General features: G+C 36.7%; 2 protein-coding genes across 4 annotated transcripts; one reads left to right on the forward strand and one right to left on the reverse strand.

Moving 5' to 3' along the window:
• Nucleotides 1-925: 925 nt before the first annotated feature.
• Nucleotides 926-12,752, reverse strand: LOC133537515 (endonuclease 8-like 1). Of its 3 annotated transcripts, XM_061878590.1 has the most exons (8): nt 12,669-12,741; nt 10,487-10,544; nt 5,753-5,861; nt 5,612-5,696; nt 5,401-5,522; nt 5,297-5,324; nt 5,145-5,215; nt 926-5,080 (listed from the first exon to the last, which is right to left on the reverse strand). In XM_061878590.1, exons 2-8 carry the CDS (start codon nt 10,492-10,494, stop codon nt 4,694-4,696), a joined length of 810 nt encoding a protein of 269 aa, XP_061734574.1. In that variant the 5' UTR covers nt 10,495-10,544; nt 12,669-12,741; the 3' UTR covers nt 926-4,693. The 3 variants fall into 3 exon arrangements, 1 of the variants encoding a protein (XP_061734574.1); XR_009802711.1 differs by having other exon boundaries at nt 5,036-5,080; nt 5,297-8,699; nt 12,669-12,752; XR_009802712.1 differs by lacking the exon at nt 926-5,080 and having other exon boundaries at nt 5,160-5,696; nt 5,753-8,699; nt 12,669-12,749.
• Nucleotides 12,753-17,681: 4,929 nt separating this feature from the next.
• Nucleotides 17,682-41,978, forward strand: LOC133537516 (uncharacterized). The gene is made up of 5 exons (XM_061878591.1): nt 17,682-17,746; nt 23,705-23,771; nt 25,358-25,531; nt 40,604-41,013; nt 41,120-41,978. The coding sequence occupies exons 3-5, from the start codon at nt 25,428-25,430 to the stop codon at nt 41,338-41,340; spliced, it is 735 nt and encodes a 244-aa protein (XP_061734575.1). The 5' UTR covers nt 17,682-17,746; nt 23,705-23,771; nt 25,358-25,427; the 3' UTR covers nt 41,341-41,978.
• The last annotated feature ends 30,111 nt before the right edge of the window (nt 41,979-72,089 follow it).

Genomic DNA, 72,089 nt, shown 5'->3' on the forward strand with positions numbered 1-72,089 from the left:
TATTTGGAGAATACTAAGTTGCATCCCAAGAACACCATACCTACTGTGAAGTATGGGGGTGGAAACATCATGCTTTGGGGCTGTTTTTCTGCTAAGGGGACAGGACGATTGATCCGTGTTAAGGAAAGAATGAATGGGGCCATGTATCGTGAGATTTGGAGCCAAAACCTCCTTCCATCAGTGAGAGCTTTGAATGGTTGACCAAATACTTATTTTCTACCGTAATTTACAAATAAATTATTTAAAATTCCTACAATGTGAATTCCTGGATTTTTTTTTCACATTCCGTCTCTCACAGTTGAAGTTACTGTACCTATGATGAAAATGACAGACCTCTGTCATCATTTGAAGTGGGAGAACTTGCTGACTAAATAATTTTTTGCCCCACTGTATGTATACATTTTACAGGACTCTCATCGTCTGCCTCAGAGACCCAAGTAGTTTTTAGTGTATTATGCAAATGAGCCATGTTAGTCATTGTAGGAGCCAGATCATGTGTGTATGTCACGTGGTGTTTGTGGATGTGTACACAAGGAACAGAAGCATGTGTCACGTGACATAGGTGGCCGTCACCATAAAGAAGGCTTTTTTACCTGTACTCAAGAGGGAGAGAGGAAAGAGTAGAGCTCGGTAGCCATCATTTCTGCTCGGTTGGTAGAGTGGCCGTGCCAGCAACCTGAGGGTTCCAGGTTCGATCCCCGCTTCTGCCAACCTAGTCACTGCTGTTGTGTCCTCGGGCAAGACACTTTACCCACCTGCTCCCAGTGCCACCCACACTGGTTTCAAAATGTAACTTAGATATCGGGCTACACAATGTAAAGCGCTTCGAGTCACAAGAGAAAAGCGCTATATAAATATAATTAACTTCACATTAAATCAAATAATTTACTGTATTGTGAATTGTGATTGAAAAGTATGCCAAGAATAAACGTGTGGAATGTTTATTAAAAATATGTATCATGGAATAAAAACAGTATTTTCCAATAGATGTCCTTTACTTGACATTCTGTCTTGTCAGTCTCCCGCTACGTGTCTTGAAGCCTGCAACAAAAAGTAAGTTTACCACACTTACAGTATAATCTACAAAAGGTTTATGTGTATCAAAACACATGCAAACTTGTTAGCACACGCAAAGCTGATCTAAATATTTGTCGATTAATGAGCAAAATAAGGAGTGCAATCCATCCCATCCATCCATTTTCTATCGCTTATTCCCTCCATTTAACATATTTGTCTTAATGATGTATGCAGAATATATGTTGATTATCAGAGTGCCCACAATACTGGGAGGAGAAAATGCAAATACAAATCACTCAACATGAACAGTGAGATTTATCAATGCTGAAAGTGTCCTGCAGGCAGTATCGTGCCTCTTAAAAAGTCTGAAATCTGCGTGCAAACTGGCATAGTTGCACACAGGGCTGTGAGAAAGGAGGCCATCACGCTGCAAAGACAACTGACATAGTTGCACACAGGGCTGTGAGAAAGGAGGCCATCACGCTGCAAAGACAACTGACATAGTTGCACACAGGGCTGTGAGAAAGGAGGCCATCACGCTGCAAAGACAACTGACATAGTTGCACACAGGGCTGTGAGAAAGGAGGCCATCACGCTGCAAAGACAACTGAACAGAGAAGCCTTTGTTCTACGTGTGCATGTCATATTTGGACTGTTAGAAATAAAAAGAAGAAGATATATATTCAGCAATATCATTTTATAGCTGCTGGACAACTTAAAGGGCCGATTAAACCAAAGTCTATTAATTTATGTTGTTTTTTAATGGTATTCCTTTTTTGATTTAGAAAATATGCACCGTATTTTTCGGACTATAAGTAGCAGTTTTTTTTTCATAGTTTGGCCGGGGGTGCGACTTATATTCAGGAGCGACTTATGTGTGAAATTATTAACACATTACCGTAAAATATCAATATTATTTATCTCATTGACGTAAGAGACTAGACGTATAAGATTTCATGGGATTTATGGATTAGGAGTGAGAGATAGTTTGTTAAAGGTATATCATGTTCTATATGTTCTAGTTATTTGAATGACTCTTACCATAATATGTTAGCTTAACATAGCAGTTGCTTATTTATGCCTCATATAACCTACACTTATTCAGCCTGTTCTTCACTATTCTTGATTTATTTTAAATTGCCTTTCAAATGTCTATTCTCGGTGTTGGCTTTTATCAAATAAATTTCCCCCCAATAATGCGACTTATACTCCAGTGCGACTTGTATGTTTTTTTTCCTTCTTTATTATGCATTTTCGGCAGGTGCGACTTATACTCCGAAAAATATGGTATTGAACAAATATATAAACGCAACACTTTTGTTTTTGCTCCCATTTATCATGAATTGAACTTAAAGATCTGAAACTTTTACTATACAGAAAATATATATTCCTCTCAAAAATTACTTACTGGGTGACATGTCCGGTGAGTATGCTGGTCATGCAAGAACTGGGATGTTTTTAGCTTCCAGATCCTTGCAACATGAGTTAGTAAATGTTATTTATAAAGGTGATGGCCTCGGGTGATTAGTACAACAATGGGGCTCAGGGTCTCGTGACGGTATCTCTGCGCATGGAAAATGCCATCAATAAAATGCACGTGGTTTCGCTGTCAATAATAACATACCAAAACCTCTGTATTGTGCCAGACGCCATTGAGTGTGAGCATTTGCCCACTCAAGTTGGTTAAGAAGACAAACTGCAGTTAGGTCGAGACCCCGATGAGGACCACGAGCATGCAGATGAGCTTTCTTGAGACAGATTGATTGATTGATACTTTTATTAGTAGATTGCACAGTTCAGTACATATTCCGTACAATTGACCACTAATTGGTAACACCCCAATATGTTTTTCAACTTGTTTAAGTCGGGGTCCACGTTAATCAATTCATGGTAGTTTCTTACAGTTTGTGCAGAAATGCTATGGTTAAGCAAACCAATTGTTGTAGCAGCTGTCCGGGTGGCAGGTCTCAGCCAATCAATATGGTCTGCGGCTGTGAGGCCAGTTGGATGTATTGCCAAATTCTCTGAAACACCTTTGGAGGCGGCTTATACTAAACGGCCTGGGCTACTGGGTGTGAAGTTGGAGAAGATGCAGGTGGAGGCCCCCTTGGTGTCCTGGGTTGTAGATTACCTGACTGACAGACCACAGTATATGCGACTGCAGGACTGTGTGTCTGACAGGCTGGTCAGCAACACCGGGGCCCCGGAGGCTACAGTACTCTTCCCCCTTCCTCTACACCATTTACACCACCCATTTCCACTATCAGTCAGAGTCCTGCCACCTTCAGAAGTTTTCTGATGACTCTGCGATAGTGGGGTGTATTGAGGAAGGTGATGACGAGGAATACAGGACACTGGTGGAGGACTTTGTCACATGGTGTGGAAAGAACCACCTCCAGCTCAATGTTACGGAGACCAAGGAGCTGGTTGTGGACCTGGGAAGGAGGAAGAGTACTCTGGCGACCCCTCTTTCCATCAAGGGGGTGGATGTGGACATGGTAGAGGATTATAAATACCTCGGAGTACACATGGACAACAAGCTGAATGGGTCAAAACACGCTGAGGCCCTCTACAAGAAGGGACAGAGCCGAATCTATATTTCCTTTGGAGGCTAGGATCCTTCAACGTCTGTACAAAGATGTTGAAGATGTTCTACGAGTCGCTGGTGGCAGGCGCCCTCTTGTACGCCGTGGCCTGCTGGGGCAGTGGGCTGAGAGTGAGGGACACATACAGACTGGACAAGTTGGTAGAGAAGGCCAGTAACAAGATGGGAGTGGAGCTGGACTCTCTGGCGGTGGTGTCAGAGAGAAGTCTAGCAAAACTCCTAGCCATTATGGACAACACCTCCCACCCACTACACTCGGACCTTGCAGAGAGAATGAGCACCTTCAGTGGAAGGCTCAGACTCCCAAAATGCAACACGGAACGACACAGGAGGTCCTTCACACCGACAGGCATCAGACTGTATAATGCATATGTTCCTTGACTGCACTTAAATGTAGAATATATTTATATTATTCATATATATTATATTATTTATTATTATCATTGTTTATTGTGAGCGAACTGTGGTGCTGAATTTCCCCCAGGGATCAATAAAGTACTTTCTATTCTATTCTATTCTTATGGCGGAGAAATAAACATTTAATTGACGGGCAACAGCTCTGGTGGACATTGCTGCAGTCAGCATGCCTACTGCACGCTCCCTCAAAACGTGCGACATCTGAAGCATTGTGTTGTGTGATAAAACTGCACATTTCACAGTGGCCTTTTATTTTGGACAGCTCAAGGCACACCTGTCAGGTGGGATGGATTATCTTGGCAAAGAAAAAATGCTCACTAACAAATGTATACAGATTTGTGAACAATATTTGAGAGGAACAGGTATTTTGTGTTTATAGTCAAAGTTTTCGATCTTTGAGTTCATTTAAATTGGGAACAAGAACAAAAGCGTTTTTTTTTTTTGTATTTAGTATAACTCCTAAAAAAAATGTCTTGCAATATGCAGTTTGATCATTCCTGCTGCAAATAGTATACATACTGTTATTCTATATTGCAGAAAAGGTGTTAGATGATCGATATGTGCTATAATCTAATATAAGCCCCCCTCCAGTGTGGAGAGCATAATAACATGAATGTAGAGGGAAAGAAGTGTTTCCAAGGGCACATAATGCTTCTAGTACACAAAAATAGGGTGATCTGTGCCACTTTTGCTGCTATCAATTGCACAAAGTAGATCACATACAACACGTCCACCAACAGTACATGCAATTTTATAGTTTGCGCACACAGATAAGTGTGTGGGAATTGGATCCTCAAAGATCAGGCTCTTAATATTTTCAGAAAATGGGAGTATTATTAGAATCAGACCTGCAGCTGGCTCTGTATTGTTCTTTTTCCTCCTGCCTGACGTGGATTTCGGTTCTTGCTGAGGTGTGTTTGCTGATCTTCTTCTGGGTGTGGCTTCTTCTTGAGGTCCATTTTCTTCTTCCTTTGCTGCTTTTGTGGGCTTTTTGGCTGCTTTTTTCTTCACTGTGCTGTCAGAGTTGTGTTTCCTGGACACCTGAAGTACAGCCACAATGGGGTTAGATTTCTATGTGCTGGTGGTGATTACCTACTGAATATACCTTTTTCTTGCGGGGGTAATCATGGTCTGCATCTGTATCTTTTCTCTTTTTGGCCTTTGGAGACTTTGATTCTGGTGTGTGAGAAAAGATAAAGACACACTAAGCTTTCTCTTATGTGTAATGGTATCTCAACTATTTTTTCTGGCGTTTACCTTTAGGAGCCATAGGACCTGGATCGCCCTGAAATGACACCATTTTCTATTAGTCAATACATGCTACAAATATAGTTGTTACGTATGAAAATGTGTTTGCATACTTTGAACCACATAGTCCTGCCATTGTGGTCGCGTACAGACTTCATTCCATCCACATAGTAACACTGCAACCAGGCCTCAAAACCTGAGTAGTCTTTCTTCTCTGGATCGTAACCTTTCCCACCTCCATAAACAAAAAGTCTAAATAAGAGGAGCACCTTTGTGTCGTTGTCTTCCCCCCACCCCGATCAACCTTGAAACATGGATTCTTACCTAAGTTCACCACCTCCAGCGGTACTGTGTGGCAAAGTCTGAGCAGGTCTGTATTCTCCTCTTCCATTTTGTCCTTTTTGGCTCCCTTAACATTTTTGGGCAAAATAAACTGTTAATAATCGAGGTAAAATACTATTTGACCTTTTTGCTATGGATCTCCTTTTTTACAGCTTTCTTGTCTTCACACGCATCCTCTGACTCGAGGCCTTCCAGCACAGTCCGGGCAGGCACAAAGGGTGGAATGTTCAACCTGGAAGACACACATGGGCATCTTTTCAAAAACAGAAGGTATTTTGTGTGGAAACAGTGCTACACTTTTATAGTAAACACATTTCCAAGTGAAATTAGGAATTGCTTGTTTATTCATCCAAGATGATTAGAATCTGGGGAATACAAAAACATTCTTCACTCTCCTTTTCAGATCACGGTGACCTGAGTATGTATCTTCATTCAATGGTCATTTCTTTTACAGCAGGCTCTTTGGTGAAGTGTAATATTATTGCTAGGAGTCTTGCAAAAGTACTTCACACAGTGGGGACGGCTGTAACAAAATAACACTGCAATGTACTGTCAACATGTACAAAACCCCAAACCAGTGAAGTAGCACGTTGTGTAAATGGTAAATAAAAACAGAATACAATGATTTGTAAATCCTTTTTAACTTATATTCAATTGAATAGACTGCAAAGACAAGATATTTGATGTTGGATCTGAGAAACTTTTTTTTTTGCAAATATTAGCTCATTTTGGAATTTGATGCCTGCAACATGCTTAAAAAAAGCTGGCACGAGTGTCAAAAAAGACCGAAAAAGTTGAGGAATGCTCATCAAACACTTGTTTCCCATAGCAAAGCAAAATTGAAGATGAGATCTCATGTATGTCTTATATATATCTCCTAGACATAAAAGAGCACTAATGGAGACCAAAGTAGTTTTCTCCTTCTTCTCAAATGTATCTCCTGAGAAATAAGGCTCACAGTGAGCACTATGAGAGATCTCATAGTTGTCTAATAGTTATCTCTTTTCCCCATTTCAACTAAGACCAAAATGAGAGATGAATGAGCTGGTCTCCAATATGTCTCAATTATGACTCAGTGAGAGAAACACCTGGTTTTGTTTCTCACTACTCACTGTTTGAGTTCTCAGATGTCTCTTTTCTATTTCGGCAAAAAGACAATTGATGAGTATTGGTTTCAATATGTCTCAATGATGTCTCAGTGAGAGATATACTTGGTTTTGTCTCTCACTGCTCACTATTTGAGTTGTTAGATATACCCGTTTTCTAAAAAAATGCATTTTAATGGGCTCAATTTAGTTATACCTCAATCATATTCCAGTTGATCTCATGCCAACATTGGGAGAAAATAATGAATTCAGACAATATGGATATATGGTCTGTAATCTAAATGGTTTATTTAAATAAAGTTGGACTTAATTTGTTGATTTCTTATCCACACGTCATGTACAGTAACTCAGTGACTACAATTGTGAGATTTAAAACTGAACCCAAACAATACTGATATGATCACAAGACACTTTGTAAGAGCTTTTAACATTTGTGAACTTTCTAGAGCAGTGGTTCTCAAACTCTTTTAACAAAGTACCACTTCAGAAGATATTTGGCTCTCCAACCACCATCATAAGGACTAATATTAAAATGCAGTAGCATAGTAGGCCTATGTATTCATTAAAAAAGACAGTGGCTTTATTAAACAAGTAAATGTAATATATTTGCCACTGAAATATTACACACAATGCAAAAACATCATCAACAATGATACTCCATATACAGTACATATTTACAGAATCCACGGCAACATCACATCAGTGTGTATTTTCAGAGCATTTATAACAATGATTAAAGATTTGATTTGTGGCTTCTTAGGCCAGTTCAGTTCTTCATTATTTCAAACTTTTCAAGTGTGTTGGGGAAATGAACTGCAATCACTATGCCAGGCATAGATGTGAAGTCAAGGAAAACAACTTTACCCAATATGTCATCCAAGAATACTACTGTACTGCAGAGGTTTCCAATAGGGGAATAACATGACTGCATGTCTCATATGTTACACTATCTTGCAGCAAAGAAAAACCTGCATGTTTATATTCACCAACGAGGGCCCATTTGGCACATGAATGTGCTGTGGTAAACAAGAAATCAATCTGTACATACTTTAAAAAAAGGATTAGAACCTTTCTTCTGACACACTGGTCCCACAAAGCAGGCATTTTATTTGTTTACTTTCTATTGGCCCAAAACAATTCTTGGAGGATTTATGTAATATAGTAGGCGATGATGCAGAGTGGGATAAAAAAAAGTTTTGGAACTTCTGCACACTGTTTAAGCAGTCTGTGTTCAGACTATCGGGATAAAGCAACTTGAACATTTTGAGCATATGGCTTAGGGCCTTACCTGTGACTTTAGGACAGTTTACATAACCCATGCTGATCAGAAGGCACTCTGCCATGGTTTCTGATGCATTGTCATGTATTGGTTTGTCTGTTGTGTCCTTGAAATTGGACTCTTCTGCACACTCCTCACTCAAACCATCTTCAAATCCTTCATTAAACGTATGTCCGTCATTGTACATCCAATCCCCTATATCAGGGAGAGCTTCCTCAAATGATTGAAATGGATCATACTCAGCATCGACATGTCATTCAGTTGTTAGGCCATCAGGAGGATGTATGAGGGCTGATCTGGAAAATGGTTTTCCATTCTCTTCGATGGTCAGAAGTAGAAATATTTTCATGTGCTGAAATTAAAATAGAATACAAATCACTAAAGGTTTTTTGATAACATTTTGTCACAAGGCAAAACGTATAACATCTCAGCATATCGCTCACATTCTTACACTCAAAAGTTTGTCACATTTGAGCAGGATTTGCTTTGTGACAAAATTCACAGCAAAACATTATTCAGCCACAGAAGACGGTGGGTGTACCTGGCAGGTGGGGAGAGGCTTGATGTTCCAGAGTGGTACATCCTGCACGGTCACCTGAAGGTTGGATGTGTTCCATTTGAAGAGCAGTGTTTTGGGCTCCTTCAGGGGGCACCGCCTCATGCAGTGTTACCCTGCTGCTACCCCCTGACACAAAGAAGAGGAACCAAAAAACTCTAAAGATTCAAATCATTGAAAAAAAAAACAGACAAAAACATGCAAAACAAGAAGGAAGTTGACATAAATTGAACACATTATACAAATCCAGCTAATGGAATGCATTTCCTTTTTCCCCACATCTTGAGCGCATTGTAGTTCATGTTTACGTATCTTCTGTGTTTGTGGTAACACATCATCCACAGTGTTAAATGTAACTCATCACAATACAACACACACTATAAAAAGAAAGTTGTGGATGCTAATGCCAATCATTAGTAAATACACAACAGCAAACCAAACCTATGAGAAAGGATCTTGACGAGGGATGCAACATTATTCTAAATATAACCTTATTTTGATTTCAAAATTGTCACAATAATGCCGTGATGTGTGACGCTATCAAACGAGAACACCAGTCGCTGTGTTTTTTTCTGACAATATTAAGTGGGCTCATCTGAGAAGTAAACTGGTTCTCCCATGAAAACCCGCCGTGTGGGAAAACAACGTTCAAACGGGACATTATAGAAGGGCGAAAAAGTGGAAGTGTGCAGGAGTGATGGGAACGTTTGTGCTTCGGTTAGCCGAGGAATTGTTGCTGTGAAATATTTCTGTGCCTAGAACTGTCGTGTTAGTTGAATCTTAAACAAAGTCTGCATACTGCAAGGTAAAGCATGCCACGTTCATCCAGACCATTTCCAAATCGACCCAGAGCCCTTGCAGCTCACCAGAGGAAATGTGGACATGCACAAAATAAGACATTTGCTGACACTACACACCACAATGTCTACAATAAGTTAGGGAATAGGAGTAATATATTAGAATGAGTTATATGTCAGAACCGTTATTTGGAAAATATCGTTCATGTGAAACCAAGATGTCAGCAAGGGAAAATATGCATTTGTGAGGTATTTACATGATTAAAAGTCAAATTATTAGTTAACTCTTAAGAATCAGTATTCTACAAACTAATACAATTTGGACTGCAAAGGGCAGTTTCTTAGGAAGTTCAAAGTTTAAAAACACTCAACTAAACAGCAGTGATGTAACAATATCAAAATGTCATATCACCGTTACTGTGACCAAAATGATCACTGTTTGCATTATAATGGCAGTATTGTTGAATGTGCTAAAAAGGTCATCAAACCCACAATAATACCAAGTTGTATTGAAAAAAAAACATACCGGACACACAGTATAGTTTCTTGGCAAAAGAAACATTATTGTTCTACATTAGTTACACTGGATGTTTACTGTTTATGTCAGTTTAAAGACACTTATTTGAAAATGTTGGTTTTTGTGTGTTACTTGAAATTCTGCACCATTCCTTTGCACCTAAAATACCTGTTTTTAATGATAAATATGATTACAACATATGAAAATGATGTTTGTGTTCAATTACAGTAAGTGTGTTTATCCTAAACATTCCTCCCACGTCATTTAACACACTTTGACATTTTTGTAACAATATCTTACCCTGGCTTTAACACTATGACGATATCATACCGTGAAATGTTGATATTGTTACATCCTTAGTCATGACCTGATGTTACCTACCAGCTTTAACTTGGAGGTGAAAGGTTCCAAAAACATGAATTACACATGCTGAGATAACTCCTATTTGAAGTTTCATTCTTCATATGTGCTAATGTAATCAGGGTCAAAGAAAGCAATATTTTCATGTTTGTTCCTGACAAACTGTGGACAGCTTTTTATCTGTAAATCTCAATCAGAACTAATTGACTTCAAGAAAGAACAGGCATATACATATAACTTACTTGGACATTGCTGGTCATTCTCCACATTCACATAGGTGCATGCTGCAGGACGGGATGACTGCAGGAAGAAAAAGAAAGTATCACATATTATATCTGCTGCCAGTTTAATGCACCACCACTATACCAGTCTACTCAGCAACTTTACAGTCCTTCTTGATCTTTTATTTGATTCCACTTCTTTACCAGTTCTTCTTCATCGTTTTCCAGCTTTTCCTTTTGTCATTTCGACACTCCAATACTATATAAATCAATCAATCAATCAATGTTTATTTATATAGCCCCAAATCACAAATGTCTCAAAGGACTGTACAAATCATTACGACTACAACATCCTCGGAAGAACCCACAAAAGGGCAAGGACAACTCACACCCAGTGGGCAGGGAGAATTCACATCCAGTGGGACGCTAGTGACAATGCTGACTATGAGAAACCTTGGAGAGGACCTCAGATGTGGGCAACCCCCCCCCCTCTAGGGGACCGAAAGCAATGGATGTGGAGCGGGTCTAACATGATACTGTGAAAGTTCAATCCATAGTGGCTCCAACACAGCCGCGAGAGTTCAGTTCAAGCGGATCCAAGACAGCAGCGAGAGTCCCGTCCACAGGAAACCATCTCAAGCGGAGGCGGAAACCATCTCAAGCGGAGGCGGATCAGCAGCGTAGAGATGTCCCCAACCAATACAGGCGAGCGGTCCATCCTGGGTCCCGACGAGCGGTCCATCCTGGGTCTCGACTCTGGACAGCCAGTACTTCATCCATGGTCATCGGACCGGACCCCCTCCACAAGGGAGGGGGGGACATAGGAGAAAGAAAAGAAGCGGCAGATCAACTGGTCTAAAAAGGAGGTCTATTTAAAGGCTAGAGTATACAGATGAGTTTTAAGGTGAGACTTAAATGCTTCTACTGAGGTGGCATCTCCAACTGTTACCGGAAGGGCATTCCAGAGTACTGGAGCCCGAACGGAAAACACTCTATAGCCCGCAGACTTTTTTTGGGCTCTAGGAATCACTAATAAGCCGGAGTCTTTTGAACGCAGATTTCTTGCCGGGACATATGGTACAATACAATCGGCAAGATAGGCTGGAGCTAGACCGTGTAGTATTTTATACGTAAGTAGTAAAACCTTAAAGTCACATCTTAAGTGCACAGGAAGCCAGTGCAGGTGAGCCAGTATAGGTATATATGTATGTATATATGTATATAAAGGTATATACAGTATAGGTATATATGTATGTATATATGTATATAAAGGTATATACAGTATATATGTATGTATATATGTATATAAAGGTATATACAGTATATATGTATGTATATATGTATATAAAGGTATATACAGTATAGGTATATATGTATGTATATATGTATGTATATATGTATATACAGGTATATACAGTATAGGTATATATGTATGTATATATGTATATAAAGGTATATACAGTATATATGTATGTATATACGTATATAAAGGTATATACAGTATATATGTATGTATATATGTATATAAAGGTATATACAGTATATATGTATGTATATATGTATATAAAGGTATATACAGTATATATGTATGTATATATGTATATAAAGGTATATACAGTATAGGCGTAATGTGATCAAACTTTCTTGTTCTTGTCAAAAGTCTAGCAGCCGCATTTTGTACCAACTGTAATCTTTTAATGCTAGACATGGGGAGACCCCAAAATAATACGTTACAGTAATCGAGACGAGACGTAACAAACCCATGGATAATGATCTCGGCGTCTTTAGTGGACAAAATGGAGCGAATTTTAGCGATATTACGGAGATGAAAGAAGGCCGTTTTAGTAACGCTTTTAATGTGTGCCTCAAAGGAGAGAGTTGGGTGGAAGATAAATACAGACAAAGGTTGCTGGAATATAGGTGGAACTTCTTGTAAATGTAAAACTCTATATTATGTGTTCAGTAATGTATATTGTTCCACTTCAAATGTTCTCTGAACATTTATTTCTCTCATTGTTATTTCACTTCTTGTTATTATACTTACCTCGGTGGAGGTAACTATCACAACTTCTAGCAAGGTGCTTGCGGCATTTATAGCTCTATTTCCGTAACTGCGTGACGTTCCAGTAGTTTAAAACAAATAACTGGTGTGTGTTAAAGTCATATAAATACCAAAAGAGAAACAATAAATGGTATTACTTACTTTCAGTTGTTATTCCTTCGATGCTGAATATTATTTCTTCCCATCGAAATCATTACATCCGCCCACTTAATGCGCATGCGTGTTTTTCAGGAAAAGCCAATCTGATTGGACAGATTCATGGAGTGCCGTGCCAAATCTCGCGATCTCAGGATTTACATCAAGTTCATTTTCTCCTTATATGTCCATCTGAAAATAGCCCTTTTTGGCTAGGACATCATTTTCAAATGATTTGAAAATGTATGCTTTCTATCAGACGGCGGCGGACATGACGCGTTATTTGCCATCAGTTAACGTCAGAAGAAGAAGAAGCGGGGAAACAGTAGGTGGCGTAACATTTGAAGGTTGTCAGTGCGCCTACCTTCAACTAAAACAAGGAAGAAGAAGAAAGCCAACACTTAGTTGTTTTTTTTAAAGGTTTATTTATAAATGTCAACAATTACAAACAGTAAGACAAACAACAATATACAACATTATAAAACATTATGAAAACAGTACAAAACAGCGGCAGGGGGTTGTAAGCTCAAAATAATAAAAAAAAAAGAATACAAACATATATATATAAATAATAAACAAAATGCAAAGCCGTAGGCTTATTCAGATTCATCAAACAACTTAAATGTGGAACACAGCATCATCGTTTTCACAGCTTTTTTGTTGTTAGAGGTAGAGAGCGTTTTAATGTAAAGTTCCAGATCTTTTTTAAAGGCACAAAAGATAGGACGGGTATTAAGAAACTTACATTTATGAATATAAAACTTAGCCAATAAAATAATGAGCTTGCAAAGGTAGAATTCCTTTTCAATTTTTTGTTCATACAGTGTAAAACCAAAAATCACATCTTTAAAGTAAAGCACAAATTTGTCATAAATATTGTCCAGGATGAAGCGACAGATGCCTGCCATAGTGATGGAGTGTTTTCACAAGTATAAAACAAGTGGTTAACAGTCTCTGGGTGCATGTTACAAAAGGTGCAGGTGACACCAATGTCCTTTTTGTATCTAACCATCACAGTCTTTACAGGGTAATAGCGATGTAGGATTTTAAATGATATCTCTTTGACTTTGTTGCTAAGTAAATACCTGTTAGGAAGGGACCACGTTTTGGTCCAACAGATGTCATTTACAACATTATTCCATAAGGAAATGACATAGGAGACAGACACACAATCATTTTGGAAAAAGCTGCGGATTTTTCTGTTATTTTTTTGATCAAAGCAAAGTTTCCCCACGGGAGTGTCAAGTGGATCATTCACAATGTTTACAGCAGAAAGAGGAGGTGTGTAAGCCATGTACAACATAATAACACCTGTTGGAATGCACAACATAATAACACCTGTTGGAATGTACAACATAATAACACCTGTTGGAATGTACAACATAATAACACCTGTTGGGATGTACAACATAATAACACCTGTTGGAATGTACAACATAATAACACCTGTTGGGATGTACAACATAATAACACCTGTTGGAATGTACAACATAATAACACCTGTTGGAATGTACAACATAATAACACCTGTTGGAATGTACAACATAATAACACCTGTTGGAATGTACAACATAATAACACCTGTTGGAATGTACAACATAATAATACCTGTTGGAATGTACAACATAATAACACCTGTTGGAATGTACAACATAATAACACCTGTTGGTCAGCTTGGTCAGCTGTGCTGATTGATTTAGTTTCAGTTAAGGTATCCATAAACTTAAGTTGAAAAACTTATTGGGGTGTTACCATTTAGTGGTCAATTGTACAGAATATGTACTGAACTGTGCAATCTACTAATAAAAGTTTCAATCAATCAATCAATAGTGCGTAATCAGAGCGCATGTGTAAAAAAAAAAAAAAATTCCCAGTCCACAACTATCCTCATTCACAACACGTTCTCTTAGATTTCCATGTTATGATACATGTTCACATTATTTATTGACTGTATCTAAAAAGTATTTAAAAAAATATAGTATTATTTAAATGAAGATATGAAATAATCCTAAATGAAATTCAATGACTTGGTTTATATTATTGGATATACTAGGTCATAAAATCAGTGTCAGTTGAGTTGGTCCATAGATTTCCTGTAGGGAATTTTAATGTCCAGCAGATGTCAGTATTTAGTGACACAGGATCAATACAGTCTATAAATGTGTCAAAAGGCTGTGCAACGCCTCATCAACCCATCACTAACAATCACACAGGTCAGGTAATGTCAAGACTTTAATCTACACTGGACATAGGCAGTCTTCTTTACTGTCAAAGACTTTTTGACAAATCAATCAAACAGAACCCCCAGTCAAATGACAAATTCAGTATTACTTTTCAAAAGACATTTATTTAATCTTGTTGTTTGTGGTCTGGACATTTGACACAGGAATTTAACTTTTCCACACACCATCCTGAATCACGGTTTCAATCGTAGTCCATGTTAACTACCAAACCGTAACTTAAAAGGGTTGGTTGAACAAGTATAAGGACTAGCAGGTCATTGCTAATGTTGCTAATAGGCACAGTACCCATGGACTAAGTTTTGGGGAAATTCCTATTGAAATCAATGGGACATCCTTCAAAGTTCCACTGATTCCAACTGTTCCAACTTCAAAATTTTCAGACTCTTCAGGAATCGTGTGCTTGATTTCAACAATGCTAAAATAATTTCTGGATTTCGGTTCATCATCAGCATTGGAGCAATCACACGCAATTCCTTCAGGAATTGCCTCATCTAGTTTTTAATGTTTAATAAAAAATAACAAATAAAATAACGACAAAAAAAGATACAACATTACAACATTTCGAAGTTTTAACCTATTCAAACCATTCCACCTTCGACTCATTGCACCATTCTGGAAATTGAAACTTCCCCTTTTCCTTGTCAAAAAAAGTTGAGGATTTTCCAGAATTCCTGCTTTTCCGAAGCCCTATTTCCACCCTTTTTCTGGCGACTACACCTTCCACATTTTTCAACGCGTTTTAACTGTTCCACCGTCAAAGCTTTCTTCTGCATAGGAAGTTGAAGAATTCTCTGTTTTCCCGAAATTCCGTATTACCATTTGTCATTTCAACATGTTATTACTTCAACAATTCTCCACCGATTGAAAAATTGTCCAAGACATCAATAAATTTAGATTAGATACTACTTTATTTATTCCTTCAGGAGAGTAAATGCCTTGGCAGAAGACACCTCCTGCCAAAGATGCCTATACCGCAGCATTTTTAATTTTTCAAATGATCATCAAATGTTGCCGTTGACATCAGTGATGCTGTTTGGAACAGAAATGATATATTTAGTAAGTAGAAAGAAAACACAAGGAGCCCGGGCGACAGCAGCGAAGGTCTGCCCGGCCGCCGGGCAGCCCATGCATGCTGTGGCCTCCGGGCGACAGCAGCGAAGGTCTGCCCGGCCGCAGACTGGCTGCGTAGTCCTTATAGCTGTTCCACCAACCTTTTTAAGTAACGTTTGGTAAGTTAACATGGGTGCCAATTGCCTCGTACCTTAGTAGCTGTTTAGCCAACCCTTTTAAGTTACGGTTTTAAGAAGTACCAAATGTTGAAACCGTAGGTCAGGATGGTGTGTGTAAAAGCAAAATGCCTGTGTCAGTCCACAGCATTGGAGCCTTTGCACACAACTCCTTCAGGAATTGCCTCATCTACTTTTAAATGTGTTTGATAAAAATGGAAAATAACTACTAAAAAGAAGATACAACAATATAACATTTCCACATTTTTTAAGCTATTACACCATTCTGGAAAATCCAGGATTTTCCAAAATACTTTCTTCTACAAAGCCTTCTTTGCAGCGAATATTCTTTTCACAGTTTTCAACATGTTATAACTTTCAAAGTCCAAGGGGTTTGCTATTAATAGAACATTGACAAACCTCTCCAAGGTTTCTCATAGTCATCATTGTCACTGTCACCGAAGTCCCACTGGGGTGAGTTTTCCTTGCCCTTATGTGGGTCCTACAGAGGATGTCGTTGTGGTTTGTGCAGCCCTTTGAGACACTTTTGATTTAGGGCTATATAAATAAACATTGATTGATTGATTGATTGATAAATGTGGATCTATATGTGTGTGTATATATATATATATATATATATATATATATATATATATGTGTGTGTATATATGTGTATGTGTGTGTGTATATATATATATATACACATATATGTGTATGTGTGTGTGTGTGTATATATATACATACACATATATAAATATGTGTGTATATATATATATATATATACACACACATGTATATATATGTATACACACACACGCACATATATATATATGTGTGTGTATACATCCATCCATCCATTTTCTACTGCTTATTCATATCTGTATGTATATATATATACACATGTGTATATATATATATATATATGTATACACATATATATGTGTGTAAACATACATCCATCCATTTCTATCGCTTATTCATGTGTATGTATATATACACATATATATATATATATATATATATATGTGTGTGTATATATATATATATATATATATATATATGTGTGTGTATATATATATATGTACACACACATATATACGTATGTATATATATATATATATATATATATATATATAAATATGTATATATATATATATGTATACGTATATATATATGTATATACACACACACATATATATAGATATGTATATGTATACACATATATATGTATATATATATATGTATACAGACACATATGTACACACACACATATATATATATATATATATATATATATATATATATATATGTATATATATATATATATATATATATATATATATATATACACACATATATAAAAGCAACCACATATTTATAAAAATATCACTAGTGCAGAAATCTGCCTTTAACGCTGCTATCATGTTTATTTGCGCTGTAAACAAGCCCCGCCCACTCCGCCCCTGTCGGGTCCTTTTCATGCTGGTTTGGTAACACTCGTGTCACGTGATTTCAAAACTGACGTCTCATTGGCTGGTTCCCACGCAGGCGCGATTTATGCAAAAGAAGCCCATTTTTCCACGCTGATTTGCTTTTGTCCAACACATCTGCGGAGGTGAGTAGTAACGTGCGACATTTACTCCGTTACATGCACTTACGTCACTTTGAAAACAAAAATGTACTCGTCAGAGTAGTTTTACTGCAACATACTTTTTGTGCTGATAGTTGTCTTACATAATGGCGCCACTAGATGACGCGCTAGCATAAAGCAGCAGGTGTATGTCATTAGCTGATGGCGTGTTTGGGAATGATCAAATAATTGTCTTGCATTTGTTTTCACTGAAAACAGAAGACTTTTTACTTTGATTTGAGTAGTATTGTGAAGAAGAAACCCTGCTTTATTTCCCTTCCGTGTACTTACATCAGAATTATCAACCATTAGGCCAGGGGAGTCCAAACTTTTTCCACTGAGGGCCGCACAGGGAAAAATAGAAGTATGCGGGGGCCATTTTGATATTTGTCATTTTCAAACCATAACAAAATACCGTATTTCCTGGAATTGCCGCCGGGGCGATAATTCATTTAAAGCCTCTTCTCACTCCTGCGCTTACCAAAGGCATACGGTAAAAGTAAGCATGCGCTAAATATTTTAAAACCTCTTTCACTCCGGCACTTACCAAAGGCATGCGGTAAAAATATGACTGTGATGTAAGCTTGGACCTTAAATCCTACTGAATAGCTGTTCATCTTCTTCCCTTTATGCGATTTCAAATGACCGTTATTGAAATCAGCCTCCTCCATTTTGAAAATGATGACAGGGGAAGTGTCACCAGTTTGACCAGGCGGTAATACTAAGCATGCACTAATTATTTTGCGAAGGCAGTAATTCAAGGCAGGCGCATACTATATGTCCTGCGGCAATTCAAGGAAATACGGTATATAGATTTTTAAAGATTATTTTACCTTTATGGGTCCCGGGCACCATAAAGGGTCTCAGTTAATAACATGTTAAAAATAAGTCAAAGTTTTATATTTTATTTAATGCTTACAGTAAATCTTTATATCAACATTAAAAAAAAAAAAAAGGTTTTATGGCATTTCTGTCAAAAACGTCTTTGTTTTTTTAATAGTAAAACAGAAATATGCAGTATTTAGTAATTAGAGCCCTAAAAGATCAATAATTCAGGACACCATTGATTTGAATTCTTTATTATTTTGGAGTCATCACAGTGAAAAGATAAATAAAATACCAGTAAATATATTTGGGATCAAAAAGGTGCCCCACTCAGAAAGTGATACATTTTTATTAGGTTTTTTTTTTTATAACTTAAGTTACGAGATCAACTTCAGATATATCTGTTGATTTTACATTTGAACTATTATTTTGTTTTTTTTATGCTCTTTTGTCAAAGAAAACTTGGTTTTTATATGGCAACTGCACAATATATGCAATATTTACCACATAAAACATTTTAAAGTGAATATTTTGAACTAATTGTAGCTTTGAAAATAATTAATTATAACATGGCTTTTTTTTTTGTCATTATTTTTTGTTTAGAGCAATGGCAAAAAATACTTTAAATTGTATTTATTTACTAGCAAGCTGGTCTCGCTTTGATCGACATTTTTAATTCTAAGAGAGACAAAACTCAAATAGAATTAAAAAATCCAAGAAAATATTTTAAAGATTTGGTCTTCACTTGTTTATAAATTCATTTATTTTTTTACTTTGCTTTTAAATAAATTCATTTATTTTTTTTACTTTGCTTCTTATAACTTTCTGAAAGACGATTTTAGAGAAAAAATACAACCTTAAAAATGATTTTAGGATTTTTAAACACATATACCTTTTAAATTCTTTCCTGAAAATTGAAATCAATGTTCAAATAAATGTATTATTTTTTATTGTAAATAATAATAAATACATTTTAATTTAATTCTCCATTTTAGCTTCTGTTTTTTACAAGGAAAAATATTTGTGAAATATTTCTTCACACTTATTATGATTGAAATTCCCCAAAAATTATTCTGGCAAATCTAGAAAATCTGTAGAATCCAATTTAAATCTTATTTCAAAGTCTTGAATTTCTTTTTTAAAAATGTTGTTCTGGAAAATCTAGAAGAAATAATGATTTGTCTTTGTTAGAAATATAGCTTGACAGGGAAGGTTTTTTCCCATTTAAATTCATTAAAAGCAGATGTTGTATTCTTACAAGAAACACATCTCTGTAAAGACAACCAACACAAACTTCAAACAAGCTGGATATCTCAGGTTTATCACGCACCCTTTACTTCACAAGCTAGAGGTGGAGCTATTTTATTTCATAAAAATGTGCCTTTCATACTTACATCAAAAATAATTGACCCTAATGGAAGATTTATTTTATTGAATGGTCATATTACATCCTAGCCAGTAACTTTTTGGAATATCTATGGACCAAACACTGATGACTCAAACTTTTATCATGGAGTCTTTGGTCTACTTCCTGATGATAGCTCCTCTCATATCTACATTGGTGGTGATTTTAACTGCCTTTTGGACCCCACTTTAGATAGATTGTCAACTAAATCTCATGTCATTGCTAACTCAACTAAAACTATTAATAATCTTATGAGATCAAGAAATATCATAGACATATGGAGAGTAAAACACCCTAATAAAAGGGAGTATTCATTTTACTCCGCTGTACACAATTCCTACACGAGAATTGATTACTTTTTAGTGGAAGCCTCTGCCCTCTCCAATGTCAGTAATCCTGAGTACCATAGTAGAATCATCTCAGATCACAGTCCTGGGAGTTTGCAGATTCAAATTGATCTCCTTAAAATCAAACAAAAATGGAGATTTAATCCACAACTATTATTATCTGAAGATCTTAAAGAGTATATAAACAAGATTATCCAAGATTTTATTGAGGTGAATGATAACGGAGAGGTCTCAGACTCCACATTGTGGGAAGCTCTTAAAGCTACTGTGAGAGGATATATCATTTCATTTGAAATCTCAAAACAAAGAGAAACAAGAAAAAGGCAGAGAGAATTAGAAAAAGAAATGGAAAAAATTCATATAAATTCTCTTTTGCAGTCTGATTACAATAAGATGCTGGAACTGAAAAATGAATACAACTCTCTTCTTCTTCATGGGGAAGTATCTAAACTCCTGCTGAAAAATAAACAAAAACATTTTGAAATATCCGATAAACCACAAAAACTTCTATCTAGACAGCTCAAAGGAGATCAAGCCAAAGCTGCTATTCACAAAATATGCTCAAAAACAGGTGAAACATGTACAGATCTAAAGGATATCAATAATGTCTTCAAAGACTTTTATTCAGAATTATATCAATCTAATTCAGCTATATCGGTTAATGATTTAAATGATTTTTTTTACCACATTAAACTTACCTCAACTGAGTCCAAATCATCAGAATTCTTTAGACAACACTATTTCAACTGAAGAACTGCAAAAAGCACTGAAATCTTTCTCCTTGAATAAAAGCCCTGGTCCAGATGGATTTGGTGCGGAGTTTTATCAAGCTTTCAGTGAAATACTATCCCCTATAATACTTAGAATGTTAAATGATTCTTTTGTGAACAACAAACTTCCAAGTTCTTTGTATGAAGCCCATATATGTATAATACCAAAAAAGGGAAAAAATCCACTTGATCCAGCCAATTATAGACCTATCTCCCTGCTCAATTTAGACCATAAGATTCTAACTAAGGTACTCGCAACCACATAACAGAAATGATTCATCCAGATCAGGTGGGTTTCATCCCGGACAGACCTTCTTTTGGCAATGTACGGAGATTACTGAACGTATTGTACTCTGACTGCACAGGAAACAAAAAGGCTGCCGTCCTGACTCTGGATGCTCATAAAGCTTTTGATTCAATTGAGTGGGCTTATCTTGTTCATGTTCCCAAATTATTTGGATTGGGAGAACATTTCATAAAATGGGTTCAAATCATTTATTCTGCACCAAAATCATATGTCATAACTAATAATGTAATATCGGATAGTTTTGAATTACACCGCGGAGTGAGACAGGGTGACTGCCTTTCGCCCTTACTCTTCAATTTGGCCCTCGAACCACTGGCTATTGGTTTAAGAATGAAGTCTAATATTAAAGGATTTTCAGTGGGCTCATCAGAGAGTCTCATCTCACTTTATGCAGATGATGTACTTGTTACACTTACTGAGCCAGAAGTTGCACTACCACTTCTTTTAGAATATGTAGACTCTTTTGGTAGAATATCTGGTTATAAAATAAACTGGTCCAAAAGTGAGCTTATGTTCCTAGGAGATCATGTTGAGATCAGTCAAAATCCAGTTAAAGTCGCAGAAAATTACATATCCTATCTTGGCTTAAAAATATCTCAAAATGATGAATCATTACTAAAGTTGAACTTTATTGAAGCCTTTGAGAGACTGAAAGTGTGTATTGAGTATTGGAAGACCCTACCTCTCTCTATGTTAGGCAAGGTGAATGCTATCAAAATGATCACCTTGCCAAAATGTATTTATCTTTTTCAAAATTGACCAATTGTAATTCCTGTAGATTTTTTCCAAAAACTTGAATCTTTAGTTCTAGATTTTGTGTGGGGATGTAAAAAACGCAGAATATCCAAAAAGCACTTATTTAGATCTACAGAGGAAGGGGGACTGGATCTTCCAATGTTCAAAAATTATTATTGGGCATCAAATCTGAAGCATTGACCTATTGGAAGATGGGGTCCCCAAATAATGAATCTCTTAATTCTGCTCCCTTATGGCTGAAATTGGAACTGCAGTCATTAGTGAAACCTTATACATCATTGCTATCGCTACTTTTGACTAAACCAGTCTCTTCAATTAAATCAATACGTCATAGTGTTGTAGTACGAAATTCTATCAAAATTCTTTCTCAAATTAAAAAACAATTGAATATTTCCAATGTAACTATGTATTCACCAATATATCACAATCATGCATTTATTCCATCGATAACAGATACAACATTTTTTGACTGGTACTCAAATGGAATTAAATGCATAAAAGACATTTATGTCGAGGAAAGTCTTGTGTCATTTGAGCAATTGCGAATCAAATTTAATTTGTCCCAATTCAGTTGGTTTTGCTATTTGCAGGTAAAAACATTTATCAAAGAAAACATTTCAAAGTCTCAGCTGGTAAATGAAAAACATCCTCTTTTAGAAGTATTAAATTTACCACCCACAAGTAAAAAGTCTATCGCTAAATTTGTCAGCTGCTTCATTATGTCCATGACATCAGCAGACAGTGTTAAAAGAGCATGGGAACAGGAACTAAGAACAACAATACCCAATCAGCAATGGGAACAGACACTCTCTCAAATTCACAAGTGCTCAATTAACAGCAGACATAGGCTCATACAGTTTAAAGTGATTCATCCTTTTTACTATTCGAAAGTTTTATTACACACATTTTATCCTGATACATCTCCACTTTGTGATAAATGTAAATCTGCTGAAGGATCATTGTCTCACTCCTTTTGGGGATGTCCAATTATTCAATCATTTTGGTCCAGCATTTTCTTTTTTTACTCGGGGGTATATCAGAGAAAAATTGTCCCTGATAGGGATATGATCTTATTTGGGTGGTCTTCAGAAACACAAAAGCTTCCAAAACATATTAGAAGTGTGTTGCTGCTTGGGACGGTTTTGGCCAAAAGACTCATTCTCAGAGACTGGAATAGTCTATCTGCACCCAACTTCAGGAACTGCTTAAATGAACTTGTGAATGTAATGACTCTTGAAAAAATAAGATTTATAAACTCTACAAATATGAACAAATGGGAATTAACCTGGAAACCTTTACTGACATATATTGAAGCATAACTTATAGAGATTTAAAGAAAAACTAAACTGCCATCTTATTGTAGTTGTATTCCTTTTTTATCTTTATTGTTATTATCTTTTGTACTGATTCAACACTACACTTGTTTTTCTTGTGTCACTTCTGATATGGTTTTGTCATGGTTTACTTGCTTTTTTGTTCAGTTTTTTTTGTATTGATCAAGCCCTGTAACTTTTCCTTTTTTTCCCCTCTAAGTGTGTACGGTGGACAGGCCCTCGGGAGGTGATCTTGTGAACACTTGCTGAGGATCCTTGATGCCGAGGTATGTTCATCCATTTTGCTGTGATCTGGATAGCCTGCTGATCGTGAGCCGCAGCAGGATGGATGGATATATGTATATATATATGTATGGATATATATATGTGTGTGTGTATGTGTATATATATATATATATATACAATATTTGGGTATATTTTCTAATAATGTCTGTACTGTAAACCTTGAGTTGTTAAAGTTCATGTGCACCTCTCTCCTCAAGTGTGTATGTGTGTGTGTATGAGTGGATGTGACTGTTTGTCATTTTAACTGTAAAATCAAATCAAATATATTTGCACAAAAAAAAAAGTAAGATGAAATGTTTCAAATAAGGGTGATATTTGCTTCTTTTCTGTCTGATAAGATCATTCTTCTCACTAAGCAGATTTGATGTTAGTGTTTCACTTGTTTTAAGGGTTTTGCTCCTAAATGATCTCAGTAAGATATTACAGCTTGTTGCTGAGATGTTATAGAATAGAATAAAATACAATAGAATGGACTTTATTGTCATTATATTTGCATAGAACGAGATTAAGGACTCCAACTTAAGGTGCGGTAGTGGAAACAAATATGGGCACGAGAGGTAATAACGGAAAAACTATCAATTGAAATAAACAGACTACAATCCAATAAAAATAAGAAGCAATCCTGTACAATATACAAAACACTATAGAAATACAAAATACTGTACAATATACAGAACAAGACAAGAGTACCAAAGTAATAAATAATAATCAGTGTCGGACGTATTGCACTTGAAGGGAATAAGCGGTAGAAAATGGATGGATGGGTAGTATTGCACAGTAGGGTATTAGGGTAGGATATTGTATAGGGGTGAATTATTATTATTATTATTATTTTTATTATTATTATTATTAAGTTAGAGTTCAACATGGTGACAGCTCTGGGAAAGAAGCTGTCTCTGAGTCTGTTTGTTCTGGCTCTGATGCACCTGAAGCGCCTGCCCGATGGTAGCAGGTGGAACAGGTGGAAGCCGGGGTGTGTGCTGTCCTTGGTGATGCTTTTTGCTTTGTTGAGGTACCGGGAGTTATGTCAATCCTTCAAGGAGGGCAGGGGGCAGCCGATGATTTTTTGTGGAGACTTTATGACCCTCTGAATCGCCTGTTTGTCTGCTTCGGTGCAGCTGGCGTACCACACTCTTATGACCTATATTGAGTAAAACATGCTTGAAACTAGAATATCAACTGTTGCAAATCTGTGTCATCAGCACAAGTAGAAAACTGCTTTTTTAAAGTAAAAAAATGTCTTACTTCAAGCATGAAAAAAAAAATCATGATGCCGAACGCATATCGTTACGTCAAGATAATGGCCTTAGCGTTTACTTCATGTAAGAATACTCTTCAACATATTGAGGAAAAAGGTCTCTTTTTTTCTACCAAAAAAAGTGCACTTGTTATTAGTGAGAATATACTTATTTTAAGGTATTTTTTGGTCCATAGAGGTTTGCTAATTTGACCTGTTTTGGAAAGTCTTGACAAGATAAACCTTCTTCTTTTATTGGCAGATAATATTGCTAAATACCCCTAATTTTAATTTGTTTTTTTCTCGTTTTTGAACACTGACTTTTTGCAGTGCAGGATGTTTCCTACCAGTTTGAAGCCATGTCTGAAGGGTTCCGAGGTGGAATGTTTTGCGCTGGCCGATGGCGTCGTCGGGGGGGGGGGGCACTGCACCGCATGCCCATGGTGACGAGGAAACAGCTGACGCAGGCAACAACGGCATAGACCAACATCTGAAGGATGACAGGTGAACATTTATTTTTACCTTGAGATCCTTTAATCAGCTATTCAGTAATTCTATATAACTCACCAAAAGTGGGAGTTGTGCCGTGCGAGCGATCTTTGGAGACGCCATGTTGGCGATGAGGATGCCCAGCGGGTTGGCTGTGGAGGAACAGCGGGCTAAAGATGATCACCTCCATGTCAAGTGTCTCCCATAAAATTGCTCATAGACACCTTGTAACTCACTTGGTCTGCCAGAGCATAAGACCATGTAGCAGGAAGGGATCAGTGTTGCCAACGTAACCACTTTCTAGCTATATTGAGTAATCAGACCTCTTTTTCCAAAAAGTGACTCATCCATTGGAAAGACTTTTGTAGACCATGAATGCATGTGACCAGCGAGTGCATCTGTGGGCCCCTCCCACATCTAAAATCACTCTAGGGATGTAACCATGAATGGTATTAATGATAACCGCGGTAAAACACCCCACAGTTAGTATTACCATTTTAAAGGGCGGTACAGCTTGGTTGGTAGAGCGGCCGTGCCAGCAACTTGAGGGTTCCAGGTTCGATCCCCGCTTGCGCCATCCTGGTCCAGTGGTTCTCGAATAATAGGACCTCTTTAAATACTTGACAGTTTGAAGCAGTTTTCAATAGAAGTAGTGAATTCAATAATTAATTAATGTTTTACAATATATATTTACATATGTAATAATATTGACCAATATTCTTGTAAATTTATAGTGAATTTAAAAGTACATTCGTTAATTGTGGAACTGTGACAACACTCATTCTAAACATGAATGTTTTGCATTTCATGTTTTTTTACAGCCATTTATGCAAAATAGTGGATTATTCCAAGGCAAACCACCGCCGCCAACAAATACACTATATTGCCAAAAGTATCTGGCCACCTGCCTTGACTCACATATGAACTTGAAGGGCCATATCATTCCTAACCCATAGCGTTCAATATGATGTGGGTCCACCTTTTGCAGCTATTACAGCTTCAACTTTTCTGGGAAGGCTGTCCACAAGGTTGCCGAGTGTCTTTATAGGAATTTTCCACCATTCTTCCAAAAGCGCATTGGGGAGGTCACACACTGATGTTGGTGGAGAAGGCCTGGCTCTCAGTCTCCATTCTAATTCATCCCAAAGGTGTTCTATTGGGTTCAGGTCAGGACTCTGTGCAGGCCAGTCAAGTTCAGCTGCATCAGACTCTGTCATCCATGCCTTTATGGCCCTTGCTTTGTGCAGTGGTGCACAATCATGTTAGGAGCGTGGAATTGTCCAAAAGGTTTTGGTATCCTGGAGTATTCAAAGTTCCTTTCACTGGAACTAAGGGGCCAAGCCCAACTCCTGAAAACCAACACCACACCGTCATTTCTCCGCTGACCCCTCTCTGTCAGTTTACATGGTCTACTAATTGGTGGCTGAGTTGATGTTGTTCCCAAACTCTTCCATTTTCTTATAATAAAGCCGGCAGTTGACTTTGGAATATTTAGGAGCGAGGAAATTTCGCCACTGGATTTGTTGCAAAGGTGGCGTCCAATGACAGTTCCACGCTGGAAATCACTGAGAGCGGCCCATTCTTTCACAAATGTTTGTAAAAACAGTCTCCATGCCTAAGTGCTTGATTCTATACACCTGCGGCCATTTCAACATGTTATTACTTCAACAATTCTCCACCGATTGAGAAATTGTCCAAGACATCAATAAATTTAGATTAGATACTACTTTATTTATTCCTTCAGGAGAGTAAATGCCTTGGCAGAAGACACCTCCTGATTAAATGTAAAACTGCAAAGAGCAGACTGCCAAAGATGCCTATACCGCAGGATTTCTTATTTTTCAAATAATCATCAAATGTTGCCGTTGACATCAGTGATGCTATTCGGACCAGAAATTTTATATTTAGTAAGTAAAGCGAATAAAGAAGGAGACCGGGCAACAGCTGCCCTGCCCTGCCCTGCCCTGCCCTGTAGGGAATTTTAATGTCCAGCAGATGTCAGTATTTAGTGACACAGGATCAATACAGTTTATAAATGTGTCAAAAGGCTGTGCAACGCCTCATCAACCCATCACTAACAATCACACAGGTCAGGTAATGTCAAGACTTTAATCTACACTGGACATAGGCAGTCTTCTTTACTGTCAAAGACTTTTTGACAAATCAATCAAACAGAGCCCCCAGTCAAATGACAAATTCAGTATTACTTTTCAACAGACATTTTTTAATTATTGTTGTTTGTTGTCTGGACATTTGACACAGGAATTTAACTTTTCCACACACCATCCTGAATCACGGTTTCAATCGTAGTCCATGTTAACTACCAAACCGTAACTTAAAAGGGTTGGTTGAAAAACTATAAGGACTAGCAGGTCATTGCTAATGTTGCTAATAGGCACAGTACTCATGGAATAGGTTTTGGGGAAATTCCTATTGAAATCAATGGGACATCCTTCAAAGTTCCACTTATTCCATCTGATTCCAACTGTTCCAACTTCAAAATTTTCAGACTCTTCAGGAATTGTGTGCTTGATTTCAACAATGCTAAAATAATTCCGGGATTTCAGTTCATCATCAGCATTGGAGCAATCACACGCAATTCCTTCAGGAATTGCCTCATCTAGTTTTTAATGTTTAATAAAAAATAAAAATAATGATAAAAAAAGATACAATACAACATTTCGAAGTTTTAACCTATTCAAACCATTCCACCTTCGACTCATTGCACCATTCTGGAAATTGAAACTTCCCCTTTTCCTTGTCAAAAAAAGTTGAGGATTTTCCAGAATTCCTGCTTTTCCGAAGCCCTATTTCCACCCTTTTTCTGGCGACTACACCTTCCACATTTTTCAACGTGTTTTAACTGTTCCACCGTCAAAGCTTTCTTCTGCATAAGAAGTGGAAAAATTGTCTGTTTTCATTTAATTACGTATTACCATTTGTCATTTCAACATGTTATTACTTCAACAATTCTCCACCGATTGAGAAATTGTCCAACACATCAATAAATTTAGATTAGATACTACTTTATTTATTCCTTCAGGAGAGTAAATGCCTTGGCAGAAGACACCTCCTGCCAAAGATGCCTATACCGCAGGATTTTTAATTTTTCAAATGATCATCAAATGTTGCCGTTGACATCAGTGATGCTGTTTGGAACAGAAATGATATATTTAGTAAGTAGAAAGAAATCACAAGGAGCCCGGGCAACAGCAGCTAGTAGCTGGTTCCATCCGAAGTGTCCCCCAGGACAGCAGGCTCGAGAATGTTGCAGTTTTATCTGGTAAAGCGAATGATTAGAGGCCGTGGGGCCGAAACGATCTCTTCGTCATCGGCTGCTCCCACCTGAGAGGGCTAGTGGACAAGGATGTCGTCTTACCCAAGGTACCTCTCTCTTTTTATTACTTCAACAGCAAGGGCTGCCCGGCCGCCGAATGATATATTTAGTAAGTAGAAAGAAATCACAAGGAGCCCGGGCAACAGCAGCTAGTAGCTGGTTCCATCCGAAGTGTCCCCCAGGCAGCCCATGCATGCTGTGCCCTCCGGGCAACAGCAGCGAAGGGCTGCCCGGCCGCAGACGGGCTGCGTAGTCCTTATAGCTGTTCTACCAACCTTTTTAAGTAACGGTTGGGTAGTTAACATGGGTGCCAATTGCCTCGTACCTTAGTAGCTGTTTAGCCAACCCTTTTAAGTTACGGTTTTAAGAAGTACCAAGTGTTGAAACCGTGGGTCAGAATGGTGTGTGTAAAAGCAAAATGCCTGTGTCAGTCTCCCAGCATTGGAGCATTCGTATACAATTCCTTCAGGAACGGCCTCATTTAAATGTTTAATAAAAAAGGAAAATAACTATAAATAAAGATACAACAATACAATGGTTCCACATTTTTTTAACCTATTACACCATTTTGGAAAGTCCAGGATTTTCCAAAATTCTTGCTTCTACAAAGTCTTTGCAGCGATTACTCTTTTCACAGTTTTCAACATGTTACAACTTTCAGAGTCCAAGGGTTTTGCTATTCACTGTTTGGGCAGCACATCAAAATCACCAGACGATGGTAAAACCAATGTCGAATGTCACATTTTAATAGAGCTTTCGTCAAAAAGTTTGCTTTCACAATTTTACTATCAGGGAGACTGACAAGGGCATTTAGCTTTTCCACACACCATCCTGACTCACGGTTTCAACGATTGGTACTTGTTAAAACTGTAACTTAAAATGGTTTGCTGAACAGCTATCAAGGTTCGATGCAATAGGCGCCCATGTTAACTACCCAACCGTAACTTAAAAAGGTTGGTTGAGCAGGTATAACGACTATGCGGCCAGATTCCCAGGTGACTGGGCATTTCATTGCTACTGTTGCCCAGAGGGCACAGTATGCATGGGCTGCCTGTGCAATATCTCAATTCCTGGTTATTCTGAATGATAATTAGTGGGAGACCCGACAACACTGATGCATCGACATCTGCGTCGAGCTCAATGAACCAAACACTGTGTCGGTGTGCAGTAACAGCTAATCCTTTCGATAGCTCAGTTGATGAAGTGGAAAGCTGTATTAGCTTATGCTGAGTTCTTTAGGGCACTGGTTCAAATCCAGCTCGATGGATCACTCATTACGTTTTTACCATGAATTGATTAACGTGGAATCCGACCCCGACTTAAGTTGAAAAACTTATTCGGGTGTTACCATTTAGTGGTCAATTGTACAGAATATGTACTGAACTGTGCAATCTACTAATAAAAGTTTCAATCAATCAATCAATAGTGCGTAATCAGAGCGCATGTGTAAAAAAAAAAAAGAATTCCCAGTCCACAACTATCCTCATTCATAACACGTTGTCTTAGATTTCCATGTTATGATACATGTTCACATTATTTATTGACTGTATCTAAAAAGTATTTAAAAAAATATAGTATTATTTAAATGAAGATATGAAATAATCCTAAATGAAATTCAATGACTTGGTTTATATTATTGGATATACTAGGTCATAAAATCAGTGTCAGTTGAGTTGGTCCATAGATTTCCTGTAGGGAATTTTAATGTCCAGCAGATGTCAGTATTTAGTGACACAGGATCAATACAGTTTATAAATGTGTCAAAAGGCTGTGCAACGCCTCATCAACTCATCACTAACAATCACACAGGTCAGGTAATGTCAAGACTTTAATCTACACTGGACATAGGCAGTCCTCTTTACTGTCAAAGACTTTTTGACAAATCAATCAAACAGAACCCCCAGTCAAATGACAAATTCAGTATTACTTTTCAACAGACATTCATTTAATCTTGTTGTTTGTGGTCTGGACATTTGACACAGGAATTTAACTTTTCCACACACCATCCTGAATCACGGTTTCAATCGTAGTCCATGTTAACTACCAAACCGTAACTTAAAAGGGTTGGTTGAACAAGTATAAGGACTAGCAGGTCATTGCTAATGTTGCTAATAGGCACAGTACCCATGGACTAAGTTTTGGGGAAATTCCTATTGAAATCAATGGGACATCCTTCAAAGTTCCACTTATTCCGTCTGATTCCAACTGTTCCAACTTCAGGAGTTGTGTGCTTGATTTCAACAATGCTAAAATAATTCTGAGATTTCAGTTCATCATCAGCATTGGAGCAATCACACGCAATTCCTTCAGGATTTGCCTCATCTAGTTTTTAATGTTTAATAAAAAATAAAATAACGCCAAAAAAAGATACAACATTACAACATTTCGAAGTTTTAACCTATTCAAACCATTCCACCTTCGACTCATTGCACCATTCTGGAAATTCAAACTTCCCCTTTTCCTTGTCAAAAAAAGTTGAGGATTTTCCAGAATTCCTGCTTTTCCGAAGCCCTATTTCCACCCTTTTTCTGGCGACTACACCTTCCACATTTTTCAACGCGTTTTAACTTTTCCACCGTCGAAGCTTTCTTCTGCATAAGAAGTGGAAAAATTCTCTGTTTTCCCGAAATTCCGTATTACCATTTGTCATTTCAACATGTTATTACTTCAACAATTCTCCACCGATTGAAAAATTGTCCAAGACATCAATAAATTTAGATTAGATACTACTTTATTTATTCCTTCAGGAGAGTAAATGCCTTGGCAGAAGACACCTCCTGCCAAAGATGCCTATACCGCAGGATTTTTAATTTTTCAAATGATCATCAAATGTTGCCGTTGACATCATTTTTATGCACTGAAATTTTTTACACTGAATTTTTTTCAAGCTGAATTTTTTTACATTGAATTTTTTTACACAGAATTTTTTTTATGCTGAATTTTTATACCCTAAAACTTTATACACAACACTTTTATACGCCGAAATTGTTTTCACTGAATTTTTATGCACTGAAATTTTTTACACTCAATTTCTACACAGAATTTTTTTTGCACTGAATTTTTTTCACATTCGTTTTTTCACACAGATTTTTTTTTACGCTGAATTTTTATACGCCAAATTTTTATACACAGAATTTTTTACGCTGAAATTTTTCACACCTAATTTTCTTTACGCTGAAATCATACACTAAATTTTTATATACTGATTTTTTTTACATTAAATATTTATACACTGAATTTATTTACAAATACTTTTTTTACACTTAATTTTTATACATTGCATTTTTTTTACACTGAATTTTTACACACTGACTTTTTATTCACTAAAATTTTTTACACTAAATTTTTATCAAGCTGAATTTTTTTACACTGAATTTTTTTTATGCTGAATTTTTACACCCTGAATTTTTATAACACAACACTTTTATACGCTGACATTTTTTTCACTGAATTTTTATGCACTGAAATTATTTACAGTCAATTTTTACACACAGAATTTTTTTTTGCACTGAATTTTTTTCACATTTATTTTTTTACACTGATTTTTTTTACGCTGAATTTTTATACACCAAAATTTTATACGCTGAAATTTTTACTATGAGTATTTATAGACAAAGCATTTTTTACGCTGAAATTTTTCACACCTAATTTTCTTTACGCAGAAATCATACACTAAATTTTTATATACTGATATTTTTTACATCAAATATTTATACACTGAATTTCTTTACAAATACTTTTTTTTTACATTGCATTTTTTTACCCTGATTTTTTACACACTGAATTTTTGTGCACTGAAATTTTTACCACTGAATTGTTTTACGCTGAATTTTTTGCACTGATTTTTTTTATGTTGAATATTTTTACACTGAATTTTTTTGACGCTACATTTTTATACTCTGAATTTTAATACACTGAATTTTTTTACACCAATTTTTTGTACTGAATTTTTTTACACTGAATTTTTATACATTGCATTTTTTTACACTGAATATATAATTCTTTGTTGATTGAGTACAAAAAAATGCAGATGATTGTGTGTGTGTTGATGTCATTACATCATGTGTCCACAGGGGGCAGTGTAGTGTTGGTCACACACGCACAGGTGTGGGGGATTACAGGTATTAGCTGGGAGTTCATGTGTTTGCTTTTGTGTTTGTTGTGTGTGTGTGTGTGTGTGTGTGTGTGTGTGTGTGTGTGTGTGTGTGTGTGTGTGCAGCACAAGTCAATTGGTTGTTGTGGCTGTGAGTTTATTTGTTGCTAATCAGACTAATGATCCCGCGGGTGTCTGCTTAAGTGTAAAACAACATTTAGAGTGCGAGCAGGAAGTGTGCACACATGATGCTACAGTTTGTGTGCAAGGAAGGGAGAAAAGAATGAAATAGATCATGATAATAATATTAATAATGATGCTAATAACAGCAGTAGTCATGTGTTGTTTATGCCAGGAAGTCAAATGTTGGCTCATAGAAACAGGAACTTAAACTAGGGCTCTCTAAACCTTTTTAGAAATCAAAGCATCTCAAACTTTTTCATTTTCAAAACCAATGTTTTTTATTTATTATTATTATTTTTTTTTGTAAGCTTCAAGGCTTCCCTCAAGTTTTGCCCCGAGGACCCAAAGGTGTCTCAGTCATTAAAGTGTTTTTTTAATGCTTAAATTCTTATCTAACGTTGGCTCCGTCAATATAAGGTTTTAATATTTTTGCTTTATGCCTTTTATGTTTTGTTCATGGAAGAAATATGCATTATATATATCACCTTGAGGGGAATATTTAATTAGTAATTCATTTTACAGGAAACACACAAAAATATGCAAAATGTTCCTCCAATATATTCAAAATGGAATATTTCATTTGAATCCCAAATCATTTTAGTGAACCAGCTACAGATCATCTTCATATATATATATATATATATATATATATATATATATATATGTGTGTGTATGTATATGTATACATATATATATACATGTATATATATATATATATATATATATATATATATATATATATGTGTGTATATATACATGTGTATATATATGCATACATATACATATACAGTATATACATATATGCATCCATATATACATATGTATGTATATATATATGGATGTATGGCTTCCACCTGCTACCATGGGGCAGGTGCATCAGAGGCAGAAGAAACAGCTTATTTCCCAGAGCTGTCACCATGTTGAACTCTAACTTATAATAATAATAATAATAAATCAGCCCTATCCAATATCCTACAATACTACCTTTCCAGTGCAATATGTCCGACAATGATTGTTATTTATTACTTGGGTACTCTTGTCTTGTTCTGTGTATTGTACAGTATTTTGTATTCCTATAAAATGTTGTATATTGTACAGGATTGCTCATTATTTTGATTGGATAGTAGTCTGTTTATTTCAATTGTTAGTTCTTCCTTTATTACCTCTTCTGCCCATATTTGTTCTCACTACTGTACCTTATGTTGGAGTCCTTCATCTCTTTATATGCAAATAAAATGACAAAGTCCATTCTATTTTATATATATATAAAATACACACATCTAAATCAACTTCAGATGTAATTATAGTTAGTTAATTATAGATTTTCATTCGATTGTATTTTTTGTCATTAAAACAACTTTTTGTTCAAGGGAAAACACACAAAATATTCCAAATGTTCCTCCATAAATATTTCTGAGTGGAATATCTGATGTTAAATAATTGTAGTCTAATATAATCAGAGGTGGGTAGTAACGCGCTACATTTACTCCGTTACATCTACTTGAGTAACTTTTGGGATCCATTGTACTTCTACCAGTAGTTTTTATGCAACATACTTTTACTTTTACTTGAGTATATTTATAGAGAAGAAAGGCTACTTTTACTCCAATCCATTTATCTACATTCAGCTCGCTACTCGCTACTTTTTTTGAATGGATCTGTTAATGTTTGTTTTGGTTTTTCCAAGTAGAATCTACACATGCCAGCGTTTCACCAATCACATGCAGTCACTGGTGACCTTGGACCAATCAAACAGAGCCAGGCGGTCACATGACCCGACTTAAACACCTTGAAAAACTTATTGGGGTGTTACCATTTAGTGCTCAATTGTACAAAATATGTACTGTACTGTGCTATCTAATAATAAAAGTCTCAATCAATGTTAATTTATTGTGCCTTATTTTAATGTACTATTATTTAATATATAGCATTGTTTTAGTTGCTTAAGAGATATTCCTGGCTCTGAATTTGCTTATTGCTATTTTTATGTTTTTGTGCATTACTTGTTGCCGTCATCATTAAAGGAACAGGTTACTCATCAGTTACTCAGTACTTGAGTAGTTTTTTCACAACATACTTTTTACTTTTACTCAAGTAAATATTTGGGTGACTACTCCTTACTTTTACTTGAGTAATACATCTGTAAAGTAACAGTACTCTTACTTGAGTACAATTTCTGGCTCCTCTACCCACCTCTGGTTATTAACTACTATAGCTTTATGTTATTAATTGCAATAGCTTTTATGTTAACTGCTATAGTTTTTTGTTATTAACTACTATAGTTTTTATGTTAACTACTATAGATTTATGTTTACTACTATAGTTTTTATGTTAATAACTACTGTAGTTTTATGTTAACTACTATGGTTTTTATGTGATTAACTACTATAGTTTTTGTTATTAACTACTATAGTTTTTATGTTAACTACTATAGAATTATGTTTACTACTATAGTTTTTATGTTAATAACTACTGTAGTTTTATGTTAACTACTACAGTTTTGTTATTAACTACTCTAGTTGTATTAATTGTTATAGTTTTTATGTTAACTGCTATAGTTTTAACTACTAAAATTTTGTTTTCAACTACTATTGTTTTTATGTTAACTACTATAGTTTTTGTTAACTACTATAATTTTATGTGAAATAATATAGTTTTATGTTAACTACTACAGTTTTGTTATTAACTAAAATATTTTTTGAGTTAACTCCTACAAGTTTTTATGTTTACTATAGTTTTATGTTAACTACTATCGTTTTTTGTGTTAATTACTATCGTTTTTATGTTAACTACAACAATTTTATGTTATTAACTACTATAGTTTTTATGTTAAGTACTATAGGTTTGTTATTAACTACTAGACTTTTTAAGTTAACTCCTATAGTTTTTATGTTAACTATTACATTTTTTATGTTAACTACTATCGTTTTTATGTTAACTACTATCGTTTTTATGTTAACTACTATCGTTTTTATATCAACTACTATTGTATAGTTTTGTTTTTAACTACTATAGTTTTATGTTAACTATTTTACATTTTATATTAACTACTATAGTTTTTATGTTAGCTACTATAGTTTTGTTATTAAGTACTAGACTTTTTAAGTTAACTCCTATAGTTTTTATGTTAACTATTACATTTTTTTTATTTGAACTACTATCGTTTTTGTTAACTACTATCGTTTTTGTATCAACTACTATTGTATAGTTTTGTTTTTAACTACTGTAGTTTTATGTTAACTATTATACATTTTATGTTATTAACTACTATAGTTTGACAGTATGTTATTATTTACTATAGTTTTGTTATTAACTATTAGATTTGCTAACTATGATAGTTTTTGTTAACTACTATAGTTTTGTGTGAAATAATATAGTTTTATGTTAACTACTATAGTTTTGTTATTAACTACTAGACATTTGAAGTTAACTCCTATAGTTTTTATGTTTACTATAGTTTTATGTTAACTACTATCGTTTTTATGTTAATTACTATCGTTTCTATGTTAACAACAACAATTTTATGTTATTAACTACTATAGTTTTTATGTTAACTACTATAGTTTTGTTATTAACTACTAGACTTTTTAAGTTAACTCCTATAGTTTTTATGTTAACTATTACATTTTTTATGTTAACTACTATCGTTTTTATGTTAACTACAACAATTTTATGTTATTAACTACTATAGTTTTTATGTTAACTACTATAGTTTTGTTATTAACTACTAGACTTTTTAAGTTAACTCCTATAGTTTTTATGTTAACTATTACATTTTTTATGTTAACTACTATCGTTTTTATGTTAACTACTATCGTTTTATATCAACTAATATTGTATAGTTTTATTTTTAACTACTATAGTTTTATGTTAACTATTGTACATTTTATGTTATTAACTACTATAGCTTGACAGTATGTTATTAATTACTATAGTTTTGTTATTAACTATTAGTTATGCTAACTATGATAGTTTTTGTTAACTACTATAGTTTTGTGTGAAATAATAGTTTTATGTTAACTACTATAGTTTTGTTATTAACTACTAGACATTTGAAGTTAACTCCTATAGTTTTTATGTTTACTATAGTTTTATGTTAACTACTATCGTTTCTTATGTTAATTACTATCGTTTTTATGTTAACTACAACAATTGTATGTTATTAACTACTATAGTTTTTATGTTAACTACTACAGTTTTGTTATGAAATAATCCTAAATGAAATTCAATGACTTGGTTTATATTATTGTATATACTAGGTCATAAAATCAGTGTCAGTTGAGTTGGTCCATAGATTTCCTGTAGGGAATTTTAATGTCCAGCAGATGTCAGCATTTAGTGACACAGGATCAATACAGTTTATAAATGTGTCAAAAGGCTGTGCAACGCCTCATCAACCCATCACTAACAATCACACAGGTCAGGTAATGTCAAGACTTTAATCTACACTGGACATAGGCAGTCTTCTTTACTGTCAAATACTTTTTGACAAATCAATCAAACAGAACCCCCAGTCAAATGACAAATTCAGTATTACTTTTCAACAGACATTTATTTAATCTTGTTGTTTGTGGTCTGGACATTTGACACAGGAATTTAACTTTTCCACACACCATCCTGAATCACGGTTTCAATCGTAGTCCATGTTAACTACCAAACCGTAACTTAAAAGGGTTGGTTGAACAACTATAAGGACTAGCAGGTCATTGCTAATGTTGCTGGTAGGCACAGTACTCATGGACTTAATTTGGGGGAAATTCCTATTGAAATTAATGGGACATCCTTCAAAGTTCCACTTATTCCATCTGATTCCAACTGTTCCAACTTCAAAATTTTTAGACTCTTCAGGAATTGTGTGCTTGATTTCAACAATGCTAAAATAATTCCGGGATTTCAGTTCATCATCAGCATTGGAGCAATCACACGCAATTCCTTCAGGAATTGCCTCATCTAGTTTTTAATGTTTAATAAAAAAAAAAAATAAAAAAAAATGACAAATAAAGATACAACAATACAACTTTTCGAAGTTTTAACCTATTCAAACCATTCCACCTTCGAACTTTCTTCAGCCGCACAATACTTGTGCTATAGTTGTAGGAAATGTCTCAAAACCTCTTCAGAAGTGCCGACAAAATCCAAAAAGGGCAGAAAATGCATATTTTTGGAAAACTTTTTTTCTCGAAAATGTCGTAAAGGGGGGGGGGGCCTTACGCAAAAATTCACAAAAACGAACTCTCTTCAGTCGCACAATACTTGTGCTATAGTTGTAGGAAATGTCTCAAAACTTCTTCAGAAGTGCCGACAAAACCCTAAAAGGGCAGAAAATGCATATTTTTGGAAAAAAAAATTCTCGAAAATGTCGTAAGGGGGGGGCCTTACGCAAAAATTCCCAAAAACGAACTTTCTTCAGCAGCACAATACTTGTGCTATAGTTGTAGGAAATGTCTCAAAACTTCTTCAGAAGTGCCGACAAAACCCAAAAAGGGCAGAAAATGCATATTTTTGGAAAACTTTATTTCACGAAAATGTCGTAAAGGGGGGGGGGGCCTTACGCAAAAATTCCCAAAAACGAACTTGATTCAGCCGCACAATACTTGTGCTATAGCTTTTTCTGGCGACTACTCCTTCCACATTTTTCAACGCGTTTTAACTGTTCCACCGTCGAAGCTTTCTTCTGCATAAGAAGTGGAAAAATTATCTGTTTTACCTGAAATTCCGTATTACAATTTGTCATTTCAACATGTTATTACTTCAATAATTCTCCACCGATTGAAAAATTGTCCAAGACATCAATAAATTTAGATTAGATACTACTTTATTTATTCCTTCAGGAGAGTAAATGCCTTGGCAGAAGACACCTCCTGCCAAAGATGCCTATACCGCAGGATTATTAATTTTTCAAATGATCATCAAATGTTGCCGTTGACATCAGTGATGCTGTTTGGAACAGAAATGATATATTTAGTAAGTAGAAAGAAAACACAAGGAGCCCGGGCAACAGCAGCGAAGGTCTGCCCGTGCATGCTGTGCCCTCCGGGCAACAGCAGCGAAGGTCTGCCCGGCCGCCGGGCAGCCCATGCATGCTGTGCCCTCCGGGCAACAGCAGCGAAGGTCTGCCCGGCCGCAGACTGGCTGCGTAGTCCTTATAGCTGTTCAACCAACCTTTTTAAGTTACGGTTGGGTAGTTAACATGGGCGCCAATAGCCTCGTACCTTAGTAGCTGTTTAGCCAACCCTTTTAAGTTGCGGTTTTAAGAAGTACCAAATGTTGAAACCGTGGGTCAGAATGGTGTGTGTAAAAGCAAAATGCCTGTGTCAGTCTCCCAGCATTGGAGCATTCGTACACAATTCCTTCAGGAATGGCCTCATTTACTTTTAAATGTTTAATAAAAAAGGAAAATAACTACAAATAACGGTACAACAATACAATGTTTCCACATTTTTAAACCTATTACACCATTTTGGAAAGTCCAGGATTTTCCAAAATTCTTGCTTCTACAAAGCCTTCTTTGCAGCGACTACTCTTTTCACAGTTTCCAACATGTTACAACTTTCAGAGTCCAAGGGTTTTGCTATCAATAGAACATTGACGGTCTACTTAAATGTCTGGGCAGCATATTAAAATCACCAGTTGATGGTAAAACCAATATCGAATGTCACATTTTAATAGAGCATTCGTCAGAAAGTTTGCTTTCACAATTTTATTATCAGGGAGACTGACACGGGCATTTAGCTTTTCCACACACCATCCTGACTCACGGTTTCAACGTTTGGTACTTGTTAAAACTGTAACTTAAAATGGTTTGCTGAACTACTATCAAGGTTCGATGCAATCGGCGCCCATGTTAACTACCCAACCGTAACTTAAAAAGGTTGGTTGAACAGCTATAACGACTATGCGGCCAGACTCCCAGGTGACTGGGCATTTCATTGCTAGTGTTGCCCAGAGGGCACAGTATGTATGGGCTGCCTGTGCAATATCTCAATTCCTGGTTATTCTGAATGATAATTAGTGGGAGACCCGACAACACTGATGCATCGACAGTAAACAGTGAAAAAATGTATGATTTATTTTTTAACACTTTAATGAGTAGGACACTTTTCGATCCCCAATTATTTTAGTGTGATTTTTTTTGAAGTGTCATTGCTCCAAAAATAATAATGAATCAAAATCCAAAATGAAGGCTTCAATTATTATATCATCTCAAATATTCCACCTCAAAAAGTTATTGGATGAAAATATTGCATATTTTCTGTTTTTTCCATTTTTTCCCTAATGTTGATCTAGAGATTTAAAACATGAATAATACTGAAAACAATACTAATAATACTGAATAATGACACATTTTTAATATATTTTTTTGACCAAAACCCTAACTGAGTGGAGGCCTAAATGTATATTTTTGATACATATATTGTATTGGTTTTTCAAATCAAAAATATGAAAATGGCCCCCGCTTGCTTTGATTTTTCAGTGGAAAAAGTTTGGACACCCCTGCCATATGGTCTCCACATCAAAGGTCCATTTCCCTACGAAGACCATGCATCCTGCCCATCAACCAATGGCCTCACCAGCCAAGTTTGATCACTCTATGGAGGCTGTACACCCCTCCCATCCCCACACCGCTGGCCCATCACCAAATGTCCACACCTATGGTCCTTCACCCGGCGTACACAATAGCTTGCTACCTGAATCCACCTGAGAATAAAAAGGCAGCTTTCCTGGCACCAGACAGGAGAGATGCAGGCAACCCATCTATTGAGGACACTATCTGTTATCAACCACAGGCAGAAAAATCATGGACGCCATGTGATGGATGTAGGGAGGAGTTGGAAAAAATGTGGGCAGAAAAAGAAGGAATTGAAGAAGTCCTCTTGAAAATAGGTAAGTAGCATTCATGATGTCATTGTTTTGTTGACTTCAACTTGTGATTGGGCTTTGAACACATTTTCTCCTTCTGCTATTGTTTGTGCTCTTTTTTCCCTTTCAGATCCGGTCCAAGTCAGAGTACTTCAAACTCTCTGCGACTTGGTTGGAGACAAATACAGCGACGGCCCTCCTCAACAATCGGGCCAGCAAGAGCTCTTTCCTGAGAGCGGCGTATTCATATCATTGTTCCGCCTTGCTGCCATGAGACATGCTGCAGAGCCCAAATGTATGCCTTTATTTGGACCTCTTTTTTCTACGTGTCAAAATGCTGTCCCTTTTTGACGCCCTGGAAACAAACCTGCAGGAACACCAAAGCACATCCTTAAGCGGAAAAAAGTGGAAGGAATCCTTAGTAAGTTTTCCCAAACAGAGGGTGTTTTCAGGCCAAAATTGGGTCACAATAATGAAATAGAAGTTCAATATGAGAAATGTTGATCCCTTTTCGATTACAGCAGACTGGAAGCATAACTGAATGTTACATCATTACAATTTGTTATCCACTCAAAACTAGCGTTATGATGAGCAATATAGTCTGATGTCCATCAACTTGAAGTGTGGTTGTGTGTATTAATGGTTTTGCGTAAATGAAGGCTTTAAAGGGCAATAAAAAAGCATTAAATGAGGCATTTAAAAAAGGGAATATGATTGTAGGACATGGCGGACAGTCAATATGTCAAACGGGAAAGGAAAATGAACTTAAGAAGGTTACAGTCATCTGTCTGTGTGTTTCTTTTTTGAACTGCATACAAGAGGTATTGTAAGGTGGGAACACGACAAAAGCACTGCTTCAATCAAGCAAAATGAAACATCAACTTTTCCATTCTTTGGTCACTGTAGGCGTGTAGTCCTTAACTGTGACACCATGTCAGGATAATGGAGAAGCTGAGCCGACACGGAGTCGTTTTTTTCAATCATCTCCACTTCAACACATATGAGCTAACTTGCCTAACATTAGCAACTGTTGTGACGCAATTCCCTCAAGTGATCTACGCTAGCCTAGGATGGACAAAAGAGGCCATTTTCACAGCAGACCACAACTATTTCATTCTCTGACATTCCCACAATAAATGAATACAAGTTCCTTCAGCTGCCGGACACTTGATACATACTTGCTGTTTACTGTAAACATTTGAAACAACAGAGAGGGTGTAAATACAAGAAATGCAATATGTTTCATTGCTATAGCTTTTTTAAAATGCATTTGATTGGCATTTTTACCAATATTATTCTGTATTTTTCTCAAATGTTTAAATCCATCATCCATTTCCAAACACATGCATCATTTGCAATCCTAGTATGATGTTCATTTATTTTTCCATAAAACCTTTGAACTATTTGAAAACAAATTGTATCCTGATTAAAAATGGTTTGTGGCTGTTATAAGTCATCATTTCAGAGAATATATATATACTTATATATATATATATATATACTTACAGCATGTTTCAAATAGACACAACTAAATAAATGGCTAATGGGTATATTATATTGATCATCTGATGCAGAATGGGATGTTTGTTTAGAGGCTTTAAGTGCAGTTCTCCTTTAATATTTTGGATAGTCGAACCTTTTAATGAGCGATTGTCTACGGCCACGCACACAGTCAAAACACCAGATGCTACTCCACAAAAATAAATCAATAAAAATACATTCTCCAATGAAACAGCTTTGTAATCCAATTCTAATACACTAGATAGTAACAGTTCATGTCAACTTTTCAACTCATTTACTTGTCTAATGCTTGCAACTGTGTGTATACAGATCATTGGAAGCTTTTGATGATGTAAAAAAAACAACTAAATGCAGTCGCACATGGGCATTACATTTTTTGAAGTAGCAACAAAATGGCATTAAAAAGCATTACATTTGATTTGCATTATTATTGTTATTGCATTGCATAGATTTGATACAGTAGAAGCATTTAAGTCTCACCTTAAAACTCATCTGTATACTCTAGCCTTTAAATAGACCTCCTTTTTAGACCAGTTGATCTGCCGCTTCTTTTCTTTCTCCTATGTCCCCCCCTCCACAGGGGGTCCGGTCCGATGACCATGGATGAAGTACTGGCTGTCCAGAGTCGAGACCCAGGATGGACCGCTCGCCTGTGTATCGGTTGGGGACATCTCTACGCTGCTGATCCGCTTGAGATGGTTTCCTGTGGACGGGACTCTCGCTGCTGTCTTGGATCCGCTTGAACTGAACTCTCGCGGCTGTGTTGGAGCCACTATGTATTGAACTTTCACAGTATCATGTTAGACCCGCTCCACATCCATTGCTTTCGGTCCTCTCCAAGGTTTCTCATAGTCAGCATTGTCACTGGCGTCCCACTGGATGTGAATTCTCCCTGCCCACTGGGTGTGAGTTTTCCTTGCCCTTTTGTGGGTTCTTCCGAGGATGTTGTAGTCGTAATGATTTGTGCAGTCCTTTGAGACATTTGTGATTTGGGGCTATATAAATAAACATTGATTGATTGATAGCTGTAGAAACTGATGTGGCAAAATGACAAATGGCTGATGATTATGTTCTTGCCTTGCAGCGTATGTCCTGAGATGCAGTACCCTTCCTGATTGGGACGATATTGAGGAGGTCAAGCTCAAGAAAGCTTTGGTAAACAAAAGTCAGGCCAGAGAGGGTTTGAAGTAGGCCCTTGTACCTGTCAAGTTCATTCTATGGTAGGATGTTCAATATTTTGGTCTAGGTTTGCGCAGTATATGTTGTCAAAAATGGCCCTATGATGTAGCTTTTAGTACCAGGTTATACTGTGATAATGCATATTGAGCTGTGCTGTGCCAAGCAAATTTGGCAGTGATGCAACCTCACTAACAAGCTAGCGGCTAATATCCTTTTACAGTTCAAAGTTGTTTCCAAATCAAAAAAAAATGACGCAGTACGTTACTGCTTACATAATCAGGTATATTAGTAGCTTTTGTAACCAATTTCAACATGTTTCAATGATCATTTGTGTAGCAAATGTTATATTGTTATGGCAGGAGGCTGTTCTATTGTTTACAACAGTGTTTCTTAATCCTAGGGCTGGGGCCCACTGTTTGGCTGCGAGTACCCCTTGGAAGCCGCCAATAAATATCTGTTTCTTAGCTGTGGTCCGTCCATATGGGCCGCAATGGTACTCGCTTGTAATCCACTTTACTGTAGAAGGACTCATTCAGTGTTTATATTTCATTTGGCCCCAGACCCCTCTGTAGTGGAACATTCTGAGACCCCTCTGTGGTGGAAAAGTTGGTCGTGCCCCAAGGTTAAAAATGTTAAGAATCCCTGCTTTTCAATGTGTGATTATTTTTTGGTATGTAGACCAGTTCCAGACAGCACGGTTACAATTTTATAAATGTATTTCAGTTTTTGCTTGGAATATTTCAAAAATGGAAATGTTGTCATTTACTCACCTTCTTACTGAGATGAAGTCAAGTGTTTTTTGAACTAAGGTACCTGCTTTGCTCAACAAGGAGTTCAAAAAACTACACCTGACTTTTTCACAATAACAAAGTGAGTACTTCAGGTCAAATTCATTTATTTTTGTATTTGTTTTATTTTCTGTATATTGTTTTCTATGTTGTTTTAAGTATTGTAAATGACAATATGTACATGATGTATGTACTAATTTACTACATTTACATTTTGTTATTTCATCTATTTTTAAATTATATTTTAAAATAAAGTGATACACCTTTCAATATTTGAGTATTTGTTTAGTGTTATTTCTAATGAAGTCAGGTGAATATTTAAATTGCACTCTCAATTTGTTCTCATGATTCTCAAATTTGAGATATGATAATAAATTGAAGAGAAATAATCAAGACATGAAAAAGACATACATAAGATCTCTTTTATTGCTCACACATCTCATTTCTTTCTCTTTTGATCATCCTTCCAAATAAATGAGACATGATTGAGAACAATGGAGCTCTCGTCAGTGTATCCCACTTCTCAAATATTGCTCAAAGGGTTGTCTCAAATCAACCTCCTTTGTCTCAGTGACGTCTTGTCTCTTTTTAGCTTCTTTATTGCTCCTAAGGGTCCCTTAGGAGCAATAAAGGAGAAGCAATTGATCACAAAATGAGACAGATATGAGAAGCTCAAAATGTTCTCAAGATACGAGATTAAGCAACAGATGAGCAAGCACATTTTTGCTGTGGCCACGCTCCCTCCACCCCAGTGGACGATGGTGTGGAACAGCGCAGAGACCACCACAGTGTCTATGTTTCTTTTAGTTGTTATTCATAGCTGGATGTAGAAGTGTCTGCTTGTATCCGCTGCTTTAATGTCTTTCATGTCCTTTGTCTTCTTTGATGTTTACCTCTTACACACATGTGAGAGGGATGTGTACTATGGCTATGAGTTGTTGTTGTTTTTCCCCTTGGCCTCAGTCTGGACCCCTTCTCCAGGGCCCAGGTTTGGACCATTTTTTTTTTAGTATATTTTATTTTATATTAATCTTCTATTTTTTTCACCCATTCCCAACCTCATTATACTTTACAGAGCCAGGAGTCCTCGATTACATGTATGTATGGAACACAATCTTATTGTCACAAGACCCAGGGTACACTAGGGGTTGAGACTGCTGACTTTGAATGAAAAGTACCGAGTTCAAACCTCACTCTGGTTGATAGTATTTTTTTTTTTACCTCATCATACTTTACTAAGGCCGGGAGTCGTCGATTACATTTGTGTATGGACTAAAATCCTACCTTTACAAGACTGAAAGTAGCCCAGTGGTTAAGACTGTTGCATGAGAACAAACTGTACAGAGTCCAAACCCCACTCCGGTCAGCAGTATTTTTTCCACCTCATCTTACTCCAGTGAGTCAGGGGTCGTAGATAACATTTGTGTATGGAAAGAAATCCTCTCTTCACAGGACCAGGGATAGCCCAGTGTTTAAGACTGCTGACTCTGAATGACAGGTATTGGGTTCGAATCCCACTCATGTTGACAAAATTTAGTTTAAGCTTGTCATACTTTACTGAGCCAGGAGTCCTCGATGACATTTGTGTATAGAACACAATCTCCTCTTCATGAGACCCAGGATAGACCAGGTGTTAAGACATCTGACTCGGAATAAAAAGTACTGGGTTCAAGTCCCACTCAAGTTGACTGCATTTTGTTCTACCTCATTAAACTTTACTGGGCCATCAGTCCTCGATTACATTTGTGTATGAAAATAAAGTGTCTCATCAAGACCCAGGATAGCCCAGTGGTTAAGACCGCTGACTCTGAATGACAGGTACTGGATTCGAATCCCACTCATGTTGACAAAATATTGTTTAAGCTTGTCATACTTTACTGAGCCAGGAGTCCTTGATTACATTTGTGTATAGAACACAATCTTGTCTTCACAAGACACAGGATAGACCAGGGGTTAAGACATCTGACTCGGAATGAAAGGTACTGGGTTCAAATCCCACTCAGGTTGACTGCATTTTGTTCTACCTCATCAAACTTCACTGGGCCATCAGTCCTCGATTACATTTGTATATGAAAATAAAGTGTCTCATCAAGACCCAGGATAGCCCAGTGGTTAAGACTGCTGACTCTGAATGACAGGTACTGGGTTCGAATCCCACTTATGTTGACAAAATTTAGTTTAAGCTTGTCATACTTTACTGAGCCAGGAGTCCTCGGTTACATTTGTGTATAGAACACAATCTTCTCTCCACAAGACCCAGGATAGACCAGGGGTTAAGACATCTGACTCGGAATGAAAAGTACTGGGTTCAAGTCCCACTCAGGTTGACTGTATTTTGTTCTACCTCATCAAACTTTACTGGGCCATCAGTCCTCGATTACATTTGTGTATGAAAAAAAATTGTGTCATCAAGACCCAGGATAGCCCAGTGGTTGAGACTGCTGACTCTGGTTGAAGAGTGTGGGGTTCGACTCCTGCCTGGGTCGATGTGTAATTTAAAAGATCAGCTGGAGGCTGCAAGTTGACAAATATTGTAACTGTGTCATTTCTCCCATGTAATGTTAAAATAATAATTTAATTTACTTTTTTTTTATCCAATTACAATTAACCTATTTTATTTTATTTGTACCCAGGAGAGCTCATTGGTCAACGCTCTTTATTTATCCTATTCCCACCCACCTCAGGAGTTACACTCACTCGCACACACTCCTACACACACACACACACACACACACACACACGCACTCATTCTCACACACACACACTCACAGGTAACCCCTGAGGTGTCATCATTGACTATTTGACAATTTATTTTGGATTATTATTAGCTTTAGTGTTGACTTAATTTTTCAACTATATGTTAGTCAAAGAAGTAGCACATAACATTAGTCTGTGTGGGGGAGAAGAAGCAGCCCACAATGTATGTCGTCTTGACGCCATACTGCCAAATTACTGACTCCATGTATGGGATTTGAACTCACTACTCCTGTATTAGGAGCCCACAGTGTTGACCATTGAGCTATCCTGGGTCCCAACAAAGTTTGGTTTTCGCTCATATACAAATGTTATCAGTGAACTATGATCAGGCAAAACAAAGAACAAGAATTTCCCAGATGTGGATTTGAACCCAGTAGTACTGCGTGTGAGGCAGCAGTGTTAACCATTGAGCTATCACAGGTCCCACTAAGTATTGTTTTTCACTCATATACAAATGTAATCAGTGAACTATGATCAAGGCAAAACAAAAAACTAGCTCTTCCTACAAATGGATTTGAACCCAGTAGTTCTGCATGAGAGGCAGCAGTCTTAACCATTGAGCTATCCTGAGTCTTGTTGGAAGTGTAGTCTGGCTCATTCATTAATGGAATCGTGACATCTGTCCCAGTAAACTACGATTGAGGTGGAGCTCAATTTTGAACTGAAGTTACATATCAAACCAATTGGGATTCAAACCCAGTACCCCCATATTTGAAGCTCACAGTGTTGACCATTGAGGTATCCTGGGTTCCATCAAGACAGGATTTTCACTCATATACAAATGCAATCATTTAACAATGATAGAGATGAAACAAAAAAAAAGATCTTGTGGATTTGAACCCAGTAGTACCGTGTGAGAGGCAGCAGCCTTAACCATTGAGCATTTTTGGTTCTACTACTTCATGATCTGGATCAATATACCAATGTTACATACCTGTTGTTGAGTAGTTGGTGTGTGCCATGTCTCTCAGGTGTGACATACCTGTTGTTGGTGTGTGCCATGTCTCTCAGGTGTGACATACCTGTTGTTGGTGTGTGCCACGTCTCTCAGGTGTGACATACCTGTTGTTGGTGTGTGCCATGTCTCTCAGGTGTGACATACCTGTTGTTGGTGTGTGCCATGTCTCTCAGGTGTGACATACCTGTTGTTGGTGTGTGCCATGTCTCTCAGGTGTGACATACCTGTTGTTGGTGTGTGCCATGTCTCTCAGGTGTGACATACCTGTTGTTGGTGTGTGCCATGTCTCTCAGGTGTGACATACCTGTTGTTGGTGTGTGCCATGTCTCTCAGGTGTGACATACCTGTTGTTGTCATACCTGCCAGCTTGTCTGCAGCAATAAACAAGTCATCAATTGAGTCCACAACATGTTTGATGTTTATTCCTCTCATGTTGAAGTAGTTCCCATCTGCAGTTCGCCCACTGCACTCTATCGCCACCATGTGGTCATACCTGCAACAACTTCATAGTTCTTTGAAACTATCGCCACCATGTGGTCATACCTGCAACAACTTCATAGTTCTTTGAAACTATCGCCACCATGTGGTCATACCTGCAACAACTTCATAGTTCTTGGAAACTATCGCCACCATTTGGTCATACCTGCAACAACTTCATAGTTCTTTGAAACTATCGCCACCATGTGGTCATACCTGCAACAACTTCTTAGTTCTTTGATACTATCGCCACCATGTGGTCATACCTGCAACAACGTCATAGTTCTTTGAAACTATCGCCACCATGTGGTCATACCTGCAACAACTTCATAGTTCTTTGAAACTATCGCCACCATGTGGTCATACCTGCAACAACTTCATAGTTCTTGGAAAATATCGCCACCATGTGGTCATACCTGCAACAACTTCATTGTTCTTTGAAACTATCGCCACCATGTGGTCATACCTAAAACAACTTCATAGTTCTTTGAAACTATCGCCACCATGTGGTCATACCTGCAACAACTTCATAGTTCTTTGAAACTATCGCCACCATTTGGTCATACCTACAACAACTTCATAGTTCTTTGAAACTATCGCCACCATGTGGTCATACCTGCAACAACTTCATAGTTCTTTGAAACTATCGCCACCATGTGGTCATACCTAAAACAACTTCATAGTTCTTTGAAACTATCGCCACCATGTGGTCATACCTGCAACAACTTCTTAGTTCTTTGATACTATCGCCACCATGTGGTCATACCTGCAACAACTTCATAGTTCTTTGATACTATCGCCACCATGTGGTCATACCTGCAACAACTTCATAGTTCTTTGATACTATCGCCACCATGTGGTCATACCTGCAACAACTTCATAGTTCTTTGATACTATCGCCACCATGTGGTCATACCTGCAACAACTTCATAGTTCTTTTATACTATCGCCACCATGTGGTCATACCTGCAACAACTTCATAGTTCTTTGAAACTATCGCCACCATGTGGTCATACCTGCAACAACTTCATAGTTCTTTGATACTATCGCCACCATGTGGTCATACCTGCAACAACTTCATAGTTCTTTGAAACTATCGCCACCATTTGATCATACCTGCAACAACTTCATTGTTCTTTGAAACTATCGCCACCATGTGGTCATACCTGCAACAACTTCAATGTTCTTTGAAACTATCGCCACCATGTGGTCATACCTACAACAACTTCATAGTTCTTTGATACTATCGCCACCATGTGGTCATACCTGCAACAACTTCATAGTTCTTTGAAACTATCGCCACCATGTGGTCATACCTAAAACAACTTCTTAGTTCTTTGATACTATCGCCACCATGTGGTCATACCTGCAACAACTTCATAGTTCTTTGAAACTATCGCCACCATGTGGTCATACCTGCAACAACTTCTTAGTTCTTTGATACTATCGCCACCATGTGGTCATACCTACAACAACTTCATAGTTCTTTGATACTATCGCCACCATGTGGTCATACCTGCAACAACTTCATAGTTCTTTGAAACTATCGCCACCATGTGGTCATACCTGCAACAACTTCATAGTTCTTTGAAACTATCGCCACCATGTGGTCATACCTGCAACAACTTCATAGTTCTTTGAAACTATCGCCACCATGTGGTCATACCTGCAACAACTTCATAGTTTTTTGAAACTATCGCCACCATGTGGTCGTACCTGCAACAACTTCATAGTTCTTGGAAACTATCGCCACCATTTGGTCATACCTACAACAACCTCATAGTTCTTTGAAACTATCGCCACCATGTGGTCATACCTGCAACAACTTCATAGTTCTTTGAAACTATCGCCACCATGTGGTCATACCTGCAACAACTTCATAGTTCTTTGAAACTATCGCCACCATGTGGTCATACCTGCAACAACTTCATAGTTCTTTGAAACTATCGCCACCATTTGGTCATACCTACAACAACTTCATAGTTCTTTGAAACTATCGCCACCATGTGGTCATACCTGCAACAACCTCATAGTTCTTTGAAACTATAGCCACCATGTGGTCATACCTGCAACAACTTCATAGTTCTTTGAAACTATCGCCACCATGTGGTCATACCTGCAACAACTTCATAGTTTTTTGAAACTATCGCCACCATGTGGTCATACCTGCAACAACTTCATAGTTCTTTGATACTATCGCCACCATTTGGTCATACCTACAACAACTTCATAGTTCTTTGAAACTATCGCCACCATGTGGTCATACCTGCAACAACTTCATAGTTCTTTGAAACTATCGCCACCATGTGGTCATACCTAAAACAACTTTATAGTTCTTTGAAACTATCGCCACCATGTGGTCATACCTGCAACAACTTCATAGTTCTTTGAAACTATCGCCACCATGTGGTCATACCTGCAACAACTTCATAGTTCTTTGAAACTATCGCGACCATGTGGTCATACCTGCAACAACTTCATAGTTCTTTGATACTATCGCCACCATGTGGTCATACCTGCAACAACTTCATAGTTCTTTGAAACTATCGCCACCATGTGGTCATACCTGCAACAACTTCATAGTTCTTTGAAACTATCGCCACCATGTGGTCATACCTGCAACAACTTCATAGTTCTTTGAAACTATCGCCACCATTTGGTCATACCTGCAACAACTTCATAGTTCTTTGAAACTATCGCCACCATGTGGTCATACCTGCAACAACTTCATAGTTCTTGGAAACTATCGCCACTATTTGGTCATACCTGCAACAACTTCATTGTTCTTTGAAACTATCGCCACCATGTGGTCATACCTACAACAACTTCATAGTTCTTTGAAACTATCGCCACCATGTGGTCATACCTGCAACAACTTCATAGTTCTTTGATACTATCGCCACCATGTGGTCATACCTGCAACAACTTCATAGTTCTTTGAAACTATCGCCACCATTTGGTCATACCTGCAACAACTTCATAGTTCTTTGAAACTATCGCCACCATGTGGTCATACCTGCAACAACTTCACAGTTCTTTGAAACTATCGCCACCATGTGGTCATACCTGCAACAACCTCATAGTTCTTTGAAACTATCGCCACCATGTGCTCATACCTGCAACAACTTCATAGTTCTTTGATACTATCGCCACCATGTGGTCATACCTGCAACAACTTCATAGTTCTTTGAAACTATCGCCACCATGTGGTCATACCTGCAACAACCTCATAGTTCTTTGAAACTATCGCCACCATGTGGTCATACCTGCAACAACTTCATAGTTCTTTGAAACTATCGCCACCATGTGGTCATACCTGCAACAACTTCATAGTTTTTTGAAACTATCGCCACCATGTGGTCATACCTGCAACAACTTCATAGTTCTTTGATACTATCGCCACCATGTGGTCATACCTGCAACAACTTCATAGTTCTTTGAAACTATCGCCACCATGTGGTCATACCTGCAACAACTTCATAGTTCTTGGAAACTATCGCCACCATTTGGTCATACCTACAACAACTTCATAGTTCTTTGAAACTATCGCCACCATGTGGTCATACCTACAACAACTTCTTAGTTCTTTGATACTATCGCCACCATGTGGTCATACCTGCAACAACTTCATAGTTCTTGGAAACTATCGCCACCATTTGGTCATACCTACAACAACTTCATAGTTCTTTGAAACTATCGCCACCATGTGGTCATACCTACAACAACTTCTTAGTTCTTTGATACTATCGCCACCATGTGGTCATACCTGCAACAACTTCATAGTTCTTTGAAACTATCGCCACCATGTGGTCATACCTGCAACAACTTCATAGTTCTTTGAAACTATCGCCACCATGTGGTCATACCTGCAACAACTTCATAGTTCTTTGAAACTATCGCCACCATGTGGTCATACCTGCAACAACTTCATAGTTCTTGGAAACTATCGCCACCATGTGGTCATACCTGCAACAACTTCATAGTTCTTTGAAACTATCGCCACCATGTGGTCATACCTGCAACAACTTCATAGTTCTTTGAAACTATCGCCACCATGTGGTCATACCTGCAACAACTTCATAGTTCTTTGAAACTATCGCCACCATGTGGTCATACCTGCAACAACTTCATAGTTCTTTGATACTATCGCCACCATGTGGTCATACCTGCAACAACTTCATAGTTCTTTGATACTATCGCCACCATGTGGTCATACCTGCAACAACTTCATAGTTATTTGATACTATCGCCACCATGTGGTCATACCTGCAACAACTTCATAGTTCTTTGAAACTATCGCCACCATGTGGTCATACCTGCAACAACTTCATAGTTCTTTGAAACTATCGCCACCATGTGGTCATACCTGCAACAACTTCATTGTTCTTTGAAACTATCGCCACCATTTGGTCATACCTGCAACAACTTCATAGTTCTTTGAAACTATCGCCACCATGTAGTCATACCTGCAACAACTTCATTGTTCTTTGAAACTATCGCCACCATTTGGTCATACCTGCAACAACTTCATAGTTCTTTGAAACTATCGCCACCATGTGGTCATACCTGCAACAACTTCATTGTTCTTTGAAACTATCGCCACCATGTGGTCATACCTGCAACAACTTCATAGTTCTTTGATACTATCGCCACCATGTGGTCATACCTGCAACAACTTCATAGTTCTTTGATACTATCGCCACCATGTGGTCATACCTGCAACAACTTCATAGTTCTTTGAAACTATCGCCACCATGTGGTCATACCTGCAACAACTTCATAGTTCTTTGATACTATCGCCACCATGTGGTCATACATGATATATGATGTGTGATACATGATGTGTGATACATGACGTGTGATACATGATGTGTGATACATGATGTGTGATACATGATGTGTGACACATGATGTGTGATACATGATGTGTGATACATGATGTGTGATACATGACGTGTGATACATGATGTGTGATATATGATGTGTGATACATGACGTGTGATACATGATGTGTGATATATGATGTGTGATACATGACGTGTGATACATGATGTGTGATACATGATGTGTGATACATGATGTGTGATACATGACGTGTGATACATGATGTGTGATACGTGATGTGTGACACATGATGTGTGATACATGATGTGTGATACATGATGTGTGATATATGATGTGTGATACATGACGTGTGATACATGATGTGTGATACATGATGTGTGATACATGATGTGTGATACATGATGTGTGATACATGATGTGTGATATATGATGTGTGATACATGATGTGTGATACATGACGTGTGATACATGATGTGTGATATATGATGTGTGATACATGACGTGTGATACATGATGTGTGATATATGATGTGTGATACATGACGTGTGATACATGATGTGTGATACATGATGTGTGATACATGATGTGTGATACATGACGTGTGATACATGATGTGTGAAACGTGATGTGTGACACATGATGTGTGATACATGATGTGTGATACGTGATGTGTGATACATGATGTTTGATACATGATGTGTGATACATGATGTGTGATATATGATGTGTGATACATGATGTGTGATACATGATGTGTGATACATGATGTGTGATATATGATGTGTGATACATGATGTTTGATACATGACGTGTGATACATGATGTGTGATACATGATTGTGATACATGATGTGTGATACATGATGTGTGATACGTGATGTGTGATACATGATGTTTGATACATGACGTGTGATACATGATGTGTGATACATGATGTGTGATATATGATGTGTGATACATGATGTGTGATACATGACGTGTGATACATGATGTGTGATACGTGATGTGTGACACATGATGTGTGACACATGATGTGTGATACATGATGTGTGATACATGATGTTTGATACATGATGTGTGATACATGACGTGTGATACATGATGTGTGATACATGATGTGTGATATATGATGTGTGATACATGACGTGTGATACATGATGTGTGATACATGATGTGTGATACCTGATGTGTGACACATGATGTGTGATACATGATGTGTGATACATGATGTGTGATACATGATGTGTGATACATGACGTGTGATACATGATGTGTGATATATGATGTGTGATATATGATGTGTGATACATGATGTGTGATACATGATGTGTGATATATGATGTGTGATACATGATGTGTGATACATGATGTGTGATACATGATGTGTGACACATGATGTGTGATACATGATGTGTGATACATGATGTGTGATACATGACGTGTGATACATGATGTGTGATATATGATGTGTGATACATGACGTGTGATACATGATGTGTGATATATGATGTGTGATACATGACGTGTGATACATGATGTGTGATACATGACGTGTGATACATGATGTGTGATACGTGATGTGTGATACATGATGTTTGATACATGACGTGTGATACATGATGTGTGATACATGATGTGTGATATATGATGTGTGATACATGATGTGTGATACATGACGTGTGATACATGATGTGTGACACATGATGTGTGATACATGATGTTTGATACATGATGTGTGATACATGATGTGTGATACATGATGTGTGATACATGATGTGTGATACATGATGTGTGATATATGATGTGTGATGCATGATGTGTGATACATGATGTGTGACACATGATGTGTGATATATGATGTGTGATACATGATGTGTGATACATGATGTGTGATACATGATGTGTGATTTATGATGTGTGATGCATGATGTGTGATACATGATGTGTGATACATGATGTGTGATACATGATGTGTGACACATGATGTGTGATACATGATGTGTGATACATGATGTGTGATACATGATGTGTGATACATGATGTGTGACACATGATGTGTGATACATGATGTGTGATACATGATGTGTGACACATGATGTGTGATACATGATGTGTGATACATGATGTGTGATACATGATGTGTGATACATGATGTGTGACACATGATGTGTGATACATGATGTTTGATACATGATGTGTTACACATGATGTGTGATACATGACGTGTGATACATGATGTGTGATATATGATGTGTGATACATGATTTTTGATACATGATGTGTGATGCATGACGTGTGATACATGATGTGTTATACATGATGTGTGATACATGATGTGTGATACATGACGTGTGATACATGATTTGTGATACATGATGTGTGATACATGATGTGTGATACATGATGTGTGACACATGATGTCAGATACATGATGTTTGATACATGATGTGTGATACATGATGTGTGATATATGATGTGTGATACATGATGTGTGATACATGATGTGTGATACATGACGTGTGATACATGATGTTTGATACATGATGTGTGATACATGATGTGTGATATATGATGTTTGATACATGATGTGTGATACATGATGTGTGATACATGATGTTTGATACATGATGTGTGATACATGATGTGTGACACATGATGTGTGATACATGATATTTGATACATGATGTGTGATACATGATGTGTGATATATGATGTGTGATACATGATGTGTGATACATGATGTGTGACACATGATGTGTGATACATGATGTGTGATATATGATGTGTGATACATGATGTGTGATACATGATGTGTGACACATGATGTGTGATACGTGATGTGTGATACGTGATGTGTGACACATGATGTGTGATATATGATGTGTGATACATGATGTGTGATACATGATGTGTGATACATGATGTGTGATATATGATGTGTGATACATGATGTTTGATACATGACGTGTGATACATGATGTGTGATACATGATTGTGATACATGATGTGTGATACATGATGTGTGATACGTGATGTGTGATACATGATGTTTGATACATGACGTGTGATACATGATGTGTGATACATGATGTGTGATATATGATGTGTGATACATGATGTGTGATACATGACGTGTGATACATGATGTGTGATACGTGATGTGTGACACATGATGTGTGACACATGACGTGTGATACATGATGTGTGATACATGATGTGTGATACATGATGTGTGACACATGATGTGTGATACATGATGTGTGATACATGATGTGTGACACATGATGTGTGATACATGACGTGTGATACATGATGTGTGATATATGATGTGTGATACATGATGTGTGATACATGATGTGTGATATATGATGTGTGATACATGATGTGTGATACATGATGTGTGATACATGATGTGTGACACATGATGTGTGATACATGATGTGTGATACATGATGTGTGATACATGATGTGTGATACATGACGTGTGATACATGATGTGTGATATATGATGTGTGATACATGACGTGTGATACATGATGTGTGATATATGATGTGTGATACATGACGTGTGATACATGATGTGTGATACATGACGTGTGATACATGATGTGTGATACGTGATGTGTGATACATGATGTTTGATACATGACGTGTGATACATGATGTGTGATACATGATGTGTGATATATGATGTGTGACACATGATGTGATATACAATGTGTGATACATGATGTGTGATACATGATGTGTGATACATGATGTGTGATATATGATGTGTGATGCATGATGTGTGATACATGATGTGTGACACATGATGTGTGATACATGATGTGTGATACATGATGTGTGATACATGATGTGTGATACATGATGTGTGATATATGATGTGTGATGCATGATGTGTGATACATGATGTGTGATACATGATGTGTGATACATGATGTGTGACACATGATGAGTGATACATGATGTGTGATACATGATGTGTGATACATGATGTGTGATACATGATGTGTGACACATTATGTGTGATACATGTTGTGTGATACATGATGTGTGACACATGATGTGTGATACATGATGTGTGATACATGATGTGTGATACATGATGTGTGATACATGATGTGTGACACATGATGTGTGATACATGATGTGTGATACATGATGTGTTACACATGATGTGTGATACATGACGTGTGATACATGATGTGTGATATATGATGTGTGATACATGATTTTTGATACATGATGTGTGATACATGATGTGTGATGCATGACGTGTGATACATGATGTGTTATACATGATGTGTGATACATGATGTGTGATACATGACGTGTGATACATGATTTGTGATACATGATGTGTGATACATGATGTGTGATACATGATGTGTGACACATGATGTGTGATACATGATGTTTGATACATGATGTGTGATACATGATGTGTGATATATGATGTGTGATACATGATGTGTGATACATGATGTGTGATACATGACGTGTGATACATGATGTTTGATACATGATGTGTGATACATGATGTGTGATATATGATGTTTGATACATGATGTGTGATACATGATGTGTGATACATGATGTTTGATACATGATGTGTGATACATGATGTGTGACACATGATGTGTGATACATGATATTTGATACATGATGTGTGATACATGATGTGTGACACATGATGTGTGATACATGATGTGTGATACATGATGTGTGATACATGATGTTTGATACAGGATGTGTGATACATGATGTGTGATACATGATGTTTGATACATGATGTGTGATACATGATGTGTGACACATGATGTGTGATACATGATGTGTGATACATGATGTGTGATACATGATGTGTGACACATGATGTGTGATACATGATGTGTGATACATGATGTGTGATACATGATGTTTGATACATGATGTGTGATATATGATGTGTGATAAATGACGTGTGATACATGATGTGTGATACATGACGTGTGATACATGATGTGTGATACATGATGTGTGATACATGATGTGTGATACATGACGTGTGATACATGATGTGTGATACATGATGTGTGATACGTGATGTGTGATACATGATGATTGATACATGATGTGTGATATATGATGTGTGATATATGACGTGTGATACATGATGTGTGATACATGATGTGTGATATATGATGTGTGATACATGACGTGTGATACATGATGTGTGATACATGATGTGTGATACATGATGTGTGATATATGATGTGTGATGCATGATGTGTGATACATGATGTGTGACACATGATGTGTGATACATGATGTGTGATACATGATGTGTGATACATGATGTGTGATACATGATGTGTGATATATGATGTGTGATGCATGATGTGTGATACATGATGTGTGATACATGATGTGTGATACATGATGTGTGACACATGATGTGTGATACATGATGTGTGATACATGATGTGTGATACATGATGTGTGATACATGATGTGTGATACATGACGTGTGATACATGATGTGTGATACATGATGTGTGATACATGATGTGTGATACATGACGTGTGATACATGATGTGTGATACATGATGTGTGATACATGATGTGTGATACATGATGTGTGATATATGATGTGTGATACATGACGTGTGGTACATGATGTGTGATACATGATGTGTGATACATGATGTGTGACACATGATGTGTGATACATGATGCGTGATACATGATGTGTGATACATGATGTGTGATACATGACGTGTGATACATGACGTGTGATACATGATGTGTGATATATGATGTGTGATACATGACGTGTGATACATGATGTGTGATATATGATGTGTGATACATGACGTGTGATACATGATGTGTGATACATGACGTGTGATACATGATGTGTGATACGTGATGTGTGATACATGATGTTTGATACATGACGTGTGATACATGATGTGTGATACATGATGTGTGATATATGATGTGTGATACATGATTGTGATACATGATGTGTGATACATGATGTGTGATACGTGATGTGTGATACATGATGTTTGATACATGACGTGTGATACATGATGTGTGATACATGATGTGTGATATATGATGTGTGATACATGATGTGTGATACATGACGTGTGATACATGATGTGTAATACGTGATGTGTGACACATGATGTGTGACACATGACGTGTGATACATGATGTGTGATACATGATGTGTGATACATGATGTGTGACACATGATGTGTGATACATGATGTGTGATACATGATGTGTGACACATGATGTGTGATACATGACGTGTGATACATGATGTGTGATATATGATGTGTGATACATGATGTGTGATACATGATGTGTGATATATGATGTGTGATACATGATGTGTGATACATGATGTGTGATACATGATGTGTGACACATGATGTGTGATACATGATGTGTGATACATGATGTGTGATACATGATGTGTGATACATGACGTGTGATACATGATGTGTGATATATGATGTGTGATACATGACGTGTGATACATGATGTGTGATATATGATGTGTGATACATGACGTGTGATACATGATGTGTGATACATGACGTGTGATACATGATGTGTGATACGTGATGTGTGATACATGATGTTTGATACATGACGTGTGATACATGATGTGTGATACATGATATGTGATATATGATGTGTGACACATGATGTGTGATACATGATGTGTGATACATGATGTGTGATACATGATGTGTGATACATGATGTGTGATACATGATGTGTGATATATGATGTGTGATGCATGATGTGTGATACATGATGTGTGACACATGATGTGTGATACATGATGTGTGATACATGATGTGTGATACATGATGTGTGATACATGATGTGTGATATATGATGTGTGACGCATGATGTGTGATACATGATGTGTGATACATGATGTGTGATACATGATGTGTGACACATGATGAGTGATACATGATGTGTGATACATGATGTGTGATACATGATGTGTGATACATGATGTGTGACACATTATGTGTGATACATGTTGTGTGATACATGATGTGTGACACATGATGTGTGATACATGATGTGTGATACATGATGTGTGATACATGATGTGTGATACATGATGTGTGACACATGATGTGTGATACATGATGTGTGATACATGATGTGTTACACATGATGTGTGATACATGACGTGTGATACATGATGTGTGATATATGATGTGTGATACATGATTTTTGATACATGATGTGTGATACATGATGTGTGATGCATGACGTGTGATACATGATGTGTGATACATGATGTGTGATACATGATGTGTGACACATGATGTGTGATACATGATGTGTGATACATGATGTGTGATACATGATGTGTGATACATGACGTGTGATACATGATGTGTGATATATGATGTGTGATACATGACGTGTGATACATGATGTGTGATATATGATGTGTGATACATGACGTGTGATACATGATGTGTGATACATGACGTGTGATACATGATGTGTGATACGTGATGTGTGATACATGATGTTTGATACATGACGTGTGATACATGATGTGTGATACATGATATGTGATATATGATGTGTGACACATGATGTGTGATACATGATGTGTGATACATGATGTGTGATACATGATGTGTGATACATGATGTGTGATACATGATGTGTGATATATGATGTGTGATGCATGATGTGTGATACATGATGTGTGACACATGATGTGTGATACATGATGTGTGATACATGATGTGTGATACATGATGTGTGATACATGATGTGTGATATATTATGTGTGATGCATGATGTGTGATACATGATGTGTGATACATGATGTGTGATACATGATGTGTGACACATGATGAGTGATACATGATGTGTGATACATGATGTGTGATACATGATGTGTGATACATGATGTGTGACACATTATGTGTGATACATGTTGTGTGATACATGATGTGTGACACATGATGTGTGATACATGATGTGTGATACATGATGTGTGATACATGATGTGTGATACATGATGTGTGACACATGATGTGTGATACATGATGTGTGATACATGATGTGTTACACATGATGTGTGATACATGACGTGTGATACATGATGTGTGATATATGATGTGTGATACATGATTTTTGATACATGATGTGTGATACATGATGTGTGATGCATGACGTGTGATACATGATGTGTTATACATGATGTGTGATACATGATGTGTGACACATGATGTGTGATACATGATGTGTGATACATGATGTTTGATACATGATGTGTGATACATGATGTGTGATACATGATGTGTGATACATGATGTGTGATATATGATGTGTGATACATGATGTGTGATATGTGATGTGTGATACATGATGTGTGATACATGATGTTTGATACATGATGTGTGATACATGATGTGTGATACATGATGTGCGATACATGATGTGTGATACATGATGTGTGATACATGACGTGTGATACATGATGTTTGATACATGATGTGTGATACATGATGTTTGATACATGATGTGTGATACATGATGTGTGATACATGATGTGTGATATATGATGTGTGATACATGATGTGTGATACATGATGTGTGATACATGATGTGTGATACATGATGTTTGATACATGATGTTTGATACATGATGTGTGATACATGATGTGTGATACATGATGTGTGATACATGACGTGTGATACATGATGTTAGATACATGATGTGTGATACATGATGTGTGATATATGATGTGTGATATATGATGTGTGACACATGATGTGTGATACATGATGTTTGGTACATGATGTGTGATACATGACGTGTGATATATGATGTGTGATACATGACGTGTGATACATGATGTGTGACACATGATGTGTGATACATGATGTGTGATACATGATGTGTGATACATGATGTGTGATACATGACGTGTGCTACATGATGTGTGATATATGATGTGTGATACATGACGTGTGATACATGATGTGTGATATATGATGTGTGATACATGACGTGTGATATATGATGTGTGATATATGATGTGTGACACATGATGTGTGATACATGATGTTTGATACATGATGTGTGATATATGATGTGTGATACATGACGTGTGATACATGATGTGTGATATATGATGTGTGACACATGATGTGTGATACATGATGTTTGATACATGATGTGTGATATATGATGTGTGACACATGATGTGTGATACATGATGTGTGATATATGATGTGTGATACATGATGTGTGATACATGATGTGTGATACATGATGTGTGATACATGACGTGTGATACACGATATGTGATACATGATGTGTGATACATGATGTGTGATACATGATGTGTGATATATGATGTGTGATGCATGATGTGTGATACATGATGTGTGATACATGATGTTTGATACATGATGTGTGATACATGATGTGTGATACATGATGTGTGATACATGATGTGTGATATATGATGTGTGATGCATGATGTGTGATACATGATGTGTGATACATGATGTGTGATACATGATGTTTGATACATGATGTGTGATATATGATGTGTGATACATGATGTGTGATACATGATGTTTGATACATGATGTGTGATACATGACGTGTGATACATGATGTGTGATACATGATGTGTGATACATGATGTGTGATACATGATGTTTGATACATGATGTGTGATACATGATGTGTGATACATGATGTGTGATACATGATGTGTGATACATGATGTGTGATACATGATGTGTGATACATGATGTTTGATACATGATGCGTGATACATGATGTGTGATACATGATGTGTGATACATGATTTGTGATACATGACGTGTGATACATGATGTGTGATACATGATGTGTGATACATGATGTGTGATACATGATGTGTGATACATGACGTGTGATACATGATGTGTGATACATGATGTGTGATACATGATGTGTGATACATGATGTGTGATACATGATGTGTGATACATGACGTGTGATACATGTGTGATATATGATGTTTGATACATGATGTGTGATACATGATGTGTGATACATGACGTGTGATACATGATGTGTGATACATGATGTGTGATACATGATGTTTGATACATGATGTGTGATACACTATGTGTGATACATGATGTGTGATACATGACTTGTGATACATGATGTGTGATACATGATGTGTGATACATGATGTGTGATACATGATGTTTGATACATGATGTGTGATACATGATGTGTGATACATGATGTTTGATACATGATGTGTGATACATGATGTGTGATATATGATGTGTGATACATGATGTGTGATACATGATGTGTGATACATGATGTGTGATACATGACGTGTGATACATGATGTTTGATACATGATGTGTGATACATGATGTGTGATATATGATGTGTGATACATGATGTGTGACACATGATGTGTGATACATGATGTTTGATACATGATGTGTGATACACTATGTGTGATACATGATGTGTGATACATGACGTGTGATACATGATGTGTGATACATGATGTTTGATACATGATGTGTGATACACTATGTGTGATACATGATGTGTGATACATGATGTGTGATACATGATGTTTGATACATGATGTGTGATACACTATGTGTGATACATGATGTGTGATACATGACGTGTGATACATGATGTGTGATACATGATGTGTGATACATGATGTGTGATACATGATGTTTGATACATGATGTGTGATACATGATGTGTGATACATGATGTGTGATACATGATGTTTGATACATGATGTGTGATACATGATGTGTGATATATGATGTGTGATACATGATGTGTGATACATGATGTGTGATACATGATGTGTGATACATGACGTGTGATACATGATGTGTGATACATGATGTGTGATACATGATGTGTGATATATGATGTGTGATATATGATGTGTGATACATGATGTGTGACACATGATGTGTGATACATGATGTTTGGTACATGATGTGTGATACATGATGTGTGATATATGATGTGTGATATATGATGTGTGACACATGATGTGTGATACATGATGTGTGATACATGACGTGTGATACATGATGTGTGATACATGACGTGTGATACATGATGTGTGATACATGATGTGTGATACATGATGTGTGATACATGACGTGTTTTACATGATGTGTGATACGTGATGTGTGATACATGATGTTGGATACATGACGTGTGATACATGATGTGTGATACATGATCTGTGATATTTGATGTGTGATACATGACGTGTGATACATGTGTGATACATGACGTGTGATACATGATGTGTGATAGATGATGTGTGATACATGACGTGTGATACATGACGTGTGATACATGATGTGTGATACATGATCTGTGATACATGATGTGTGATACATGACATGTGATACATGATGTGTGATACATGATGTGTGATACAAGATGTGTGACACATGATGTGTGATACATGATGTGTGATACATGATGTGTGACACATGATGTGTGATACATGATGTGTGATACATGATGTGTGATACATGATGTGTGATACATGATGTGTGATACATGATGTGTGACACATGATGTGTGATACATGATGTGTGATACATGATGTGTTACACATGATGTGTGATACATGACGTGTGATACATGATGTGTGATATATGATGTGTGATACATGATTTTTGATACATGATGTGTGATGCATGACGTGTGATACATGATGTGTTATACATGATGTGTGATACATGATGTGTGATACATGACGTGTGATACATGATTTGTGATACATGATGTGTGATACATGATGTGTGATACATGATGTGTGACACATGATGTGTGATACATGATGTTTGATACATGATGTGTGATACATGATGTGTGATATATGATGTGTGATACATGATGTGTGATACATGATGTGTGATACATGACGTGTGATACATGATGTTTGATACATGATGTGTGATACATGATGTTTGATACATGATGTGTGATACATGATGTGTGATACATGATGTTTGATACATGATGTGTGATACATGATGTGTGACACATAATGTGTGATACATGATATTTGATACATGATGTGTGATACATGATGTGTGATATATGATGTGTGATACATGATGTGTGATACATGATGTGTGACACATGATGTGTGATACATGATGTGTGATACATGATGTGTGATACATGTTGTGTGATACATGATGTGTGATATATGATGTGTGATAAATGACGTGTGATACATGATGTGTGATACATGACGTGTGATACATGATGTGTGATACATGATGTGTGATACATGATGTGTGATACATGACGTGTGATACATGATGTGTGATACATGACGTGCGATACATGATGTGTGATACATGATGTGTGATACATGATGTTTGATACATGATGTTTGATACATGACGTGTGATATATGATGTGTGATACATGACGTGTGATACATGATGTGTGATAAATGATGTATGATACATGATGTGTGATACATGATGTGTGATACATGACGTGTGATACATGATGTGTGATACATGATGTGTGACACATGATGTGTGATACATGATGTGTGATATATGATGTGTGACATATGATGTGTGATACATGATGTGTGATACATGTTATGTGATACATGATGTGTGATACATGATGTGTGATACATGATGTTTGATACATGATGTGTGACACATGATGTGTGATACATGATGTGTGATACATGATGTATGATACATGATGTGTGATACATGACGTGTGATACATGATGTGTGATACATGATGTGTGACACATGATGTGTGATACATGATGTGTGATACGTGATGTGTGATACATGATGTGTGATACATGATGTGTGATACATGATGTGTGATATATGATGTGTGATACATGATGTGTCATACATGATGTTTGATACATGATGTGTGATACATGATGTGTGATACATGATGTGTGAGACATGATGTTTGATACATGATGTGTGATACATGATGTGTGATATATGATGTGTGATACATGATGTGTGATACATGATGTGTGATACATGATGTGTGATACATGACGTGTGATACATGATGTTTGATACATGATGTGTGATACATGATGTGTGATATATGATGTGTGATACATGATGTGTGACACATGATGTGTGATACATGATGTGTGATACATGATGTGTGATACATGATGTGTGATACATGATGTGTGACACATGATGTGTGATACATGATGTGTGATACATGATGTGTTACATATGATGTGTGATACATGACGTGTGATACATGATGTGTGATATATGATGTGTGATACATGATTTTTGATACATGATGTGTGATGCATGACGTGTGATACATGATGTGTTATACATGATGTGTGATACATGATGTGTGATACATGACGTGTGATACATGATTTGTGATACATGATGTGTGATACATGATGTGTGATACATGATGTGTGACACATGATGTGTGATACATGATGTTTGATACATGATGTGTGATACATGATGTGTGATATATGATGTGTGATACATGATGTGTGATACATGATGTGTGATACATGACGTGTGATACATGATGTTTGATACATGATGTGTGATACATGATGTGTGATACATGATGTTTGATACATGATGTGTGATACATGATGTGTGATACATGATGTTTGATACATGATGTGTGATACATGATGTGTGACACATGATGTGTGATACATGATATATGATACATGATGTGTGATACATGATGTGTGATATATGATGTGTGATACATGATGTGTGATACATGATGTGTGACACATGATGTGTGATACATGATGTTTGATACATGATGTGTGATACATGATGTGTGATACATGATGTTTGATACATGATGTGTGATACATGATGTGTGACACATGATGTGTGATACATGATATATGATACATGATGTGTGATACATGATGTGTGATATATGATGTGTGATACATGATGTGTGATACATGATGTGTGACACATGATGTGTGATACATGATGTGTGATACATGATGTGTAATACATGATGTGTGATACATGATGTGTGATATATGATGTGTGATAAATGACGTGTGATACATGATGTGTGATACATGACGTGTGATACATGATATGTGATACATGATGTGTGATACATGATGTGTGATACATGACGTGTGATACATGATGTGTGATACATGACGTGCGATACATGATGTGTGATACATGATGTGTGATACATGATGTGTGATACATGATGTTTGATACATGACGTGTGATATATGATGTGTGATACATGACGTGTGATACATGATGTGTGATACATGATGTGTGATACATGATGTGTGATACATGATGTGTGATACATGACGTGTGATACATGATGTGTGATACATGATGTGTGACACATGATGTGTGATACATGATGTGTGATATATGATGTGTGACATATGATGTGTGATACATGATGTGTGATACATGATGTGTGATATATGATGTGTGATACATGACGTGTGATACATGATGTGTGATACATGATGTGTGATACATGACGTGTGATACATGATGTTTGATACATGATGTGTGATACATGATGTGTGATATATGATGTGTGATACATGATGTGTGATACATGATGTTTGATACATGATGTGTGACACATGATGTGTGATACATGATGTGTGATACATGATGTGTGATACATAATGTGTGATACATGACGTGTGATACATGATGTGTGATACATGATGTGTGACACATGATGTGTGATACATGATGTGTGATACGTGATGTGTGATACATGATGTGTGATACATGATGTGTGATATATGATGTGTGATACATGATGTGTGATACATGATGTTTGATACATGATGTGTGATACATGATGTGTGATACATGATGTTTGATACATGACGTGTGATACATGATGTGTGATACATGATGTGTGATACATGATGTGTGATACGTGATGTGTGATACATGATGTTTGATACATGACGTGTGATACATGATGTGTGATACATGATGTGTGATACATGATGTGTGATACATGATGTGTGATACGTGATGTGTGATACATGATGTTTGATACATGACGTGTGATACATGATGTGTGATACATGATGTGTGATATATGATGTGTGATACATGATGTGTGATACATGACGTGTGATACATGATGTGTGATACATGACGTGTGATACATGATGTGTGATACATGATGTGTGATACATGATGTGTGATACATGACGTGTGATACATGATGTGTGATACGTGATGTGTGATACATGATGTTTGATACATGACGTGTGATACATGATGTGTGATACATGACGTGTGATATATGATGTGTGATACATGATGTGTGATACATGATGTGTGATACATGATGTGTGATGCATGACGTGTGATACATGATGTGTGATACATGATGTGTGATACATGATGTGTGATACATGATGTGTGATACATGATGTGTGATATATGATGTGTGATGCATGATGTGTGATACATGATGTTTGATACATGATGTGTGATACATGATGTTTGATACATGATGTGTGATATATGATGTGTGATACATGATGTGTGATACATGATGTGTGATATATGATGTGTGATACATGATGTGTGATACATGATGTGTGACACATGATGTGTGATACATGATGTGTTATACATGATGTGTGATACATGACGTGTGATACATGATGTGTGATACATGATGTGTGATACATGATGTGTGACACATGATGTGTGATACATGATGTGTTATACAATATGTGTGATACATGACGTGTGATACATGATGTGTGACACATGATGTGTGATACATGATGTGTTATACATGATGTGTGATACATGACATGTGATACATGATGTGTGATACATGATGTGTGATACATGATGTGTGATACATGACGTGTGATACATGATGTGTGATACATGATGTGTGATACATGAGGTGTGATACATGATGTGTGATACATGATGTGTGATACATGATGTGTGACACTGGATGTGTGATACATGATGTGTTATACATGATGTTTGATACATGATGTGTGATAAATGATGTGTGATATATGATGTGTGATACATGATGTGTGATATATGATGTGTGATACATGATGTGTGATATATGATGTGTGATACATGATGTGTGATACATGATGTTTGATACATGATGTGTGATACATGATGTGTGATACATGATGTGCGATACATGATGTGTGATACATGATGTGTGATACATGACGTGTGATACATGATGTTTGATACATGATGTGTGATACATGATGTTTGATACATGATGTGTGATACATGATGTGTGATACATGATGTGTGATATATGATGTGTGATACATGATGTGTGATACATGATGTGTGATACATGATGTGTGATACATGATGTGTGATATATGATGTGTGATACATGATGTGTGATACATGATGTGTGATACATGACGTGTGATACATGATGTGTGATACATGATGTGTGACACATGATGTGTGATACATGATGTGTGATACATGATGTGTGATACATGATGTGTGACACATGATGTGTGATACATGATGTGTGATACATGATGTTTGATACATGATGTGTGATACATGATGTGTGATACATTATGTGTGATACATGATGTGTGATATATGATGTGTGATACATGATGTGTGATATGTGATGTGTGATACATGATGTGTGATACATGATGTTTGATACATGATGTGTGATACATGATGTGTGATACATGATGTGCGATACATGATGTGTGATACATGATGTGTGATACATGACGTGTGATACATGATGTTTGATACATGATGTGTGATACATGATGTTTAATACATGATGTGTGATACATGATGTGTGATACATGATGTGTGATATATGATGTGTGATACATGATGTGTGATACATGATGTGTGATACATGATGTGTGATACATGATGTTTGATACATGATGTTTGATACATGATGTGTGATACATGATGTGTGATACATGATGTGTGATACATGACGTGTGATACATGATGTTAGATACATGATGTGTGATACATGATGTGTGATATATGATGTGTGATATATGATGTGTGACACATGATGTGTGATACATGATGTTTGGTACATGATGTGTGATACATGACGTGTGATATATGATGTGTGATACATGACGTGTGATACATGATGTGTGACACATGATGTGTGATACATGATGTGTGATACATGATGTGTGATACATGATGTGTGATACATGACGTGTGCTACATGATGTGTGATATATGATGTGTGATACATGACGTGTGATACATGATGTGTGATATATGATGTGTGATACATGACGTGTGATATATGATGTGTGATACATGACGTGTGATACATGATGTGTGATATATGATGTGTGACACATGATGTGTGATACATGATGTTTGATACATGATGTGTGATATATGATGTGTGACACATGATGTGTGATACATGATGTGTGATACATGATGTGTGACACATGATGTGTGATACATGATGTGTGATACATGACGTGTGATACATGATGTTTGATACATGATGTGTGATACATGATGTGTGATATATGATGTGTGATACATGATGTGTGATACATGATGTTTGATACATGATGTGTGACACATGATGTGTGATACATGATGTGTGATACATGATGTGTGATACATAATGTGTGATACATGACGTGTGATACATGATGTGTGATACATGATGTGTGACACATGATGTGTGATACATGATGTGTGATACGTGATGTGTGATACATGATGTGTGATACATGATGTGTGATACATGATGTGTGATATATGATGTGTGATACATGATGTGTGATACATGATGTTTGATACATGATGTGTGATACATGATGTGTGATACATGATGTTTGATACATGACGTGTGATACATGATGTGTGATACATGATGTGTGATACATGATGTGTGATACGTGATGTGTGATACACGATGTTTGATACATGACGTGTGATACATGATGTGTGATACATGATGTGTGATACATGATGTGTGATACATGATGTGTGATACGTGATGTGTGATACATGATGTTTGATACATGACGTGTGATACATGATGTGTGATACATGATGTGTGATATATGATGTGTGATACATGATGTGTGATACATGACGTGTGATACATGATGTGTGATACATGACGTGTGATACATGATGTGTGATACATGATGTGTGATACATGATGTGTGATACATGATGTGTGATACATGACGTGTGATACATGATGTGTGATACGTGATGTGTGATACATGATGTTTGATACATGACGTGTGATACATGATGTGTGATACATGACGTGTGATATATGATGTGTGATACATGATGTGTGATACATGATGTGTGATACATGATGTGTGATGCATGATGTGTGATACATGATGTGTGATACATGATGTGTGATACATGATGTGTGATACATGATGTGTGATATATGATGTGTGATGCAT

Source organism: Nerophis ophidion, linkage group LG18, assembly GCF_033978795.1.
Source record: "Nerophis ophidion isolate RoL-2023_Sa linkage group LG18, RoL_Noph_v1.0, whole genome shotgun sequence".
NCBI classification, from domain to species: Eukaryota; Metazoa; Chordata; class Actinopteri; order Syngnathiformes; family Syngnathidae; genus Nerophis; species Nerophis ophidion.

Coding starts and splice junctions, on each gene's coding strand:
- LOC133537515 (XM_061878590.1), bottom strand. Junction 5,216..5,296: donor AGGTCCTATGGCTCCTAAAG/GTAAACGCCAGA, acceptor CTCACACACCAG/AATCAAAGTCTCCAAAGGCC. Junction 5,081..5,144: donor ATTACCCCCGCAAGAAAAAG/GTATATTCAGTA, acceptor GCTGTACTTCAG/GTGTCCAGGAAACACAACTC.
- LOC133537516 (XM_061878591.1), top strand. CDS start 25,428: ATGGCGTCGTCGGGGGGGGGGGGCACTGCACCGCATGCCCATGGTGAC. Junction 25,532..40,603: donor CAACATCTGAAGGATGACAG/GTGAACATTTAT, acceptor TTGATTTTTCAG/TGGAAAAAGTTTGGACACCC. Junction 41,014..41,119: donor AGAAGTCCTCTTGAAAATAG/GTAAGTAGCATT, acceptor TTTCCCTTTCAG/ATCCGGTCCAAGTCAGAGTA.